The 72,089-nt window shown below is 41.5% G+C and overlaps 1 protein-coding gene across 1 annotated transcript; it reads right to left on the minus strand.

The window, feature by feature from the left end:
* Window positions 1-27,607: 27,607 nt before the first annotated feature.
* On the minus strand, window positions 27,608-29,334 carry LOC147905242 (uncharacterized). Its single transcript, XM_087379155.1, has 5 exons — window positions 29,203-29,334; window positions 28,900-28,979; window positions 28,671-28,792; window positions 28,330-28,534; window positions 27,608-28,197 (listed from the first exon to the last, which is right to left on the minus strand). The coding sequence occupies exons 2-5, from the start codon at window positions 28,964-28,966 to the stop codon at window positions 28,004-28,006; spliced, it is 588 nt and encodes a 195-aa protein (XP_087235281.1). The 5' UTR covers window positions 28,967-28,979; window positions 29,203-29,334; the 3' UTR covers window positions 27,608-28,003.
* Between the last annotated feature and the right edge of the window lie 42,755 nt (window positions 29,335-72,089).

Below are 72,089 nucleotides of genomic sequence, written 5' to 3' on the forward strand. Positions count from 1 at the left end.
TGATGCTTTCATTCGGTCCCAGGGTTTTAGAAGGAGTGAAATTGATCACTGCCTCTACACTATAAAAGGGCTAAGGATGATAGACTGATAATCTTGGCACTATATGTGGATGATATGCTATTGGCTAGCAAGAATACTTATGAGCTAGATGCATTAAAGGCCAAGTTGCATGAGGCCTTTGATATGAAGGATTTGGGACTTGCAGGTCATATTCTTGGTATGCGCATCACGCGTGATCGGAGTAGGAAACTCCTTTGGCTTTCACAAAAAGAGTATGTTACAAAAGTATTACAGCGTTTCAATATGGAGGGGGGGAAGGCAGTGAGTACTCCATTGCCTCCATATGTGAAACTGAGTCATACAGATAGTCCCAAATCAGATGAGGAAAGGGCCATGATGGCCAAGGTTCCTTATGCATCAGCAGTTGGGAGTCTTATGTATGCTATGATAGCTACTAGACCAGACATTGCATTTGCAGTGGGAGTTGTTAGCCGATATATGGCTAATCCAGGAAAGACGCATTGGGAGGCAGTTAAGTGCATCATGAGGTACATGAAGGGTACTAAGGAGATGTGCATTTGCTTTGGTAAAGGAGACATGCGTGTACTTGGGTACACAGATTCAGACTATGCAGGGCATGTGGATAGTAGGAGATCCACTTCTGGTTATGTGTTCACCTTTGCAGGTGGTGCAGTGTCGTGGATGTCTCGCGCACAGAAGTGCGTTGCTTTGTCTACCACAGAGGCTGAGTATGTTGCAGCCACAGAGGGTTGCAAGGAGGCTATATGGCTTGATCGGCTAGTGGGAGATTTGGGGATTCATACAGGTGTACCGACATTGCATAGTGATTCCATGAGTGCTATTCAGCTAGCACGGAATCCGGTCTTTCATGCAAAGACCAAACACATTGAGGTCAGGTACCATTTCATCAGGGAGGTACTTGAGGACAAGCGCATAGAGCTTGTCAAGGTTCATACAGATGATAACCCTGCAGATATGCTGACGAAGAGTCTACCTAGTCAGCGGTTTGAGTATTGTCGTGTATTGATGGGCATTGGATAGTATGCTCACTGGTTGTTCTCCCTTAAAGGCACATTGTCCTTTAAGTGGGAGGTTGTGGGGTTAAAGGTCACTGTGCCTTAACCCCAGTTATGTACAATACTCAAACACATATATAAATGAATGAAAAAGAAGATTAGGGTGGTTCTGCACCCACCAAACTTGTGTGGCTCTCTATCTCTCTCTCTCCTTCTTCCGTTCTTGCTTCCGTTGAGAGCACTCTCAGAGGTGACCTATGTAGTGTTCCAAAATCACTCTTTTTAGAGGGTACTTAGTGGACATGAAGTGAAGGTAGCCATTTAGTCCAAAAAATTTGAATAGTATCTTGAAAGAATAATTACCTTGGATTCCTATGAGTGTGATACAATGTTGAGGGGAGCTAGAATGGAGATGAGAGTGAAGATTAAAAGAGAGGATAAAGGCTTGCAAGTAGCTCCAATAGAGATTAGGTATAGAGCTCCTTCTCATGTTTTTGGGGATAGTAGCATGTAGCTACAATGGGGTGTCCATCTTTGAGTTTTTCCTCCTCACTCTCATAGTACACACACACACTTACATGCTACACTCCATCTATACTACCTACTTCCAATTACCCTTATGGTCCCTTTTGTGTGTGTGTGTGTGTGTGTGTGTGTGTGTGTGTATGCCTATCTATCTATCTATATCTATATCTATATGTGTGTGTGTGTACATATACATATACATGTACATGTACATACATACATACATACATACATACATACATACATACATAGATCCATACATACATGCATGCACCCACCCACCCACCCACCCCCCCCCACACACACGCGAAACAATTGCATTTTTTAATAGTTTAATTTATGTTCTTAGCGTGCTTGATGGCAGGTTTAAAACCAGTATACTGTTTAGACTAGCCCGGTCTTATTGTGCCACCAGCTCATGGTTGAACCAGCCCAGTAGTTGGAACTTGTTAAAAGAGCTAAAAAGTGCTCTATAAAGTGCCCCAAAACTGATCAAACAGTGCTAAAAGTGCATCCCAACCATCACCGTGGTTAGGGTCCTACTTGGGTTGCTAGATTGGCATATTTACCAGCCATCTTTGTGCTTAGTGACCTCCATTCCCATGTTTATTTGCTACACTGGTGGTTAGTAGGTTGACGGCCCTCAAGGCATCATTCGGCTTTAGAATTTTGTGTTTTATACAATGCGGCACACAAATTCTTGCTAGATAAAATGGTTGATTTACTTCTTTGCACCAAAATAGTCAGCTTTGAGACCACTGCACTGATTTTAAATAGCCTTAATACTAAAGTAGCTCTCTTGTTGAACAAGCATAATGGTAATTTTGTAAGCCAGCGTGGTGGTGGTGCACAAGAACCAATGTGATGATCCCACTATTTTGTAGACTGCCATGTGTCATACAGTGTATTGTTGTCTAGTAAAGGCATGTATTCTTGTGTTTCTCTCCAGTAAACAAAGTGGCGTGTGTTGTGCTCTACATCATGTTCAGAATGGTTGTATGCCCATGGAGTAAAGGCCCCCGTAGAGTAAAGGTGTGGAGTGGTAGTTGTCAAGTGCTGCACCATGTTTAGAATGGTTGTATGTCCATAGAGTAAAGGCCTAGAGTGTCGCATGTCAAGCTCTACATGATGTTTAGAATGATTATGGCAGCAAGTTTTGACAGGTTATGTCTTATCATTATGCTAGTGTGGCAATCAATACACCAGGGAAAAGCCCAACGATTGCACCAATCATTTGAAATGTCTCCCACTAGAGTGTCGCAATGAGATCATAGTGCAGTCCAAAAAATTCCTCAAAAATAGTTTTGCGATTGGCTACATCAGATTGTGCAATGGCCCTTTACAAATGTAGATTGGACTAGTATGGATGACAAGAGTTTAGTAGTGGGATCAAGTTTAACAACTTTTTCATGTCACAGTAAGAAGCAATCCTCAAGGGGCTCACTTAAACAATATGTAAGAAAGATGTGCATTCATTACAAGGTGTTTTTAAATTAGAAAATTTACATACTTTATAAGCATATACTTGTAGAAAGGCTTTTTATAGAAGTATACTTATACAAAGGATTTGAAAACTAGATTCTAGAAACAAAATAAAGTTGCAAAGGACTATAAATACTTATGTAAGGTAAGGGTATTTATATTGGCCCTTTAAATACATGTGCTATCTAGGGGTTTTACATAATGAACCCCCTCAAAAGTAGTAACTATCATGCATAGAAGAATAGTACAAAGGATCTACTAGTGTTGCCTATGAAGTTGCTTCAGAATGTTACTCTCAAAGCTTGAGAGTTCATCAAGTATACAACCACATTTTGCTCTAACAACATGAGCATTTGCAAAGAACCTAGTGTTCCATGCCAAAACAAAGCATATTGAAGTTTAGTATCATATCATCAAGGAGAGTTCTCATCAGTGAGATAAATCTTGTTTATGCTTTGACGTAAGACATCTTTGCCAAGCCACTCTCCCTCGACAAATTCGGCTACTTTGATATCATCTTGGTATGTCCAAGAACTTTCTACCATTAAAGAGGGAAATGTGAGGTAAAGTCATACACTTTGTTCATGCTTTCTACATTGAAGTTGCACTATATTCACTGATTTAAATTTTCTCTCTTCATCATCTTTGTTGCATAATGCAAATAATTTATTCAAAAAAGTCATTTTTAAACCAAAAGAAAGCACCCTTTTCTTATCCAATTGCAAATTAAAGAGGTGGTTTTAGTGCACATTATAAATTACACTAGTTTAGGTCCAATCTTATAATGGACATGTCAATGGAAGTGAGTCAGTGAGCAAACCTCAAGGCATTTAGTTTGTAAAAGTTCCCTTAGACATCATGTACATTTAACAAAAGGAACTTTAAGTATCCCTTATACCCCTTGTGTGTGGATATTTTCCATAACTCCACAAGAAGATTAAATCCCTTGTATGGAATGCACGTGATATCTTACTTATTGCTTATTCAAATCATCAAAAGCAAACCTTATCCATTGACATGTATATTTATCTTATGATCTATCTTCATTTGGATGGTATTGTAAATTATTCATCTTGTGGTTCTCACACACACACACACACACACACACACACACACACACACACACACACACACGCACGCACACACACACACACACACACACACACACACACACACACACACACACACACACACACACACACACACACACACACATGTGCGCTAGAGTTGGAAAAGACTATGGGGGCTCAAAGTAGCTAGACATAATAAGAGAAAAGGCACATAAGCAAGACGTCTCATCTTCCATTGTAAAATGCCTTCTTTTATAGGCAATGATATATGATCTCCTCTATCACTCTAGATAATTCTAGCCAATCTTTGGCTATCACAATCACCTCCATCCAATCACTAATATTCCCTTAAATACCACTCTCTTGTACATCTAGCATCACTCTCTCTCATGCCTCTAGCATCCAATCACTCTAATATTCCCTTAAATACCACTCTCGTGTACCTCTAGCATCACATGTTCTAAAACCCCCCCTTGATGCTAGGTCGATCATTACCAAATACCTATGTCATCAGAGGTGTCGTGTGAACTTACAATAATAATTCCGCCCCCTATTCACCTATAAGCTCATAAGTTGTGGATGTGGGATAATATATACTAATGTGAGCTCCTCGTCATAAGGGAGTCATAAAGTAGGATGCTCTCAATTTCATCTAGCTTCCTTGGCTATATCATCAGTGCCTAATACAGTTTATTACAAATTAATTCCTAGAAAAGGTGTCCATTGGGCACTGGTAGATCATTGTTACTTGATAATAAATCTATTCATCGTGAACAAAGCCTTTGTTCATTAAATTCCTCTCCTCGTGGTTTGTCATACTGCAATAGATGCATTTCATCCTTTGTACTCCTTTCTGAGAATTTATCTTACCACTTATGAATAGATTATCATGTGTAGATGTGGATACTTTTCCTTCTGACTTAGATTTTCCTTCCCTTTCTAGCAACATGCTTCAACATCATGTAGAGTTTAATTGTCCATATTAGATAGTTTCTCCACCAATGTGCTATATCCTTCAACATCATAGCTGGCAAGTAGAATGGCCTTGGCCTCATCATCATCTAGTGTCCTCTTAAGTATTGCTGACTGTTGCTTTATACTCTTATACTTATTAAAATTACTAGTGAGGTCTTCTCTTGGATCAAATTTGAGCATATACAATTGCATTAATAACTTCACATTTGAGTGCTGTGCATCTATCCCAATCACCTTATTCAATTCTCCTAAGCAAGCTTTGTATCCAAGATTCTGTCAATATGGTGAATACATTCACCTTCAAGTGAAGCAACTATGTACATGTGCCTTTTCATTACTCACCTCCCACTTATCTTTTAAGGAGTACTCTGTATCACATCCCTTATCAATCCCAATAGATTTCTCCTCCTGAGTAGATACATGATTTTAGATTGCCATGTATGGAATCCAACACCTATGAATTTATTAACTACATCATGCAAGGCCATGGAGAGGTCTCACCAAGCTAATTGCATGGTAAAACACACACACACACACACACACACACACACGAATTTTCACACCTCCTGCCCATTAAATCTTGGAATATTAAGTACTTGCAACCTACCCCTGCACTACAAACATCCTGCGACCTTGATGTGACCTTGCGTAGACTTGGTTTGTCTTCTTTCGGGTAAGTCGTCTTCTATTATTTGCTTGCCTCACAAGTTGACTTGGAATTTCTTCTTTTGGGTAAGTTCTCTTCTATTATTTGCTTGTCTCACAAGCTAGCTTCTTTGGGTCTATTCTAGACTTATTGTGGCCATGGCATCAATGGTAACATGTATCTTGCCATGGCTTGCAAGAGAACCAGATAGAGACTATGAGACAAGAAAGCTAAAAAGCCTGATCAAGGCACAAGGAACAGATTGTGGGTTGAGGAAAGCAATGCCACAATATCAAAACGGCAACGAAAGATACTTTTGCAACATTTGCAAAGGGAGAAACAATGAGAAGAAAGAAGAGTCCTTGCAAAGCATTAGCAAGGAGTAGTTGCAGACACACGCATTTGATCATTGCCATCGGAGCAAAGAACATGAGCTGGGGTGTAACAATCGAGGCAGGACTGCCAGGCCATTTAGGTGAATACCAGAGTCTTGAGTCCTCACAAGATCCTAAAGTTTGTAGAGTAATAACCCTACCACAGGTGACTATGGGATCCAAGATGATTCAGAGCAAAGCCTTCACTCCCCCACTAGATCATACAGGCAGAGTTTGCTATGACGCCACTCAAGATCGATGCTATCTTCCAGGAAGCTACCTATCTCCACAGGGTCTGGGCCTTACCCAGGAGATGCATGCCCAAGAGATGATGCTCTCTAACCTAAGAAATGGCCTACAGAAAGTGAAAGAGGTACATAGCTTAGATCAACTAGTTGCAAAGAGGGCGATAGTAGCTATGTTGCTGTCCCCCTAAAACAAAGGAGAAATGGCTTGGGTGCACAATGTCGAAGATGTTGTCAATCAAAAGGACCAATGAGGCTCCAGTGGTGGTTGAATGTAGAGCAAAAGCAATGCACGATCATCATGATCTGAGAAGTTTGTGGGCTTTGATAGAACACAAGAAAAGGAAAGACGGCTTAAGTGTGGAAGTCATTGCCAGAGCGACGATGTTTTGGCACAAAAATATGAGAGTTTTCCCAAATAGAAATGACATCTGTAAAAAGCAAATAGGACACAAGTTGTTTGAGGAGCACATCACTGCACATTCTTGATACAGTGTAGGTTAGTGGTGCCTAAACCAAACCCAGTGATTGTTTGTGATTGAGGTTGGAACATTATGTAATCATAGGATGGTTCAAATCAAATACCAATTATGTAATTGACCTGAACTAGTGTGGTTGAACATACATTAGTTGTTGATTTCAGCCCGATGGCATGGTTGAGTAGAAATTAGTAGCAATATATTTTGCAATAGAAAAGCAATATATTGCTATTTTACTAAACCAGCCCGATGGTTGGAACATCATGCAACCATGGCTTCTTTAGCTCAATCACCAGTTATGTGATTGTCCTTTTGAACCAGCGTGGTTGAACAAACGTTAGTTGTTGACCAGCCAAGTGAGATGGTTGAGCAAAAATTAACAGTTATATATTTCACAATAGAAAATAAATATATTGTTATTTTACTAAACCAGCCTGATGGTTGGAACATCATGCAACTGTGGCAGCTCAATCACCAGTTATGTGATTATCCTAGAGTAGCGCGCTTTAATAGACATTATCTTTGTGGTTGAAATTATTGTGTTTCTTAGTAATTAAATTAGTAAAATTTAATTTCCTACTATTCAGGTCATATACCACTTAAGTTCTAGACCGAGATGGCTTGGACTTAATGTGATTGTCCTAAACCAAGCCAGTGCTGGTTCAAGCCAAACAACAGTTAGTGATTGAAACTATGAAATTAAAAAATGAAAAGCAATATATTGTTATTTTCTAATTGTGAAATGTTATTTTCTAATTATGAAATTTAGAAATGAAAAGCAATATACTTGTTGTTGTCTAATATTTGAAGTTGAGACCGTCAGGCTAAACCAGCCCAGTGGTTGAAATTGTGACTATCCTAAACTAGGCCGTTAGTTGAAATTGTGACTGTCCTAAATGTGTCCTAAACTAGTTTGGTGATTGACTATCCTAAACATGTCCTAAACCAGCTCGATGATTGATTGTCCTAAACATGTCCTAAACCAGCTCGGTGATTGAAATTGTGATTATACTAAACCAGTTCGGTAGTTGAAATTGTGATTGTCCTAAACCAACACGGGGGTTGAAATTGTTTTGCTTTAGTATTATTATAAGATGATTAGTTCAATTGAGATTCATTATATACTCTAATTAGACTATGTTTTTGCATGTATTGTGTTTTATATTTTTAATAGTGCAAAAAGGGGACTCACTGTACTGTTGTTCCATTTAAAAGAGGGCTCAATTGATATGTTGTTCCCGCATGTTGGGTCAACACACAGAGTTGTCTCTCACGTTTTTGGATCAGAATCCTGACATTTCAACTGGGCAAAGGAGCTTTGAGCATTATAAGCCCTGGTATGTCAGCCAACTCAAAGACAGGAACTTTTGTTGTTGTAAAACACACATAAACTTTGAACTGACCCGACAAGCTATGAATGACTTAAGATTTGGTCGTGTTGGAGCATTGCTCCATGGGGATTGATACCCATGTCTCCCCGATGAACGCACAATCTGTAGGCCACCTAGATCCTTATCATGTGTTGCAAGGGAGAGCAGGTTTTGTAGCCTAAGGTCCCTGTAGGAGCCAACAGTTTGTTTAAAGGGAGGCCATGAGTGGCACCACATTGAATGCATTGATGGCACATGCAAGCATTGCAGTTTGAAGCTGTAGAAGAAGGCATTTCATGTCTATCCAAATGAAATGAGGGAAGACAACCATGTTACTCTAAAATAGAGGAGATTTGAAAATGTTAATGTTGAAGGATCCAATAAAAAGAGATGGCTACTATCATATAAGAGCAATCAATCGAGGGAGCTTAGGTCACGTGGTTCAATCCATCCCAAAATATGTGCTTCACAATTTCATGGCCAGCTGGTAGTAGTTCAACATGTGCCTTGCCAATTTTCCCCACGACACTATTGTCTCTGTCATAGATTTTGCTGAAAATTATTCATTTTAAGAACAAGATGAGATACAAAGTTCTCACTAGTACAACAACCAGATAACAATCAGCTTGTGGATTCTACTTTGTCTCAAGGTTCAAATCCCTAACCAGTCTAGACATGACGTGGAATTTCTTTGGGTCTAGCCATGGCAAGGGTGAAGATTAACATGCCCTCAAGAAAAACTCAATGATGCCCATGATGTTGTAACATGGCTAATAGCCAACCTCTCCACAGGCGCACATTCAACATACAATAAACAAAGCCTTAAGAATAGTTTAGTATGTAAAGTGTCCCATGAAGTGAATGCAGACGAAGTGCAAAGGAGAAATCGGTATGATTGTGAGAAAATTAAAGGAGCTCATGGTTTGTATAGCATATGGGGATTTTCAAACAAAAACCTGATTAAAACAAGAAAACTTTCTTGTTTCTACAGTGCATGCATCCAAAGGGGATCATGACAATTGTGAGAGCATTGCAATTGTGAAGACATGGGAGCGAGTTTAAGTTTTCCCTCTAGGTTCAGATGGAGTGACAAACAATGGAGAGACAAACAACAACTTGGCACAGTTTGGGGAGAGTTTTGATGACCGCATTGACTATCTGGAAGAGGGGGACAACTTTATAGTTGTCACTACCATACTTTTTGTTGCAATGCATAAAACCTTAGCACAAGGTTGAGGAAGCATTTAAGGATGATTGGGGAACAACCTATGAGAAGTGGGATGTAGTAGTCGGAGCTTTTTGGTGCAAAAAAACATCCAAGAGGGGCCACAATTATGAACTACTACATAAGAGTCCACAAACATTTGTGTACTCTAATCTAGTAAGAGAAATTAAGTTCCAGATGTAGCTTGTTCCACAACAAAAGAAGGGCAACAATGTCTTCTAATTGGATTTAGACACACATGAGCATATCTTGGGGTGTCTTGAAGTGGTGGATGAGGACAACTAAGATAGTACTAAGAAAATGTAGTCTCATTGCAAGGAAACAATATTCAACATGGAAAATGTATTTGATGCTACGCTTCTTTTAGTAAATCCCAAACGAATCACCACGCTTGTTTTTGTAAATCCCAAATGATAAATCCCACGCTTGTTCGCTGGTTTTATTAAATCCCATAATGAATCCAAAATCCACAAACCCTAAATTGTATGCCATTCATCTTGTAATAATAGAAGCAAACCACCACGATGGTGGCAGTTGATATCCTAGTGTGCAACCAACCACCATAATGGCAACCACTTATCTTGCACTGCCACCGTGCTATCCTAAAATTTGCAAAGTGCTATACTAAAACAGTCCCCTTTAGGTTGGTTATTTTTAACTGTCAGATTTCAGCCCCACCAGGCTACTTAAGACATTAGAGTAGTAACATTTCATTGCTTCATCCACCTCATGTATTAAGCAATCATGTATAAACTTGAGATCCATCCGAGTTTACTTTGATAGACTAAAATAAAACCAGTTAACAGTTTACTCGAGCAGACCTGAGATAATTCATATATGTTCACAAAATGTTGTGCTCTAAGAATAAACCAACGGTCTTTCCAGAGACATTTAAGTATTAACATGAAAGTAGGTTGACACAAAATCAGGTATTATGAGCACCATAGATCATGGATGATGGCAGCTAGAGAAAGTCCATGAGTCCATGAAGTGCCTGCAAGATTTTTACTTTTTTAAAAATACAATGACATTTTGTGGCCCAGGGAAATTCCAAACTTCAGACTATCTTATCAACCTCTCTATAGAAAGCATCTCCTAGCTCTTTAGGCCAGTCTGATGAGCTATCGTAGACCTCATTACACACTCGGACCACCAACTTCTTGCTTGCCTCTACTGACTTGTATGCCCATAGTAACTCCTCCTTTTACTCGGGGGGTCGTCTTCATCCTAGTATTAGCGCTCTATACAACTTCGTGCCACCATCATGTCTTGCTAAAAGAAACCTACATCTTGAGCTTGACAAGTACCTTAAAGGAGTAGGAAAAATGATAGCTAGGGAAATTGATATTCACCGTCTTTGCCGACTCCAAGTCATATAGCCAATTGTGAAGCATGTCCTCCTTGTATTATTATCCTCCTTCTCTGGGTATGGTTTTGTGCAAGGAGGTCATCCACCATTGTTCTTAGATAGAACATGAGCATTCCAAAGTCTTTTGGGTATGCCATAGTTTTACTGTAGGTGGATCGGTGTATATAGTTTTGGGGATAGATTTCATGATGGGTTGTGTTTGCACTACACTTAAATAGGAGAGAGTTCATTGAGCCCAGCCTTCTCATTCTTCTTTCATACAACCTAACATGTCCACCTCTCATCATTCGGCTGAGGTGGGTATTATTTTCCGTCAATGTATTGAAAGTCTACCAAAGATATGCAAGGATAATGTGATAACAATAACTTCCATACATGGAAGTTACAACAAGAATCACAAATACAGTATTAGGGGAGATTTGGGGTCTCAAAAGAGCCTCCAATTAGTGTTTCCTAATTTCAAGGGATTAGAGAGCAATTTGAGGTGTACCAATGAGAGTGCTTTGAGGTGTGGGGCAATGCCACATTGAAGTTGACAAAAGCATTTAATTGTATGGAGACCTCTAACCCAGAGTTTGGACCCATGATCTTCACTCCTAGCCCTTGATCTAATCTTCAATCCAAGGGATACATTCAAATTTGAGATAAAGCACTCCCAACCATTAGATCAAGGGGTAGATCTAAGGGATACCATCAAAGGATAGAAGGATCAAATCTCCGCCCTTGACCAACGCAAAGATCTAATGGACAAGATGAGAGGAAAATGCGCTTCAATATGGGCCATAGATTTGCTAGTAGATCCAAGGGAGGAGATGAGTGCAAATGGTGCTTCAATTCGACGGGCCCTAGATTTGGAAGTAGATCAAGGGATGAGGGGGAAAGGCGCTTGATGAATCTGGGCCCTTGATTTGCAAGTGGACAATCCAAGCCATCCAAAATGTGCTTCAATCTCACCCTCCATGAGGCGCCTCCATCTCATCCATTGATCTTGGACTTGAATCAAGGGCCCATATTAAAACCCACCTTTCCCATCTTAATGAGGCCTCCCATCACCTCCAACCAAAGACCAAGGTTTCCCAATTTTAAAATAAAGGTACCCATGTCAGTTGAGTCAATGCTATGGGTCCCTTAGCCCATGGGTTACCATAGTAGGTTCATTTCTAATTAACTTAATCCATTCCTTATGAGGCCTTTTGAGACCCAAATCTCCCCTAATATGATGGGATGATGTCACAAGAATCTATGTGAGGACCTGCAATCATGCACCTACCAATTACCATGACCGACGGGCTTGCATGATCACAGTAGAGTGCAGTTAATAACCAACATTGAGCTTGCATGTTTAGTAGAGTGCAATTAATTACTAGTCATCGAGCTTGCATGCTCAGTAGAGTGTAGGTAATTACCACAATTAATTACCAGTTAATTACCCTGACAGTGTCACAAGAATCTATGTGAACTCCTAAACGAATGAATTGTAAATGAATCCTAAATGGTAAATGAATGTATTGTATGACATTCATGAGGTGTCCAGGAGAGTTCATTGAGCTCGACCTTCTCATTCTTCTTTCATATGATCTGCAATGTCCACCTCTCATCATTTGGCTAAGGTGGATAGTCTTCTCTGTCAGCATGTTGGAACTCTAGCAAAGATATGCAAAGATAATGTGCGAGTAGAATAATACTAGTAATATTAGAAGCAAACCACCACACTGGTAGTAGTTAATATCCTAGTGTGCAACCAACCACCATGTTGGTGAACTCTTATCCTATATTAGAGGGGTGGTCGGCCCCTAAAAAAGACCTGAGTAATATATATCCAAGATTTACCCTTATACATTTTAAATTGGTTTCACTCAATGAAAAAGTGGTTTTGAAATGAAGTAAGAAAAAAAAGAAAAATGGGTGAAAACAAAAAAATAGAGTAGCCAAAGCTCCAAGAGATCAAGTGTGCCATCTTTGAAGAGCTTTGTATTCACACAAGGCTTTCAGGATAGTGGTGCTACATAGAGCATAGTGGGAGCCTTCAGGAATGTACTTCGTAAATTGTGGGTCCTTATAATATTGAAGGCCTTCCCATAGTTCCTCCTACAATCAATCCATCTTGCAAATGACAATCTCGAGTCGATGTTGTGGAACACTAAGCACCTCCTCCAATTAATCAATTTCTTATATGACAATCCTGGGTTGCCGAGGGACCCATTGCGAAATGGCTTCATTTTTTACAGGACAAATTACAATATTCGGAGAACATTAATAATTCAATGGATTACATACAGATTACATAGATTACATATCAAAGACAAAATCATGAAGTGCATCAACCCTTTACAAGGTGATATAGTAGCCAACCTCAAAATTAAAATAAAAGATACATGGACATGGCCAACCTCCATGACCAAGAAAACATAGAAAATGAAAATTTTAGATTCCTCTTCAAAATATATATTTTCTCATGTAATGCATCAAATTATTTCAAGGTGATTTAGTGATATGAAATCATTGACATAGCCAACTTAAAAGGTGGCTCCAAAGGCAAGATAAACAAAGAAAATGAAAATTTACCAGGTGATGTAGTGGAAGATCAAAGTCTTTTTGATTCAATAAAAAATTGCACTGACAAAGCCAACCTACAAGGTTTCTCCAAAGCACAAGAAATTATATAGAAAATATATTGCCTAGAGCTCTGCTACAAGGAACATAAGTTGTCATATTGACCAACCATCATTCGCTAAGTTAATTTGTAAATATTTTCTTTTCCATGTTTATCTATGTTGAAGTTGATACATCTATAAAGACACATGGATTTCAATCAGGTAGATGAAGGAATTTGACAATTTGGGCCATTCCAATGTCCATTTTTGGCAAATGTTGAAGGAATTTGACCACGGCATTGAAGCAAAGGGTCAGGACGTCATGGGGTGTCCAAAAATGCAAAAACCCACCACGGTGCGAATTCACCTCCAAATGGCCGAATTCGCACTGTGGTGGGTTTTTGAATTTTTGAACACCCAATGACATCCTGACCAACTTTGCCTTCTCCGCTGTGGTCAAATTCCTCCTACATTTGCCAAAAATTGGCATTGAACTGGCCAAAGTTGTCAAATTTCTTCATCTACCCCTTCAAAATCTATATTCTTCATAGAAAATCATGAAATGCATCAATCTTTTACAAGGTGATGTAGGAAAATCTCAAATTTTGGTTTTTAACACTCCATCTAATCAATGTGGTGCCACAATCAAATCCCTTCTACATATGTATTGGAATGGCCAAACTTGGCAAACAACATTTTATTGACTTGTAAGTTACATCAAAATGTGATATAACTTTTGTGTGCAAGCTGATATAAAAAAAGATGCAATATTAAAAACAACAGATAATTAAAATAGACATAACAAAAGATTCACCATTTGGTCATAGAGACATGAATTTTTTTTGTATTAGATAGAAGAATATTATTAGAAATAGGTATTTGTATTACAAAGAGGCTTCATAGCATGTTTCTCTTCTTCTTCAACTCTAATACACGAATAATAGGGTCTTTGAATCCTTGACTAAGTCCTTAGAAAGACCGCTATGCTATTTGGAATCTCACATTCAACTCATAAGTTCTTATAATCTCATGTACAACACATTGGAATGGATCACGTAGGTTGCCTTGGGTCAATACTGTGAATTCTCCATGCCTTCTTATTCCAAATGAATAGATTCTCCATTCTTGCTTGCTACTGCACACATGAAGAAACATCATTTTAGAAATTTAAATTTAATTAGATGTAATGCATCATGTGAATTCTTCTTCTTCAATCAACTTTTGAGCTTCAAGACATACATTAGCAGCATCACAAGCTCCAAGCATCTCCTTTGCATCACCATTCCCTTCAAGTCTTGCATAACCTCCAAAACAACTTACTCATGCATGACTTTGTGTCTTTCGATATGAAGAGTCCATATCATCCATGCCCACCATTCTCACATCATCCTCCATGAAGTTCCTAAAAGAACAACAACTAAGGGAACCTTAGCAAAAGCAATGCACCACTGTGGATAATACAAAGTAATAAATTACATTGAAACACTACGAAATTAACATTTTATCTCATATTCTCCTCTTTAGAGCACCTCTTGAGGTTCAAGATGCATCTTTTCTTGAAAAAAAAAATCTGGATCACATATTGATCCTGCAATGGTACGGTCACATGTAACATGGGAGATCTGCCCAAATGGTGCCATCAATAGTCGCAGAGTTTATAGAGACTCTGATAGGCCATGATAGAAGGTAGGTGATGTTTGAGGAGGGATGAGAAGGACCATGAATGGTTACAAGGGAGGAGAAGCAAGTAGAGGACTAGGTGTGAGGATGAGGGTAAACGAATACGCATGAGTAGGAGGAGTAGAGGCAATAGGAGCAGGCGTGAGCATGAGGCAAGAGGAGCCTACATGAGTAGGAGGAAGGAAGAGTAGGCATGAGCATGAGCGAAGATGAGAATGGATGAGCATGAGGGAGGAGGAGGAGCAGGAAAAAGCAGCAGGGGGAGAGGAGGAGGACACATGTGGAAGGAGGCAGAGGAGGAAAAAGCAACAGGGGGGGGAGGAGGAGGACGCATGTGGGAGGGGGGAGGAGGAGGAAAAAGCATCAGGGGGGGAGGAGGAGGAGGATGCATGTGGGAGGAGGGAGGAGGCGGCATGTGGACAAAGGGAGGAGGAGGGGGGGAAAGAGGAGGAAGGAGTGAGGCAAGGGGAGGGAGGGGTAGGGGGAGGAGGAGGAGGAGGAATGGGACGTGTGGAAGAGGAGGAGGGAGGAGGGAGACAAGGAGGAGGATGAGGGAATTCCAATTCAAAATTCAAAATTTAAAAGTTTGACCTTGGAGGATGGGCGGAGGAGGGAGAGAGAGGGAATTCAATTTCGAAATTCGAATTTTTGACTTTGGAAAAAGCCCCCTCCTAGGTGTAAGAGGTGGGATCAACTGGGCGTAACCCACCTAGGTAGTGGGGGTTAGGACTCCCTTGGACCCCAAAAGAGGGCTTGCATTAGGCCTAATCCATTTCTTAACCCATTCCTTGTCAGGCACTTTTGAGACCCCAGTTCTCCCCTAATGCTCCATCGTGGTTGCTCTCTGCATCCTTCCTAGCCTAGAGAGCTGCCTCATTGTCTTCTCCACCGTGGTTGCTCTCTGCCCCATCCTTCCTGGCCTTGAAGCTCTCTCACACCTCCTGCATCACCACTTTGGATTCTAGATTCTACCTTTTCATTTCCTCCATCGTCTGGTATTTTTCAAATTTTAATGCATTCTGCATGTTGCAGAGCCGTTTGTAAAGAGCCTCCTTTTCAGCTGTCTGATCTTCAAGATCCTTTCTCATCATTGCTAGCTCCTTGTTCGCGATGTCCCCATTAGGTCTAACTTCTTCAATCCTATCTCAGAGCTCCTTGAGGTGCTTCTCTTCTTCTTCTCTTCTATGCCTTTCCATGTCGACCCATTTTTGCAATGGCCTTAGCTTGCTCCTGTGCCTACAAGGCCCTTGCTTCTGCCTCCTCTACCTTGGCTTCTGCACCCTCCCTAAGAATTTTCTCAAGTGGCACTACCTTTGCTACATCGGTGGCTTTCTCTTGTAGAAAAGTCACCTTCTCAGACATCTTCTTACTGTATTGCTAAAAAATCCCTTTGAGGATAGATGTCATCAGGTGCATTGCAACTCTAGTGGATTGAGATGACAATTTGGTTTGCCATCCACACAATTCTTTAGGTTGGTTATCACGCTCTTGGAGAGCGCCCTTGAGAAAGAGACATCACGTCCTTCTCACATCCTTTCAATTGCTCTACTGCTACTTGGACCTACCAAAACTTCATGGTTCCTCTTGTATCAACAAGAAAGAAGTGCAGTGTCTTCTTTAGCACACCTTGGAGGTCTGTTGGCAAGCTAGAAAGCTTTACTCCACCATCTTCACTAATCTGAGCATTGGCGTATACATCTAGAATACCCTCTCTCTTCCATTGATTCTCGAAGAAGTGCGCTTGCAAATTGCCTCCAGAAATGCCTAGCACATTTTCAATCATGCTTTCAGTGATGGTAATCTTTTGAGCTTGACCGACTATTTGTCCCTCCTTCATGTTGACCTTCTGTACCAACCTGGTGAAGTTGCTGGGAGCATCCAAATTGGGCTTTTGAAGAGCCAGTGAGGAGCTCCTAGATGTCATGATTTTAAGAAAGGGAGGAGAGGCTCTCGAACTGTGCTGCAAGGGAGGAAAGATTGTGTGAGGAGCTCTTGGACTATGCAGGGGGGGAGGAAAGATGATTTGAGGAGCTTTCAAACTGTGCGGACATTTTTTGGAGCTCGCTCTGTCCAGCTGGATTAATTATGAGAGGGGATAGAAGTTGCAGGAAGAGTGCAAGAGAGAAAGAAAGGGTCGAGAGGGATAGAAGATGAAACAGTGAAGGGAATGGAATAGTGAGGTTGAAGTTTGCACTCCGAGTGCAAGGCAAAAAGAACTGGTCAAAAGGGATAGAAGATGAAATAGTGAAGGGAATGGAATAGCGGAGGCTTAAGTTTGTAGCCTAACTATAAGGAATTGTCAAGGTGAGAGCCACTGGCCCGAATTTTGATTAATACAAGGCGGCAATACTACCTTGTATGGTAATGAGTGATTAGAGGTGATTAGGCTTCATGATTTATGTCTGTCTCCCATCTTTCATTGGTGGTGGCCAATGGTGGTGGCGTGTAAGATTACCAACCATGTCTATGGTGGCAGCTAAGATTCCATCGGGTTGGCAGTTAATTATTAGCCATCGAAGTGGCCCGCGATTATTCACCTGCCAATTACAAGCACCGGGCTTGCATGCACAATTACTATGAGTACAATAAATTACCAGTCACCTCGAGCTTGCATGCTCAGTAGAGTGCATGGTAATGAGTGATTAGATATGATTAGGCTTCATGATCTACTTTTGCAGTAATTAATGTCGGGTGGTGGTAGTGGCAGCAGCAGAGTACTGTTGTCTTTGTTGGGGAGGTCGTAATTTGAGTCCTGGCAATCTGCATGGCCTCTCCATTGTCTCCTCCATTTGCTCCCTAAAAAACTTGAATGCAACAAGTTGGGCTATCGGTAATACTGAGTTGTACAAATTTTCTCTCGCTCAATGAGGCTCATAGCCACTCTTAACAATGGTTGGATGTAATCTTTTCTAGCCTCTAAGTCTCAACGATCTTTTGGTCTCTAAGACTCTCAAAAATTGCTAAGTTTTTACATTTATGTAATCTCTTTTGTTCAATTTGAGGCTCTCAATATGCACTGTTGTTAATTTTATATTTGAGTGGTTATGGTTGCTAGATGTCTTTTGGCCTCTAAGGCTCTTAGTAATTGCTGAGTTTTTATAAATGTAAGATCTTCTATTCAATTTTTGCTTAGTATAAGTTGTTATTAATTTTTATATAACCTGCTATTGGATATAGATGTAATCTCTTTTGCTCAATTTGTACTCGACTAATTGTAGTTGATTATCTGGATGGCACCACCGGGCCTCTAGTCAGTGTGGTGACTCAAAATAAAATTTCCCTCATTTAGGATTTATTGCAATAAGGACTGAAATACCACTAAAGTGGGACTACAATTTCCTTGGTTTAGGACCAAAATAGTCCTAAAATGGCTCCAACAACCCATCTTTGTGGTTGCATGGAGATACATCTAGAAAAATACAATTAAGTCTTTACACCTTCAGAAACCATGAAACCCTAAATGCATGTGCTACTATGGACCTGAGAAGTGAATCGACTAAGCTTTAGTTTACTAGCTCGATTGTGATCTTTAAGATAATACACGTGTGTTATAGCTCTATATCTTGTTTAGAATATAAAGTTAATTTCTCCATATTTCATTACCTTGTGATCACACATGCATTTTGCGGCCGTGCTTTTTATAATGCCTAGTGGCATAAACATAACATTTGTATGAGGTCCTAAGGATGTGACTTTTAGAGTAGGTTTCTTATTGATTTTATGACACATACTTGGACATGAAAATCCTTTGATTTCCTTTAATCCCTTTTTTTATAAGGCAAGCAATCAAGTCTTTGGGAGCACTTTGCAAAAATAAATCTATATGCAAACAACTTTAGCCATGTAGGATTTCTACATACTCTCTTCATGCATGGATTTCCACCATTTATATCCAGTGGATGTGGCTTGATGTGGTATGTTCACTCATAGAAAGTTTGCATGCATCATTAGGATCACACACATGCTACTTCTCTATCCTTCCAAAAATCACAAACTTTGTTAACATATTTTGACCCTAAACTAAGTCATAACATATTTCCCTTATGACAGGTTGATAACAACTATTATATTCATTTTATTTGCATGACATTTCCCCAGCCCCTCCAAAGATGCTCAATTTGTGACATAATGGATCCCTCCCCCCCTCCTCCTTACATGTTCATATAGTGAGTGGGGAGATAGGGTGCTCTCTATTAACTTACACTCTATATTTTACTTCTTAAAAGTAAGATATGGAGCATAAGCTAATAGAAGGGGTTTTTAAAGCTACTATGTGTATGTGGTTGTTTGAATCCTGTATACATTCCTAAACGAGCATGTAAACACTTAGGAGAATGAGAATGATTTGCAAAGGTCATAGATCTTAGATCCTCATTGAAAGGTCTAGAGTTAAAACTCATTAAGATTTATAACAAACATAGGAACAAGAATATCAAAATTATATATTGCTTTAACATGTACTAGTAACTAATCACAAATGCTAGTTAAACTTTCAATTCTAACATGTTACACTTTTGAAGTGAAGTTATTGCACAAAGTAACCCTTTATATGCTAAATTATTCTCACAACAACAATACATGGCATGGCTCACTCGTGCTACTCAAGATTGTAAGTGACCATGGAGGACATGAGCTTTTAAATGGAAATGTAAACTTTCAATTGAAATAGTAATCTTCATGTACAATTAAGGAATTATTCAAATAATGCCTTACAACTTAGGTAAATTGTAGATTTCGCTTCATAGAACAAGTGAGTATAAGTACTTGTGATGAGCACTGTCTTCAAATTGGTTCTGTCAAAGGAAAACAATTGTCAAGATGAATGAATGATCAATTTGTAAGGCTTATGAAGGAAGCCCATGTATAGAAAAGTTTGAATGATTTGCAAACTCTATGTGTGTGTGTGTGTAAGAGAAAGAGAGAGAGAGAGAGAGAGAGAGAGAGAGAGAGAGAGAGAGAGAGAGAGAGAGAGAGAGAGAGAGAGAGAGAGAGAGAGATTGTCCAAATGGCCAAACTCGCACCGTGGCGGGTTTGTTTTTGGACACCCCATGATGTCCTGACCAACTTTGCCATTTGCGCCGTGGTCAAATTCCTCCTACATTTGCCAAAAATGGACATCGAAATGGCCGAAGTTGCCAAACTCCTTCATCTACCCCTTCAAAATCTATATTTCTTCATAGAAAATCATGAAGTGCATCAACCCTTTACAAGGTGATATAGTAGCCAACCTCAAAATTAAAATAAAAGATACATGGACATGGCCAACCTCCATGACCAAGAAAACATAGAAAATGAAAATTTTAGATTCCTCTTCAAAATATATATTTTCTCATGTAATGCATCAAATTATTTCAAGGTGTTTTGGTGATATGAAATCAAATATTTCATTGACATAGCCAACTTAAATGGTGGCTCCAAAGGCAAGATAAACAAAGAAAATGAAAATTTACAAGGTGATGTAGTGGAAGATCAAAGTCTTTTGGATTAAATAAAAAATTGCATTGACATAGCCAACCTACAAGGTTCCTCCAAAGTGCAAGAAATTATATAGAAAATATATTGCCTAAGGGTCTTACCAGAGATGTGCTATAAGGCACATAAGTTATCATATTGACCAACCATCATTTGCTGAGTTACTTTGTAAATATTTTCTTTTCCATGTTTATCTATGTTGAAGTAGATGCATGTATAAAGACACATGGATTTCAATCAGGTAGATGAAGGAATTTGACAATTTGGGCCATTCCAATGTCCATTTTTGGCAAATGTTGAAGGAATTTGACCGTGACACTGAATACAAAGTTGGTCAGGACATCATGGGGTGTCCAAGAATGCAAAAACCCACCACGGTGCGAATTCTTGGACACCCCATGACGTCCCGACCAACTTTGCCTTCTCTGCAGCGGTCAAATTCCTCCAACATTTGCCAAAAATTGACATTGAAATGGCAAATGTTGTCAAATTTCTTCATCTACCCCTTCAAAATCTATATTTCTTCATAGAAAATCATGAAATGCATCAATCCTTTACAAGGTGATGTAGGAAAATCTCAAATTTTGGTTTTCAAACACTCCATCTAATCAATGTGGTGCAACGGTCAAATCCCTTCTACATATGTATTGGAATGGCCAAACTTGGCAAACAACATTTTATTGACTTGTAAGTTACATCAAAATGTGATATAACTTTTGTGTGCAAGCTGATATAAAAAAAGATGCAATATTGAAAACAATAGATAATTAAAATAGACATAACAAAAGATTCACCATTTGGCCATAGATACATGAATTGTTTTTGGTTTAGATAGAAGAATATTATTAGAAATAGGTATTTGTATTTCAAATTGTATTATAAAGAGGCTTCATAGCCTATTTCTCTTCTTCTTCAACTCTAATACATAAATAATAGGGTCTTTGAATCCTCAACTAAGTCCTTAGAAAGACCGCTATGCTATTTGGAATCTCACATTCAACTCGTAAGTTCTTATAATCTCATGTACAACACATTGGAATGGATCACGTAGGTTGCCTTGGGTCAATACTGTGAATTCTCCATGCCTTCTTGTTCCAAATGAATAGATTCTCCATTCTTGCTTGCTACTAGACACGTGAAAAAACATCATTTTAGAAATTCAAATTTAAATAGATGTAATGCATCATGTGAATTCTTCTTCTTCAATCAACTTTTGAGCTTGAAGACTTACATTAGCAGCATCACAAGCTCTAGGCATCTCCTTTGCATCACCATTCTCTTCAAGTCCTGCATCACCTCCAAAACAACTTGCTCATGCATGACTTTGTGTCTTTCGATATGAAGAGTCCATATCATCCATGCCCACCATTCTTATATCATCCTCCATGAAGCTCTTGAAAGAACAACTAAGGGAACCTTAGCAAAAGCAATGCACCACTCCGGGATAATCCAAAGTAAGAAATTACATTGAAACACTACGAAACTAACATTTTATCTCATATTCTCCTCTTTAGAGCACCTCCGGAGGTTCAAGATGCTTCTTTTCTTGAAAAGAAAAATCATGGATCACCTATTGAGCTTGCAACTGTACGGTCACATGGTAACATGGGAGATCTCCCCAAATGGTGCCATCAATAGTCGCAGAGTTTATAGAGACTCTGATAGGCCATGATAGAGGGTAGGTGATTTTTGAGGAGGGATGAGAAGGACCATGAATGATTACGAGGGAGGAGAAGCAAGTAGAGGATTAGGTGTGAGGATGAGGGTAGACGAATACGCATGAGTAGGAGGAGTAGAGGCAACATGAGCAGGCATGAGCATGAGAGGAGCCTGCATGAGTAGGAGGAAGGAGGAGTAGGCATGAGCATGAGGAAAGATGAGAATGGATGAGCATGAGGGAGGAGGAGGAGCAGGAAAAAGCATCGGGGGGGGGGGGGAGGGAGGAGGAGGATGCATGTGGGAGGAGGGGGGAGGAGGAAAAAGCATCAGGGGGGGAGGAGGAGGATGCACGTGGGAGGAGGGAGGAGGTGTGTGGACAAAGGGAGGAGGAGGGGGGGAGAGAGGAGGGAGGAGGGAGGCAGGGGGAGGGAGGAGGAGGAGGAGGAGGAGGAGGAGGAGGAGGGGGAGGAATGGGATGTGTGGAAGAGGAGGAGGGAGGAGGGAGACAAGGAGGAGGAGGGAATTCAAATTCAGAAGTTTGACCTTGGAGGAGGAGCGAGAGAGAGGGAATTCAAATTCAAAATTCAAATTTTTGACTTTGGGAAAAGTGCCCCCTCCTTGGTGTAAGAGGTGGCCCCCTCCTAGGTGTAAGAGGTGGGATCAACTGGGCTTAACCCACCTAGGTAGGGGGGTTAGGACTCCCTTGGACCCCACAAGAGGGCTTGCATTAGGCCTAATCCATTTCTTAACCCATTCCTTATGAGGCCCTTTTAAGACCCCAATTCTCCCCTAATGCTCCACCATGGTTGCTCTCTACATCCTTCCTAGCCTGGAGAGCTGCCTCATTGTCTTCTCCACCGTGGCTGCTCTCTGCCCCATCCTTTCTGGCCTTGAAGCTCCCTCACACCTCCTGCATCACCACTTTGGATTCTGCATTCTCCGTTTTCATATCCTCCATCATCTGGTCTTTTTCAAATTTCAATGCGTTCTGCATGTTGCAGAGCCGTTTTTAAAGAGCCTCCTTTTCAGCTGTCTGATCTTCAAGATCTTTTCTTATCATTGCTACCTCCTTGTCCACGATGTCCCCATTAGTTCTAGCTTCTTCAAGCCTATCTCGGAGCTCCTTGAGGTGCTTCTCTTCTTCTTCTCTTCTATGCCATTCCATGTCGACCATTTTTGTAATGGCCTCAGCTTGCTCTTGTGCCTGCAAGGCCCTCGCTTATGCCTCCTCTACCTTGGCTTATGCACCCTCCCTGAGAATTTTCTCAAGTTGCGCTACCTTTCCTGCATCGATGGCTTTCTCTTGTAGAAAAGTCACCTTCTCAGACATCTTCTTATCGTATTGCTCAAAAATCCCTTTGAGGGTAGATGTCATCAAGTGCATTGCAACTCCAGTGGACTAAGATGACAATTTGGATCTGCCATCTAGACAATTCTTTACATTGGTTATCACGCTCTTGGAGATTGCCCTTGAGAAAGAGACATCACATCCTTCTCACATCCTTTTAGTTGCTCTACTACTACTTGGACCTGCCAGAACTTCATGGTTCCTCTCGTATCAAGAAAGAAGTGCATTGTCTTCTTCAGCACAACTTGGAGGTCTGTTGGCAAGCTAGAAAGCTTGACTCCACCATCTTCACTAATCTGAGCGTTGGCGTATGCATCTACAATATCCTGTCTCTTCCATTGGTTCTTGAAGAAGTGTGCTTGCAAATTGCCTCCAGAAATGCCTAGCGCATTTTCAATCATGCTTTCAGTGATGGTAATCGTTGAGCTTGACCGACTATTTGTCCCTCCTTCATGTTCACCTCTTGTACCAACTTGGTGAAGTTGCTGGGAGCATCCAAATTGGGCTTTTGAAGAGCGAGTGACAAGCTCCCAGATGTCATGATTTTAAGAAAGGGAGGAGAGGCTCTCGAACTGTGTTGTAGGGGAGGAAAGATTGTGTGAGGAGCTCTCGGACTGTGCAGGGGGGGAGGAAAGATGATTTGAGGAGCTTTCAAACTGTGCAGACATTTTTTAGAGCTCAGTCTGTCCAGGGGGGATCCTTTATGAAAGGGGATAGAAGTTGCAGGAAGAGTGCAACGGGAAAAGAAATGGTTGAGAGGGATAGAAGATGAAACAATGAAGGAAATGGAATAGTGAGGCTTAAGGTTGCACTTCGAGTGCAAGGCAAAAAGAACCGATTGAGAGGGATAGAATATGAAATAGTAAAGGGAATGGAATAGCAAAGGCTTAAGTTTGTAGCCTGACTATAAGGAATTGTCAAGGCGAGAGCCACTGGCCCGAATTTTGATTAATTTAAGGCGGCAATACTACCTTGCATGGTAATGAGTAATCGAGGTAACTAGGCTTCATGATTTATGTCTGTAATAGTTACTCCCATCTTTCATCAGTGGTGGCCAACGATGGTGGCGTCTAAGATTACTAGCCACGTCTATGGTGGCAGCTAAGATTCCATTGGGCTAGCAATTAATTACCAGCCACCGTAGTGGCCCACAATTATTCACATGCCCGTTACAAGCACTGGGCTTCATGCATGATTACTATGAGTGTAATAAATTACCAGTCACCCCAAGTTTGCATGCTCAGTAGAGTGCATGGTAATGAGTGATTAGAGATGATTAGGTTTCATGATTTACTTTTGTGGCGGTAATTACTGCCCAGTGGTGGTGGTAATAGCAGAGTACTCTTGTCTTGTTGGGGGGGTCGTAATTTGAGTCCCAACAATGTGCATGGTCTTCGGCCTCTCCATTGTCTCCTCCATTCACTCCCTAAAAAACTTTAATGCAACAAGTTGGGCTAGCAGTAATACTGAGTTGTATAAATTTCCTCTTGCTCAACGAGGCTCATAGCCACTCAACGATGGTTGGATGTAATCTTTTCTAGCCTCTAAGTCTCAACGATCTTTTGGCTCGCTGGATGTAAACTTTTGGTCTCTAAGGCTCTCAACAATTGCTGAGTTTTTACATTTATGTAATCTCTTTTGTTCAAATTGAGGCTCTCAGTATGCACTATTTGTTAATTTTATATTTGAGTGGTTATGGTTGCTAGATGTCTTTTGGCCTCTAAGGCTCTTAGCAATTGCTGAGTTTTTTATAAATGTAAGATCTTCTGTTCGATTTTTGCTTAGTATAAGTTGTTATTAATTTTTATATAACCTGCTATTGGATATAGATGTAATCTCTTTTGCTCAATTTTTACTCGACTAATTGTAGTTGATTATCTGGATGGCACCACCAGGCCTCCAGTCACCACAGTGGCTCAAAATAGATTTTCCCTCATTTAGGATTTACTGCAACAAGGACTAAAATACTAGTAAAGTAGGACTAAAATTTCCTTGGTTTAGGACCAAAATAGTGCTAAAATAGCTCCAATAACCCACCGTTGTGGTTGCATGGAGATACATCTAGAAAAAGACAATTAAGTCTTTACACCTTTAGAAACCATGAAACCCTAAATGCATGTGCTACTATGGACCTGAGAAGTGAATCGACCAAGCTTTAGTTTACTAGCTTGATTGTGATCTTTAAGATATGATTGTGTGTTATAGCTCTATATCTTGTTTAGAATATAAAGTTGTCTAACTTAATAATTTCTCCCTAGTTCATTACCTTGTGATCACGCATGCATTTTGTGGCCGTGCTTTTTATAATGCCTAGTGGCATAGACATAACATTTGTATGAGGTCCTAAGGATGTGACTTCTAGAGTAGGTTTCTTATTAATTTTATGACACATACTTGGACATGAAAATCCTTTGATTTCCTTTAATCCCTTTTCTTATAAGGCAAGCAATCAAGTCTTTGGGAGCACTTTGCAAAAATAAATATATATGCAAACAACTTTAGCCATGTAGGATTTCTACATACTCTCCTCATGCATGGATTTCCACCATTTATATCTAGTGGATGTGGATTGATGTGATATGTTCACTCATAGAATCTTTTCATGCATCATTAGGATCACACATAAGCTACTTATCTATCCTTCTAAAAATCACAAACTTTGTTAACATATTTTGACCCTAAACTAAGTCATAACATATTTCCCTTGTGACGGGTTGATAACCACTATTATATTCATTTTTTTTGCATGACATTTGCCCAGCGCCTCCAAAAATGCTCAATTCGTGACATAATGGATCTCCCCCCCCTCCTCCGTACATGTTCATATAGTGAGTGGGGAGATAGGGTGCTCTCTATTAACTGACACTCTATATCTTACTTCTTAAAAGCAAGATATGGAGCATAAGCTAATAGAAGGGGTTTTTAAAACTACTATATGTATGTGGTCATTTGAATCCTATATGCATTCCTAAATGAGCATATTAACACTTAGGAGAAGTTGAATGATTTGCAAAGGTCATAGATCTTAGATCCTCGTTCAAAGGTCTAGAGTTGAAACTCATTAAGATTCATAACAAACATAGGAACAAGAATATCAAAATTATATATTGCTTTAACAAGTACTAGTAACTAACCACAAATGCTAGTTAAACTTTCAATCCTAACATGAACTACACTTTTGAAGTGAAGTTATTATACAGAGTAACTCTTTATATGCTAAATTATTCTCACAACGATACATGGCATGGCTCACTCATGCTACTCAAGATTGTAAGTGACCATGGAGGACATGAGCTTTAAATGGAAATATAAACTTTCAATTTAAATATTATTCTTCATGTACAATGAAGGACTTATTCAAATAATGCCTTACTACTTAGGTAAATTGTAGATTTTGCTTCATAGAACAAGTGACTATAAGTACTCGTGATGCGCATTGTCTTCAAATTGGTTCTGTGAAAGGAAAACAATTGTCAAGATGAATGAATGATTATTTTGCAACGCTTCTGATGGAAGCCCATGTATAGAAAAGTTTGAATGATTTGCAAACTCTATGTGTGTGTGTGTGTGTGTGTGTGTGTGTGTGTGTGTGTGTAAGAGAGAGAGAGAGAGAGAGAGAGAGAGAGAGAGAGTTCTTAAAAAAAGAAAGTGTGTGTGTGTGTGTGAGAGAGAACCAAAATAGAAGGGGGCCACTTGGTAACAAAGTGTGTGGGACACTTTTTAACAAAAATGTAACTAGAGCGCTGCTTGAAAGGTAGTGCTAACAATCACCAAATTAATGTATGTGTGGATCTCGCTTCAAAACAATTGCTAGGATGTAGTTATGTATTTGGTATCCATGGACGTTTGCAATGGGTATTGGATTTTTATGAGTCTCTCTTACCAACTCCCTTGAGAGTTTTCCATTGGCTTGCCCTACAAGAAGTTTGTATCAAACTAATATAAGGAAATAAATAGTGTGTGTCAAAGTAATACATTCATGTTTTATTTTGGGGATAGGGTAGTTCAATAGGTAAATAATTGATATTACAACAAATGCTTGTGAGAAAATAATTTTAAAGCCATTGAGGTAAACAAGGAAAAGAGGGTGGATCGCCCTCTCATAAATAATAAATGTACGTGTACTGCAGGTGAGAAATACAATAAGAGCTTCTATAGAACATCTCCTTGAAAACTAGGAGTTTGAACGTTTATTGTCATGAAGCGAGATAATAAACAATATCGGACGGTGCCAGCAAGGTCACCAAAGAATTATGAGGCTATGAATAATACACACACGACCTCGGTGGAGCCATTGGACCGGCTATATTCTAACGCTTTTGCAAGGAGTCGAATGGAAGGATCTCGGTAGAGCCTCTAAAAGAAATCTGCCGCTTCTGGAAAAAATTGCTCATCCATCAAGTCTTTCCGAAACCGCGTCTTTGAATTTGTCCAATTTGACCGCGCGAAACCTTCATCCCTGCATTGGAGCTGCAGCAGGCGGGACGGCCCCGAAGTTCTGAGATCCCAACGTCGACGACGGTCCAGGTGCCGCTAATTCCCATCCATTCAGCGTATTGGCAGACTTCGAAGCAAAAATGCTGAACTCCCCCATCATCCTTCGTGACTCGCTTCTCTCGGCCTCGCAGACCTGGGTCAACGAGACGCCTGCAACATTCCGAACACTCCCTGTTAATATCACATCATGCCACCGCTGTTCCGTTTGATTAATTATATGTAAGCTTCACAATAACGGACGTCAACAGGACGCAAGAACGATGAGGACACTTGCGATCTCACCTTCTCCTGCTGCCAGCTTGGTATAGAGGTCAACAACATTGGGACAGTTAGCTTGACAATCGGCCGAGCAAAGAGTTTTAATAAACCCATTCTCGACAAGGTTATCTGAAGACAAGCCCACGGACATCCTGTCGAGGCCGCAAGAGTTCACGCAATCGTCCGTCTCAATCCATTCAGAAAATTTGTCTGCTGTGACGATGGATGTCTGCAACGAAAACCATCCCCCACGGTTTAGATTTCTTTACATCAAATCGGCGAATCTCTAGCTTGATGGATCAAAGGGGCATAATATTTTGCGTAACACAGAGCCCAAATGTACTCATAGATTACGCGTGCATTACCTGGCACTCATATGCCAGATCCCCGCTATGCATGATCTCTTTCTCAAGTAGGCAGCGCGCTCCTGTCGAGGATACGGCGAAGGCACAGAGCTCGACTGGAAGATCTTCGCATTCTAGTTTTCCTGTCGTGAAATATAAGAGCCCGAATTAGATTTATTCACAATAACAACATTTGAAGATAACATAAGAAGGACCGTAAAACAACCGCCTCTTAAGCAAATCAAGTTACCTGAAACCGAAAGAAGACTTGCCGAGACGACGGCCAGCAACATCAGGAGACTCTTGCAGTGAGCCATTTTCTTACGAGTCCTGCAAACCGGAGTGACATGCAACGTGAGAGAAGGGTCAAAAGAAAAGACCATGCAGAACCAGAGCTACGAACACGTCTCGTTCCTCTATGCAGTACGCTTTAGAATCGAGAAGACGCGTGAATATGCAGAATGAGAGCCCCGAACACGTCTCGTTCCTCTATGCACACAATCGAAGGACGCAAACAGGAAAGCCCACAAGGAGAAGGTGATGAGCAAGCGACCTTAAGGAGACGTAGGTAGCTGGGGAGACGAGGAGGGAAGCGCCAAAGGATGAAGATCAGAGGGATAAGAGGCAGGTACGATGGAAGGAGGAGGAGGGATGGAAGGAGCGGAACGGGATGAAGCGAGGGAGCTGCAGATGAATGAGGAAGGGAGGGCAAGGCAATTGATATAAGGTGCTTAGCTCTAGCCAGTGGGAAGTTTCCGGGTCGCAAGACCCGGCTTTGATTGCACAGTTTTCTCTTAGCCGCCCTTGACTTGTTCACGCACACGCCTTTTGATTCCCAACGGTTTTACAACCAAAACACCACTATATCATTCTCTTCCACCACGCAATCCTCCTTGGTCAAATTCATATCATACCTCTCAACCTCCTCTTCAAGTAATTTAACGAAGAATCTAGAACATTTGGATACCTACCTCCTCCGCTTTCAATCTTTCTTTCTTTCTTTCTGGGGGCTCGAACATTGGTAAGTTATTGTGGGCTCCATGGTAGTTCTTTTGCTCATTCTTAGTTTTTCAAGATTTACTACTAGTAGTAGGATTTTCTTTTCCTATTTGTTCGTCGTCTTGGAGATCGTTAAGCTGTTGGGCATGGGCACGAAACTATGAGCATATTTAAGCTAGCTTAAAGGTTTTGGGTTTCTACTTAATATGGGTTAGCTTCATGTTCTTATGTTATTTTGAAGCTTAGTGGTCAATATTTTTGTTTTGCGTATGTGCTTATTCTTTGGTTTGATTCATTAGTGCATGTTAAGGAAACACTTCCAGAAGGTCTTCTACTAATCCCTAGTGGCTTTCACCTAATTCGTTTGCTCATCTAATCTATAATAACTTAAGCTACGGAGAAAAGACCTAGTTTAAAACTTCATGCAAGGGGGGACTTGAACTAAAAACCACTGATAGTCACTAATTCGGTCTTAACACAAGGCTACATGAAATTATTATGAAATAAGTAGAGTATAGGGGTTATAAATTCTCACCCTCTTAAATAAGAGGGGAGGGGGCCCTCTTCTCAAAAAATAGAGGGACCTCCTCATTAACCTCCACTTGCTTTGTCATCCCTCCCTTCCTACCTTTTTGGCTTTAATTAATACATTTTTGAATTATTTTCAATTGGGGGTACCTCTTACGATAACATGCACAAAATGGCAAATCTTGAGAGGTTGGGCCATCCACAAGCTTCTCCCTGAATCAGTTTAAAAACAACAAACTTTGCAAGCCCATAACTTTTGGCCATCAAATCCAAACGTGATTATACAAATTATCAAACTAAATGATACACATGGACATATCATTAGCTTTTCCATTATTATGAAAATACTACATTATTCTTGAATCCAAATTTTATAAAGTTGCAATATACTTGAAAGTAAAACATTTAAAGGTGCTAACATATAATAATTTATAAAATAGGAGGTCATATGTATGTACCTCTTCACATGCATATACACAACAAGACAAAGCACCCATAGACGCGCGCACAGACGCGTTTCATGAACTAAATAAAAAACTTACGGGCGCGTCTATTTGCGCGTCAGGAGACCCGCGTCTATTAGCGCGTCTATATATCAGACTTACGCGCATATAGACGCGCTCATACACGCGTAAATAGACGCACAAATAAACGCTTTGATAGACGCACGTATAGACGCATATCGAACAGACAGACGCGAATATTAACGCATTTGTAAACGCACTGATAGACGCGCCTTTTTTTTTTTTTTAAATTTTACAGAATACTGTGTATGTTGTGTATGCTATATAGTTACAAGAATCCCATATCCACATTCTGTAATTCAATTCTTACAGCCAACCTCATTTTAATTACAATTCCAAATAAAATATTACAACTCCAAAATGCAATAAAATTGAAAGCTCAAAAAGTGCTTGTATATACATATAGCACGAAGCTAAGCCATGTCATGTGGCTCCAAGTACAAAAAATAAGGAAGCTAAGCCATGTCATGTGGCTTTAAGTACAAAAAATAAGAGGAGTCTATATACAAGAGGCACGAAGCCAAGCCAATGGCTTTAAGTACAAAAAAGAATAGTAGCACTACTTCTACGACTAATCCTCGCTGCCTTCCACGCTCCCTGATGCGTTGCCTTCTGTGCTCCCTTCTGCACCTCCTTCCTCGTCTTCCTCGTCGTCTTGTGCAGGGGCACCCTGTAAACAAGGGACAACATATATCATTGTATGAAAAATCAAATCTTTACTTATAATTTTGGCATTATTTAATTACTTTCAAATACCTGGGGGGCATGTCCAGTCGCTCAGATATACTGCTCCTCAGTAATCAACCCGTCATCATAGAAGTGCCTCCATGTATCTGCTCTGCGATGGTGGCGGTGGTAGGCTGTCTCCACTGGAGTAGGGTATCTGCCCACGATCTCAAGCTGCATGACCGCGATACACTTTGTGGAGGGATTAGTACAAAGAAACAACCAACCTCCTAATAAACTACATAAGCAATATAATTTGAGATCGATACTTACAAATTGGGCCTCCCATGATTCAACACCCCCTGCTCCAAAATGCGCGCTCCCATACTCCTCCATCTGGATCCTCCGTGCCTCCACGTGCTGCAGACTGGGCTCCTCCCTCGCTGACTTCATTGCCTTCTTCCACTCACGCTTCTGAGCGGTGTGGGGCGGGCCCCTTGGAGGTTGACCTGCCTCAAGTCTGGCAAGCTCCGCTAGTGCCTGCCTCTTAAGGGAAGATCTTTTATTGCTAAGTATCGTAACAATCTTTGACTTCCCCCATTTATCTGTGAACTGGCGATTGGGGGGGTTAGGATACCTAGAGCGAACAGTAGCGAGGGTCTCATCAGCCAACCTCTTTGGGTGGTCTTTATAGTGGATAAAGCAATCTCTGTAATTGTTAGCAATTACAGAGCGCATGAAGGCCATTACATCCTTCCCCCGTGCATGCATCAAGATGCCTCCTGTCTGGGTGATGTCATAATAAATCGTACCATCACCCAGAGGCACGTCTAAATCATCGAAATCATCATCCTCGGCCTCACCGCCACATGGCCCAAAGCACTGTGCCATGCATCCGCCACCGCTCTCCCTGCTACTATGCCTACCACCCTGTCGTGTCGAGCTCGTACGCTGACCACTCGTAGCTGGGGACTGCGCGGGACTATGCTGACCACACTCGTAGCTGGAGAACCGAGTCTCGACGGTTGGGGAGTACGTCGATGGCTCGCTGAGGCAGAAGGACCTCCTGAAGGCATGGGGGAAGGGGCATAAGACGGGATGGCAGAAGGGACATAAGACGTCATGGGGGAAGGGGCATAAGACGGTATGGGGGAAGGGGCATAAGACGGCTGTGCGGACTCCGCTGGGGTGATCTCAGGCGGTGTGGGGTGGCTCGGAGTCTGTACTGCCGACTCCTGGGGAGTGTTAAGGGTACCCGTCATGTACCCTATAACTCCGCAGGACTAGGAGGGTGCCCTAAAATATTATATAAATCCTTCCATATCGATTCACGCGGATCAGGTGAGCTAGAAGCACTTCCTCCCCACATGTTAAATTGGAAAAAAATAAACAAATCTATTACTTTGGGAACTGAGAAGAAAGGGGAAAAAAAAAGAGAGGCTCTGTCAGAGCGCGTCTATAGACCCGTCTAATCTTCGCATCTATAAACGCGTCTAACAGAGCGTTTAACAGTTCAAGTAAAAGCGAGTCTATCACCGTGTCTAACAGACCGTCAAAACAGCCGTCTAACAGTGCGTTAAAAAGCGTCTTTAACAACCCATCCAAACATCCGTCTAACAGCGCGTCTAAAAGCGCGTCTAACAATTCGTTTAAAATTCCGTTTAACAGATCGTTTGTTTGAGCGTCTATATCCGTGTCTGTAGCAAGCCAGACGCGCAAATAGACGCGCCTGTAGATGCGCGTTTAGATGCGCCCTCAGACGCCTTGTATACACGCGCTCCGACAGTCGAGAATACTCAAAAGTGGAAAAGGACGTTTCGCCCGACAAAAGAACGTGTCGCTCATACCTAGATGCTGCGTTTCGTGGATGCGAAAAAGTACAAAACTGGAAAGAGCAAGCAAGGACAACTTCAAAAGGACTTACTTGGAAAAAGGTATGGAAGGATCTTTCTTTTCCAAACTTGTTTCTTCTCCTTGTTCGTACTCCTCCTCTTCTTTAGGCTTGGAAGCAAGCTGTGTAGGTACGGTCCCTTTGTCTTGAGTGAAAGCTTGGAACTGTGTGTGTATGGGAGGCTCTCTCTTAAGCTTCGAATCTATAGAACTGCTAATAAAGAAGGAAGAAAGCCGCTCACGAAGTTTAAGTAGTTAAAAGAAAAGCAAAGCGAGCGGCGCGCCGAAAAGCAGGTTTAAAAGTCGCAGGTATAGTCGCGTCTATTAGCATGTCTATAGTCGCATCTGAATACACAGAGTAAGCGCGTCTATAGTCGCGTCTATTAGCGCGTCTACAGGCGCGTTTAAATACATAGAGTAGACGGGCATTTAGACGTGCAGGTAGACGCGACATTAGACGCGACGATAGACGGGCATTTAGATGCGACACAGAGTTTTTAAGTTAAGCATTTACAGAGTAAGCGCGTCTATAGTCGCGTCTATTAGCGCGTCTACAGGTGCGTTTAAATACATAGAGTAGACGGGCATTTAGACGCGCAGGTAGACGCGACATTAGACGCGACGATAGACGAGCATTTAGATGCGACACAGAGTTTTTAAGTTAAGCATTTGAAGAAGAGCAAATTTGGTGGGTTGTTTGTTTGTAGGATGTCTCCATCTTCAACAAGCAGCTCCAGTGAGGATGAATCCCTCCGTATCCACCATCGCAAAATGTGGTTGGAGCAAAAAATCAAATGTCTGTGTGATCGATGTCGAGGAAACATGTATCGTGCATGCAGGATTACGCTCAATCATATCTCAAAGTATGGAGAATGGGATGTGACCGTAAACAGGGTAAGGATTTGTAAGTTAAGGTTGATTGAGATACCTATGGGTATTCATATGTTTGAGTTATAATGATCCCGTTTTAATTTGATACAGGATGCAGTGCCACACCCGCACATGTTACCCTATGCCCGTTGTGAGGAGGCGAAGCGTCGGCGATATGAGGTGGGATCTTCAGGAGGGACCATTATGGATGCATGGAGTGATGGTGATAGTAGCCCTCCACCATTACCTCATGAAGCCGTGGAGGAGGAGGTGTTTGATGATATGGTGCGGGATTTATATGTCCATCAAGGGAGGGATAATAGCATGGAGTAGGATGATCTTTTTACCGCAGCATCGACTCCACTGTTTGAGGGGTGCACATTCTCTGTTCTACGTGCCTCCCTTGAGTTACTAAACTTGCAAACCATCTATGGATGGAGCAATGCAAGTTTGAATGCATTACTCAAGTAAGCTTTAATTTAAAGTCAATTTTGCAAACATGATGAATTATGCGCATGGGTCAATTACTCGAATGCTTTTCCTCATTTATGGTCTTCACGTGCAGGCTATTGTGTAAAATGCTTCCAAGGGAGAATAAATTACCGACCTCAAGAGATATGGCAAGGCAACATGTGACCTCTCTTGGAGGATTAGATTACAAGCGCATCCATGCATGTGTCAACGATTGCGTTTTGTTTTGCGGACTACATAAGGATGCAAGAGAGTGTCCTACTTGTGGAGAGGCAAGATATAGAGCAGATCTCAAAACCTTGGACGTGCCTCGTAAGGTATTGCGACATTTTCCCATAATCCCTCGCATCCAACATATGTTCAAGTGCAAATCTATTGCAGAGCTCATGTCATGGCATTCCTCCCATCGATCAACCGATGGCAAGTGGAGAACTCCCGCGGACTCTCCTGCGTGGAAGCATATTGAAGACACATGGCCAAGCTTCAAGGAAGAACCTAGGAGCTTGAGACTTGGATTGGGTATGGATGGTGTGAACCCATTTGGTCTCAAAAGCACGTCTTACAGTGTATGGCCAGTGGTATTGGTGAATTACAATCTTCCACCCTCTATGGCTATTAAGAAAGGACATGTCATGCAGTCCCTTCTAATTCCAGGGAAACATAAAGTCAAAAACCCTGATGTTTATTTGGAGCCTTTGATTGATGAGCTAGAGATACTTTGGAGAGGTATCGAGGTGCATGATGTGAGCAGGCCTCCCTCGTCACGAGACTTCAACTGCAAAGCAGTCTTGATGTGGACGATGCATGACTTCCCAGGCTATGGCGAGTGTTCAGGTAAGAATTGCATTTTTTAATTATGAATAGGCAAGGACGTGGCACCCTAAACCCACCTTCCACTCTTAATTGCATCTATTGTTTCAGGTCTCACTACATCGGGTTTACATGCATGTCCTGTTTGTGGTCCTTCGCTAGTTGCCTCACGGGCAGACGCATTGAATAAGGTCATCTATGAGAATCACCATCGATTTCTCCCACTTGATCATCCTAGATATGTTGCCCCTTGGAATGAAGTCCTCCCACAATCACTCACCGCGGGAGATTGGATGAGAATTTGGGACGGATCCACGACTCCTCCACCACTTGGCATGAGCCGGTAAGGATTTGTAACTATTGGCTGGAAGTAAAGATTGGCTATATTGGTTGAAAGTGAAGATTGCACGCTAACACTTTATTTTGTTTAGATACTCCATCTTTTATCGTTTACCATATTGGTCCCACCTCAAGATCAATCACCTGCTCGATCCCATGCATATCTTCAAGAATGTGGCATCTACCATTTGGGAGCATTTGAATGGGACATGAGATTCGGCAGGCATAAGGGAGGATCTACGTACCACAGGGAGGATGCGTGAAGCTTGGCCTCAAGAGAGACCAAATGGGCTTGTTTTTTAACCTCGTGCACCGTGGATGTTATCAAAGCTAGAGATGGCGACGGTGAAGCATGCTATTACTACAATTCGTACTCCCACTGGATGCATGAGGTGTTTGAAGGGAGCCTTTACAAAGAGCAAGAAAAGAGGTGTAGAGCAATTATATGGCTTGAAATCTCATGATTGGCACAAGATGCTCCAAGTAAGTATTTTATATGCATAATATCTTTTTCCTTTCAAATTTGTGAGTGAATAGCTATAAGCAACTAATCAACCACCTCCTCGCGGGTTCAGTTCATACTACCTACTAGCATTTCACGTAGTGCATCAAAGGACGTGAAAGATTGTATTTACAAGATGGGCGAGCTTGTGAGGTATGTGAGCTCAAAGGAAATAGATCCCACCATGCTTGAGAATGCTCGAGTTATGTCAGTGGAGGCGGTTTGTTTAGTGGAGGAGACATTTCCACGTTCTATTCTCACAAGCCAACTACATCTCATAGTGCATTTGGTGGATGAGATTGCTATATGCGGTACTATACATGCACGATGGTTGTTCTTCCTCGAGCGCTTCATGAAGACCTTGAAGGGCTTCGTGAGACAAAATGCAAGACCCGAAGGTAGCATGGCCGAGGGTTGGTTGGTACAAGAGTCACTTGTATATATTTCTGAGTTTCTTGTTGATGTGGATAGCTCTCTCCCACGACTATGGAGAGATGATGAAGACCTAAGGATGACCTCTATTGTGCCTCAAGGAAGAGGACGCAACAAAGTAATAGACACGGAGTTGCGTAATAGTATCAACCTCTTTTGCGTGCTTGATAGTGATGTGATGAAAAGATGGGTGACAAGATACGAGGATGCAAAGGCAAGAAGACAAGAAGAAAGGGCCCTCTTTCGTACACACCACGGATCTCGTGTGCCATACCCTCAGCGTCTAAGAGCACTTCCAAAGGATATTCATGTGGATTGGCTACTTGATGAAATGGAGAAAGCAGAGAAAGACGAGGGGATGCATATCACAATGGAAGAATGGGAGTATGCTAGGGGATGCATGAGCAAGGTCGGTATATAGAATGTTATGCATAAGTTAGGAGGTTTTTATAATTTAGATTGCTTATTTAATTGATTTTTTCTTGGTGTAGTGCACTATGTTCAATGCTATATGGTGTGAGGGCAAGCATTTTCGAACACAACGGATTGATGATAAGAGAAACACACAAGATTGCGGCGTCATTGCTAGCTTTGAGGGAGCCAATGGAGTCATGGATGATTATTGTGGCATAATCCAAGATATCATTATGCTTGACTTTCGATGCTTCTTTGTGTATGTTTTGGATGTAAAGTGGTTTAAGGACGTGGTGGAAAGAGGCCCTAATGCAACAATCAAACGCCATGCAAGTGGCTTTGTAACTATTGACTCCACAAAGTTTTGGCAAAGTAGGAAGGACACACTAATACTACCGCAACAATGTGAACAGGTACTGTGCACACACATAAAAATACTCGCTTTTAAATATTTGATGCAAGAAAAGTAACATGATTGTATTTGTGTTTGAATTAGGTTGTCTATCAACCAATGGTGGATAATAATAGGTGGTGGCATGTCATACCTATTATGCCACGTTCCAAAGTGATGTATAGTACATTTACTAATATGGAGCATATGGAGGATGATCATGCCCATGGACGTGATGATGACCGTGATACAAGAGAGGAGGATGATCATGAGATAGGAGATATAGATATTGAGGCCGGCATTACCCATGAGGACGAGCCTACCATTGGAGATCTTGATTTCGATGAGCACATAAGTGGCACAAGTAGTAGTGGGTTGAATGTATTTGTAGATCTAAACACTTGTTTGGATTTTGAAGTAGATAGTTTGGCAAGGGTTGATCTCATTGAGGATGAGATTGAACCGTAGCCCCACAATTGATATTGGCAAAACTATTTTACATATTGTCTCATTCTCCTCAGTTCCCTTAATTCTTGTATATGTGGGCTTGCAAAAAATTATGTGCTTTGGTAATCATGGGCAATGTTTGGAAAGCAATGATGTACACCAAAATCTCACTTTCTGTATTCTCTGGAGCGCGTCTAACCCCGTGTCTAAATGCGCGTCTGAGTCTCAGTGTAAACGCGCAAATAAACGCGCAAATACACGCGCAAATAGACGAGCTAATAGACGGGATGTTAGACGGGCCCGTATTTTCTCAGGTCTAATGCGCAAATAAACGCGGTGATTGACGCGCAAATAGGTGAGCATTTAGCCGCGCTAATAGACGCGCCCGTAATTTCTCTACTAGAGCAACGCCTATAGACGTGCCCGCTATTTTGCGCATCTACCAAGCGCGTCTATAGTTGCTTTGTGTTGTTGTGATACCTCTACATATATGCATATCTCTACATATACCTACAAGCTATATTTTGAGCATTGAAGCAATTTTAATGTGCCTAGAATGAAAATCTAAAAAAACTCATAGAGAGAGGCATCCAAATTTTAAATGCATGTATTGATGGAGTTTATGTAAGCCAACTTACATAAGTATCCAATTTTCTATGTAGACCACATCAATCTAATACAGTATCTAACGTTAACTTAACTTTTGGTAGATCAGGACATGTGGTGCATAGAATCAACTCCTTTTGTGCCAATGTGCACCATTTAATGCATGCTCTCTTGGTTGGGACCTGCATACTTTCATTAGGCCCAATGGTTCCATATAGATATCATTCTTGCATTAGACCCAATGGTTCCATATATACTTGCACCCTGGCAACATCTTGCTTGATTTTACCAAATGGTGCATGTCAAGTTGGAAAGGCATATGGCACAAGATATTTCACCATAGAAAGGCCTTGAAAAAAATGAAGAGGCCAAGGGACGACCATGATGAGGACAAATTTGAGATTAATTCTCCATCATGATCAAGACAATGTCGGAAAACATTGGCTTACAACAAAAGCATAGGTTCTTGCACAATCCAACATGTTTTCCCTTGGCTAGATTATCATTGAAATGGTAAGCTTTTTCTTTGGTGTTGTAATTATTTCATTTTGGCTATTTGCATGCCTAATAGTGCTCTTTTGGGTTCCATTTCAAGACACATTGGTTATAAGAAGATGGCAAAAAACACATAAGAGAGGCTTACACTAGAAGATGCATCATGCAATGCAAGAATTCCAAGTATTTGGTTGTGATTGAGAGTTTACTATGCAGACATTAAACCCCCTAGTTATTACCATTAATATATTTATCTACTTCACTGGTGATTTTTCTAGGTTACCAATAGGATGACATTATTATCATGCTATTTTTGACCAAAAAAGAAAATTGTGAATAACGCATTGATGCAAACGTGGAAACATAACAAAAAATCCCTAGGAACGCACCCCTATGAAGAATAGACCTAGTAGACTAGTACCATGACGACACAACTCAAATCAATGGCGGGGTGAGTGTTGAATCTTGAAATGAATGAAGCAAGGGTCAAGAAAGGGCAAAGAACCAAAGGGAGAATAGGGAGCTCAAATCCTCCAAGCAAATCAAGCGCTTTAGCAAAGTGCAGAGGGTGCTGCAGCCACAAAACATGGTGTCAAAGGAAGGAGCATCCCAAGTCCTGATCAGTATTAAGCTATTAGGGGAGATATGAAGTAAAAAAGGGACGCATAAGAAGGTGATTAAAAAATGGGAAATCTCCCTAATTTAAGGGGAAATTTTGTGTGGTAAGTTGCATCATAATGACTAGTTTCACTATGCATTATGAGTTGAGGACATGGCTAGATGTGCCCCTAAATAAGAGTGTATATGGGACCCCTTGAGTTTTGGATGGTGGATAAGGGCTCAAATTATAAGCCATATGATTTGGGTCATCATCTAAGGGCTCACATACATTATCAATTATGAGCTATATGATCGCGATTAGAATTTAAGGGCTCGAATTTGGCACCCATTTTGAGCTATTAATGTATTGATCCATCCAACGATGGAGATGAGCCTCATGAAGAGGCTTTATGAGGCACATGAGGTGGTTGCAAGCTGTAGTATGTATGCAATCGGCGGGCAATGCCGTGTGGATCTCGGATGTTGGATCTAAGATCTAATGACTATGAATGTACAACTGGCATGTGGATCTGTGGCCATTCAGAGCATGTTATTGTTGCAAAAAGGCATCCACACCCAGTCACCATTGGATTGTATGAGACTCAATGGCTATGAAGGAGATAAATCAAGACCCTTGATGATCACCCCTAATCCGATGGCCAAGATCTCTTGCTAAGTTTTGAAATTTCACTCTACCGTGGTGGTAAAGAGGCAAAATGTCTAATAAGCCTCCTTTTCACCAATGAGGAAGAGGAAAATTTCCTACATTCTTCAAATGCTTGAGCCTCCTCAGTGGCTAGATTGGTAGTTTTTTAAATTAGAGCATGAATTAGCTGCTTAAGTAAAGGACCTTTTTTTACTCCAAATCTCCCCTAATACTATCACTAAGGCTTGCCACATGCTGCAAGCATGCAAAATGTAGACAAGGACCACAACACAAGGTGACGAGAAGTAGCACTAGATGAAACTAATGAGAGGCACACAACTAGATCCAATTCCAAGAAGGCACAATAACACCATCTGACATCAAACTTGACCCTTGTTCGATGAAGGATGCCATCACAACCTAGCACGAATGATTCGGCTAAGCAAAGTCTAGCAACCTAGATTGATATAAAGTTAAGGCACCTACTCACGTGACATGAGCAGGATGAGCCTTTGTAAATATGACAAGTAGCACCCATCGTAAATATCAGATAAGTAGACTAGTATAAAGGATAGAGAGTCCTTGGTGCTAGGTCCATGAACCTTGCAGTAAATCTACTTGAGTGTGTGGAGTGTGACTCAGGTGTTGTCATAATCTAGCCACTATGGATCCAAGTAATGGGAAATCATTGTAGCGATCATTAAGCAAAACTCTTTCTCTCTCTCTCTCTCTCTCTCTCTCTCTCTCTCTCTCTCTCTCTCTCTCTCTCTCTCTCTCCCTCTGTTAACATCCACAGAGTACAGCCACCGAATGCAGGGTACTCAGTAAGTAAAGGTGTCTAACTCGAATGATCTACCTGAACAGACAAACTCAAGGATGTTTGATACCCAAATACACCAAGATCAGTGATTACAAGCAATGTGCACACAGAAGGAGTATAGTTCAAACTTAGGGAGTTTGATCCCCAAATACCCAAAGTCCACTCCAAAGTCCAAGGATTCAAGGATTCTAGGCATAGGCTATATGTTCCAGCTACCACACCAGGAATAAGGAGATGCACACTTCAAGTCCACGTCCACGGAAGTACAAGGAGCGCAAGCGACGTGCACTTTTCAGCTCTACATCCACAAAAATAGCCACGCCAACGAAAATAGCCATGAATGGAGTACAGCTCAAACTTAGGGATTTGATCCCCAAATATTCCAAAGTAAAGGCTTCCAAGCATTGTGCAGGGTTGTCGTGGGGTCTTTTGCAGAAGTTAAGCCTCGCCACTCTAGGTTTTGAGCCTAGTTCATGGGGTTCGAACCACAAATAGGTGAAGTTGTGAGGGTGCTTAGGGAGTTTGAGCCCCAAACCACCTAAGTATAGGACGCGCGAGGCTAACACAAGCGCTATTTGGGAGCCGGTTAGGAACACCTCCTAACACCAGGCTTGTCTCAAGCACTTTAATATGGTTAACACAAGTGCTATTTTTGTTGTAGGGAGAGATGGTAAGAATAGCAATATGCCTTGGCACCCTACGGTCTCAAGAACCCTTGGTTGTAAAGAGAGGGAGAGTGCTAAAAAGGAAAAGGGTTGGACCTCCCTTCAAAAGGTGACTTGTATAAAAGACCAAATGGTTGACTTTGGTCTTCATTGTTGTTTGCACCAAGTTGAATACAAGCTCCCTCTTCTCTTCCAAGTGAGGGTTTTGGGTGTTCTCTTGTTTTCTTCATAGTGTCTTTGTGGTTGTCACTCTATCCCCCTTCACTCCCTTCCCTTCTTCCCCTCCTCCCTCCTTCTCCCTTCCTTCTTCCTCTCCCCTTCCCCCTTCCTCTTCCCTCTTCCTTGTTGGAAACCACATTGTAACAATCTGGAGGCCCCTTGCATAACACTTGCGAATGAGTCGTGCTATGCATTGCTCCCACAAGGAGTAGCTAAGAGTGGAGACTCCATCGACATATCTTCAACATCCCCACGACATGTGCATCACCGTTGAGACCCACCACATTTTTGGCACCGCTGTCGAGGATAAAAGGCATACTTTTGCATTTGCGCTTGTCTTCCTTCAATATATTCCCATTGTTAGTGGAGTTGTACGAGAGAAGAGAGGTGGAAAGTGAGAGAGAGGACATAAATCTTTTTTTTCTTGTAGGAAAGCCATTTGTGAGCATGGGAAGCTTGTCTTTGATGCTTTTTGGTATTTCAAGTTGATAGGAACTTAGTAGGCTTGATTGCTAAGGTGTGTGTGAGGTCAAAACACCTCAAAAAACAACAAAAATAAGGAATTTTGCCAAGTTTTGAAGTAGTTTTGTATCTTAGAACTCACGCTTTCTAAGTTTTTGCATTTTGGCTTTTAAAAAGTGTTTTGTTTTCATTGAGTAGGTAGATTAGGTAGTGTAGCATCCACCCATTACAAAAATCATAGACAGAAACTACAAAATCTTCAAAAATCATCAAATCTCAGTCAGCAACACTATGAGTGACTATCCCGCCGAGTCGACGCTGTAACCCTATTGCACCGATCAGGTATCCCATCAACTGGCATGCTAGATGTATCCCGCTAGTCAACCTATGTTGACCTGGTTGATGGAGAGGAGGTCTTATCGGAGAGCAACAAAGAAAAGGAGAACACCGAAAATTGTGGGTGCTAACTCACCCAGATCAAGGTAAGCTCTTATTATGTATGTATGATACAAAGGGGTATATACTAGGCCATTGGCCTTTACCCCAACAACCTCCCACTTAAAGGCCAATGCGCTTTTAAGGGAGAAGATGGGCATCCTAATGTCATCCAACACCCATCAATACTCTGCAATGTGCAAACCGTTCTGAGGAAAGACTCTTTATAAGAAGATCTGCAGGGTTCTCATGTGTGTGAACCTTGACAAGCTAGATGCGCTTGTCCTCAATCACCTCTCTGATGAAGTGATACTTCACATCAATATGCTTTGTCTTCACATGGAAGATAGGATTGCGTGCCAAGTAGGTGGCACTCTGATTGTCACAGTGCAAAATTGGAACCTCTCCTGCAATGCTCAAGTCTCCCACTAGATAACTAAGCCATATAGCTTCCTTGCATGCCTCAGTGGCTGCAACATACTTTGCCTCAGTGGTAGACAAAGCCGTACATGGCTGTAAATGAGAGACCCATGAAACTGCACCTCCAGTCAATGAGAAAACATGTCCTGTAGTAGACCTCCTCGTGTCTACATTCCCTACAAAATCAGCATCTGCATATCCAGCAATAGATGTGTCATTCCTCCCAAAGAAAGTGCACGTGTTCTTTGTACCATTCAAGTATCTCATGATACCTTTCACTGCCTCCCAATGCTTCTTGCTAGGATTTTCCATATACCTGCTAACAGCTCCCACTGCAAAAGCAATATCTGGATGTGTAGCAACCATGGCATACATCAAGCTTCCTACTGCGGATGCGTAAGGTATCTTTGCGATTTCAACCCACTCCTCATCTGACTTAGGGCTGTCTGCTTGGCTGAGTTTCACATATGGAGGCAACGGAGTACTTATGGGCTTCCCCCTCTCCATATTGAAATGCTCAAGTACCTTGCTAATGTACTCTTTCTGTGACAAATGAAGGAGTTTCTTGTTCCTATCCCGAACAATCCTCATGCCAAGTATGTGACTGACATCACCCAAATCCTTCATGTTAAAGGTCTCATGCAACCTTTTCTTCAAAGCATCCACATCCAAAGTAGATTTCCCAGCAATAAGCATGTCATCAACATATAAAATCAAAATAAGAAGGCTGCCATCTAATGCCTTCTTTGTGTAGAGGCAATGATCTGTCTCATTCCGTGTGTACCCTTGGGATCGCATAAATGCATCAAACTTATGGTACCACTCCCTAGGAGCCTGCTTCAACCCATAAAAACTTTTCTAAATCTTGCATACCATCCATTCTTTGCCCTGCACAACAAACCCCTCTGGCTATTGCATATAGATTTCTCATGAAGATCTCCATGTAGAAAAGCTATTTTTACATCCATTTGGACAAGCTCCATGTCCTCTCTGGCAACCAAACCCTTGGCTACCAACCTTGCCTTATACTTAGGCAACGATGCCATCAAGATGGTTTGTCACTACGATCACCACAAGTGCAAGGGCCGCATCCAGTTCACCACCATCTATAAGCCCGAAGAAGAGTGACTAGCAAGAGCCTTGCAATGGCTCACTCAAGTTAAGCACACGGACCATCATCAATCCATTGTGCCCAATATCTTGCTATGAATGGTGAATTTCCAAGAGACAAACTAGGCAGACTACTTCTACAGCCAGATGCAAGATGATCTCGGCACCCATGGGGACGTTATGTCAGCAATCCCATGTTGTACATGTCAGTCCTCTATTACTTGAGAAGTCAACATCTGCTAGTTTTGGCTTTGGCCTTGCAGAGAAATCTACCACCGGCCCAGTACAGGTTGAGCAAGAAGAAACGGAGGTAAAGACCAAGAGAGCAAGGACAACGCCCAGCGTCATTGTGGTAATTCATGTGCAACCGGAAAGAAGTTAGCTTCTCAACCAATATGAGGACCGCCAGTTGCACAAATTCATGCAACAACAACTATGCCTCCAGTAGGAAGATCCTCAAGATAAGGGCAAACAGGTTCAAGGAGGGCCTATTCTCATCGAAGACCTCTAGGGCGATGAGATAATCAAAATCGGCCTCCATACAGGAGCCGAAACTATGCCAACAACCCCCACTATGCCATATGTCTCAGTCTCCACCACCCCTCATAAGACAACATCCTTCGCCATCGGCACCTCTTCCACTCCATGGGCAGGTCTAGCGGAGGCTATACAATTTTGTAGCGCACCCCAGTGTAGGGAAACGAGTGGCTATAGCCACATGATAGTAGAGCAATTGTCACGCATAGATGTGATGGAGCTGAACCTCTTTGAAGCCATGGCACAACTACCCGAGGTCGCTTGCACGATCTTACTGAGGAAGCAGGAGCAAGCCTCACAACTCTCCATTAGTCTCATCCAAGCCCAACTCTTTGTGCATGAAAGCCAATCGACAATGGTCGTAGCCCAGGCAACATGCTATGTTGAATACATTGAGCCGAAGAATACCGAGCCAAGGTGGAAGAGCTGAGATAGCTCTTACGAGGGTCAAGGACGACCTTGCCACCAGTGAATCCCTAGTCCAAATGCTCATGGACCAGGTGGACAAGGTAGAGTCAACCCTGCGCACAACGTTGGAGTAGCAGGCACAGGCAGAGCAATGGTACGCCCACTCATAGGAGTCCCACAACCAACAGATCCGCTCCTTACAGGATCTCCTAGCACAAGAGAGGAACCTAACGATCTCCCTCCAAGAAGAAATCAAAAGCTAGCATGCCACCAGCCAATTTGAGGAGTTAGGATTGGAAGACTGTGAGCAATAAAAGTTTCGGATGTATAGGGAGGTGTCTACACAATTAGCCACATACACACTTGCACCACGCACCATCGCCCAAACCCTTCAAATGCACTTTGACACTCCGTGCACAAAATCTCATCTTCCACCTAGACTTCACCACTCCACTTCCTCCTAATGCCCTCCAGACTATTCTTGACCACGTAATCCTGACCACTGTCTCCCCATCATAGCCATGTCATATTTCTCTCTTGATCTTTAGCCCACATCTCTATCTCTTCTCCACCCCTCCAATCTTCAAACACTATCTTCCCATCCCATCCTTATCAATTTTCAAGCTTGGTGCCGTGTCATCACTGAGTCCCTTAATTATCTTACGAATGATGAAGTGATGCAACTCGCAAAGCCCGAGGAACTCATGCCATGGGCCTGCACTCCCAAAAGTCTGCATGTAGACATCAATTGGATGTAGACCTATGGCCAAGCCTCAGCCGTCCAATCTCAAGGGCAACTTGCGGCCTACCAGTCCACAACCTACCAACCCCTTAGAATAATAATCCTCTTTAATAGGGTACTATAGGCTCTCCAAGACTCACTTGAGTCCTTGATGAGCAATTTTGAAACAATTCACAGAGCCTATCTAGAGGAAGTCACTGAGGAAGAGGGAATTAATGCAATCACCCTCTTTAATACTACTGCCCCCTTGTAGAAATTCTGCTACCGCCTCCTCTAGATCCCATCCAACCCACCCAACAAGCTGCCCACCCTCCCCTCCCTTGGACAACACTACTCGAGTACTCGTCTAATGCCTCTAACACAACCATCGCATAGCATGGACCCTCCTAGTCCATCTCCTCAAACACTTCGGTCGACCTTCCTGAGTGACGATGCCTTCAACATGCTGCTCAAAGTAGCAAATTTTGTACAAAGAGTGGATGCAACAAATCCTGCAAGCACCACGGAACCAGAGCCCCCCATGCCACTTGTCGATGATGACACTCCATCCCCACTAGTTTCTCCCCCTGAAGATTCCCTATTGGTGCCCGAACTTACAATCCTTTCAAGAGCGACCAGATAGCATGATATTACACAATTGGAAGTGCCAGCTTGAGGGCTCACACCACCTCTATGAAATTCTTGAGATCCGCACTTCATCGTGCAGTCATTCGATGATTGGTGTTGCGTGCATCCAAAGTGCTCCCAAGGAGGATACATCCTTGCCCCCGACTCCCCAGTCCCCATGATTGATGCAGATGCCAGTCTGCTAGAGAAATTTTGGTGCTACTACTGCAGTGCACCCATCGATCGTCGAGTCCACCCACTCTACATGCCCATGGAATGACAATGGACTTGGGCCCCATTTTGAGCCCTCCAACAGCAGGATCCCAATGTGTTGTACAATTTTCCCAAGTACAACTTTCTCAAAGAAATGACGTAGGAGGGATTTTGCTTTTGCCTCCAATCCTTCAACGACACATATGGCTCAGTGCCAGATCCTACCGTCATTGCTGCCGTCCATTTCAACCACCTCCTCTTACTCCTCTGCGATCTTCCTGCCCATAGCTGCCCCATCGATGACCGCATCCACAATATGAACAACCAGATTGTCCTCAACCCTGATGTCGGTCCGACTCAAATCTAGGACCTTCGCCTCTACCTCTGCATCTGCAATCTCCATGAGCATCACCTCCACACTTATGAGGATATGCATGCCACACATTTTTGGAGGTACCACACGTACCTCATTGCCTCACGTCATGACAACTGGACCGCTACACCATCTTTCGGTCAGTCCTCACCACCACCACTCTAGCGCGGTTGACTTGAGGACAGATCAGCAATAGGAAAGGGGGCATGTTAACATCCACAGAGTACAACCGCTGAATGATTGGGTACTCAATAAGTAAAGGTGTCCAAGCCGAATGATCTACTCAATGGACAAACTCAAGGGAGTTTGATACCGAAATACACCAAGGTCAATGATTACAAGTAATGTGCACATGGAAGGAGTATAGTTCAAACTCAGGGAGTTTGATCCCCAAATACCCAAAGTCCGCTCCAAAGTCCAAGGATTCAAGGATTCCAGGCACAGACTATATGTTCCAGCTACCACACCAGGAACAAGGAGATGCACACTTCAGGTCCACATCCACGGAAGTACAAGGAGTGCAAGCGACGTGCACTTTTCAGCTCCACATCCATGAAAATAGCCATGCCAATGAAAATAGCCATGAAAGGAGTATAGCTCAAAATCAGGGAGTTTGATCCCCAAATATTCCGAAGCAAAGGTTTCCAGGCAACATGCAGGGTTGTCATGGGGTGTCTTGCGGATGTTAAGCCTCGCCACTCCAGGTTTTGAGCCTAGTTCATGGGGTTCAAACCACAAATAGGTGAAGGTGTGAGGGTGCCCAGGGAGTTTGAGCCCCAAATCACCTAAGCATAGGAGTCATGAGGCTAACACAAGCGCTATTTAGGAGCCGGTTAGGAACACCTTCTAATGCCAGGCTCGTCCCAAGTGCTTTAATATGGTTAACATAAGTGCTATTTTCGCTTGTAGGGAGAGATGGTAAAAATAGCAATATGTCTAGGCACCATACAGGCCCAAGAGCCCTGTGTTGTTAAAGAGAGGGAGAGTGCTAAAAAGGAAAAGGGTTGGCCCTCCCTTCAACAAAAGGTGACTTGTATAAAAGACCAAATGGTTGACTTTGGTCTTCATTGTTGTTTGCACCAAGTCAAATACAAGCTCCCTCTTCTCTTCCAAGAGAGTGTTTTTGTGAAGAGAGTGGGAGAGAAGTAAGGAGTCTCACTTGCAGCTTTCTCATATACACAATGGGGGAATATACACAAAGGTGGAGGGCTGAAAATAATTTTCCTCTTCTTAGTTGTGAAAGCCAAAAGAATTCTCTCTAAGTACAAAAGGAATAGGTGAACCCTATATGTGGGTCTCAAACCAAACTCAGCTAACTAAGGTGGCGTACTAACTGAGCTACTAACTAGAGTACATAAAGGTAGCTGTCATCCAGCTATTATTCATGGGTGGTGTACTAGACGCATCTGTAGCTAACAAGTCGGTGACATAAATGCACAACAGTCACCCTGGCATATCACGAGTGGAGCTCGATATCTCAACACTCCCCCTCGAGCTCAATCCCAATTCCTGCACACCAAGCAGGTCTCTGAACTTGTGCAGCTTCTCTACACCCAATGCCTTCATGAATATGTCAGCTACCTGATCCTTTGTGCTGACATAAACTAGATTACTAAAACCTACTAGAACCTTCTCCTACATGTAGTGATAATGCACCTCAATGTGCTTTGTTCTAGCATGATAGACTGGGTTATTTGCCAAGTGTATATTGCTCATGTTGTCACAATAAATGACAACTGGCCCATCTGTAGACTGATGCATATCATAAAGTAGCTTATACACCAAGCTGCCTCACATGCAGCCATTGTTGCACCCCTGTACTCAGCCTTTGTGCTCGACAAGGCAACGGTAGGCTGTTTCTTGCTGCTCCAAGTGATTGCAGCACTCCCAAAAGAGCACATATCCACTAGTAGATTGTCTATCACAAATACTACCAGCCCAATCAGCATCAGTGTATCCATGCAACTGTATCTGAACCTCAGTCTCATAAAATACTATATACTGCAATGTGGACTTCACATACCTCAGTATGCATCTAGCTGCATCCAAATGCGGTTTCCTTGGAGCCTGCATAAACTAACTTACCAACCCAACAACATAGCTCAAATCTGGCCTGGTAATAGTCATATAAATCAAACTTCCTACTATGCATCTGTACATAGTAGGGTCTTCCAGAAGCTCACCTGCATTTGCGCTCAACTTCACATTCTACTCCAAAGGAGCTGAAATAGGCTTATAGCCTGTCATCCCATATTTGGACAACATGTCCAATCCATATTGCCTGTGCAAGAGCCATATCCCAATTGTGGATCTAATCACCTCAATGCCCAAGAAGTAACATAGCTCTCCCAAATCCTTCATCTCAAACTTCTGCTTCAATAGCATTTTCACATGAAGGATATCTTCATCACTATGACCTGTGATGATCAAATCATCAACATAAATGATAAGTAGCATATTGCCTTTCTCTATTTTTTTGACATAAAGAGAAATCTGCCTTGGAAATCTGAAAGCCAATAGTGACAAGATACTGTCCTATCTTGTTAGACCATGCTCTAGATGCTTGCTTCAAGCCATACAAGGCTTTCTTCAACCTCCTGCAAACAAACTCGGGATGGACAGCATGAACATAACCTGGTGGCTACTCCATATAGACCTCTTTTTGCAAATCACCATGCAAGAAAGCATTCTTTACATCCATCTGATGTAAAGACCATCCCTTTGATGCAGCCATAGAATGACTGCTCTTACGGTTGCCATCCTTGCAACCGGACTGAATGTTTCTTCATAATCAATGCCATATGTCTGTGCATACCCCTTGACAACTAATCTTACCTTGTATCTGTTCATAGAACCATCTGCATTGTGCTTCACCTTATAGACCCACTTGCAGCCAATTGCATTCTTGTCTTTAGGAAAAGGCATCAATTCACATGTAGCATCTGCTTCCAAGGCATCCATTTCTTCATCCATGGCTTTCTCCCATTTTTCTTTTTCCATGGCTTGCTCAAAAGAAGTGGGTTCTGGTTCATGTATCACTTTGACCATATAGGCATAGTGAATGGCTGTAAATCCATCATATTTCACCTATCCACAATATACCTAGCTCTGGTAGACTTGCGCAAAATAGGCTCACTACCAGGTGCTCTCAAAATGTCCCTTGTCTTCCTTACTCTAGGTGTAACAATAGAAGGAATACCCAACTCATCATCAAGGCTCTGTTCTGAGCCATTGGATTCACCATCCACATAAGGGTGACCTGCATTCACATCAAACATGGGCTGATCTACTTTCTCTTTTCCTTTTTGTGATACTTGCATACCACTATCTGCATTGCTTTGAGGAGATCCTCCTAATCTCAATCTCCCTGTCCATGGTGAAGTATGTGAACCACTGCTAGAGAGCATACCATTATCTGCATTGCTTTGAGGAGATCCTCCTAATCTCAATCTCCCTATCCATGGTGAAGTATGTGAACCACTACTAGAGAACACTATAGGTCCACTAATATTTTGTGATTGCTGCTGTGAATTCTGTGCAGCATTACCATTTTGTGCATCTACATATACCAGCTTCTCATCTCATAAAAAACAACATCTCTGCTCACTGTAAACTTAGGAGTAGAAGGGTTATAGCATCTATCCCCTTTTTGCTGCAGCAAATAACCAATAAAGATGCACTTCTCAGGCTTTGGATCCACTTGGATCTCAACTCATCTGGCACATGAACATAGGCAATGCAACCAAAAAACTTTCAAATGAGAAATATCTGGTTTCCTACTAGTATATCTCTCCTATGGCATCATGCCATGTATTGTTGCAGTGGGAGTCCTGTTCATTATGTAGACTATTGTAGCAACTACTTCAGCACAATAACAATCTGGCAGGTATTTTTCGTTATGGCAAGAGATACCTCTCCAATATGCCCGTTTTTCCTTTCTACAAGTCCATTTTGCTTTGGGGTATGACTGCATGAATATTGCTACTTTATGCCATGCTCCTGCAGGAACCTTGCAAACTCATTTGAGAGGTACTCCCCCCCTCCATCTGACCTTAGGCATTTTTTTTGCAAGCCTGTTCCTTTTTAAACCATAGCTTTCAAAGCTTTGAAATGCCCAAACACTTCACTTTTCTTTTTCATAAAATACACCCAAACTTTTTTGCTATAGTCATCAATAAAAGTGACAAAGTAATGACAACCTCCAATAGATGTAGCTTTAGTAGTCCACACATCAAAGTGGATTAATCCCAATGACCTCTTACTCTCTCGAACATGTCTAGAAAATGGTTTCCTTGCCTATTTTCCAAATTGACAGGCTTCACATACCTTTTGCATTTCTGTAACCTTGAACTTAGGCAATCCTGCAAGATTTTTCTGGGCCTGCATTGATTCAAGTTACTGTACATTAACATGACCAATGCGTTTATGCCATATATCAATATCTGCAACTACACTGGTCCCATGTGCAAATGCTGCTACACTCAATTCAGGCATGTCCGCATCCAACGTAAACATCCTGCCCTTCTTCTTCCCTTTTGCTATCAAGTGACCTTTATTTTTCATATCCTCAACAAAGCATCCATGAGGATAAAATCTGACCTACAAGCCGTGCTCAACCATTTGACCAACAGAAACTAGGTTCTTGGTGATATTCAGAACATGAAATACATTAGACAGGTATTTCTTTTTCCCATCTTGCATAGACAAAGGAATTTTACCAATCTGCACAATAGGATGTGTACTATCATAACCAGTCTCCACAAATTCTGGTATTTCCATTTTCCTTGCATCCTACATCCATTCTACATGACCTGTCATGTGGTTTGATGCACCTGAGTCAACATACCACACATCATTGCTTTCTTCTGCACTCATCACAGAATTGGTCATGTGTTGCACCATAAACAAATGCTCATTTCTGTCATCACCCTGTCTACTAGAGGATGCATAATTGCCTTGCTCCAATTTTTCAGTCATGATGTCATTCTACTTTCTATAGTAGTCTTTAACCATATGACCCATTTTACCATAGTAGTAGCATTCAACATTGTTGTTTCCATTTTTGCCTCTCTGCCATCCACCACAACCTCTTTGGCTCCCCCTACCTCTAAAGTTACCATGTCCTCCTCCATGGCACTAGTTTTCTTCAATTTGCTACATATTCTGATTTTTGCCACGGCTTCTAGATCGGCCTGCTCTACCTTGTGAAGATAGTGGGAGAGAGGGAGAGGTCTCACTTGTGGCTTTCTCACATACATAATGGGGGAATACACACAAAGGTGGAGGCTGAAAACAGTTTTCCTCTTCTTAGTTGTGAAAGCCAAAAGAACTCTAGTACAAAGAAATAGAAGAACCCTATATGTGGGTCTCAAACAAAACTCAGCTAACTAAGGTCACATACTAATTGAGCCACGAACTAGAGTACATAAGGATAGCTGTCATCTAACTATTAGTCATGGGCGGTGTACCAACCGCATCTGCAGCTAACAAGTCGGTGACATAAATGCACAACGGTTACCCTAGCATATCACGAGTGGAGCTCGATATCTCAACACTCCCCCTCGAGCTCAATCCCAATTCCTGCACACCAAGCAGGTCTCTGAACTTGCGCAGCTTCTCTACACCCAATGCCTTCCTGAATATGTCAGCTACCTGATCCTTTGTGCTGACATAAACTAGATCAATAAAATCTATTAGAACCTTCTCCTACACATAGTGATAATGCACCTCAATGTGCTTTGTTCTAGCATGATAGACTGGGTTATTTGCCAAGTGTATACTGCTCATGTTGTCACAATAAATGACAACTGGCCCACTGATGCATATCATAAAGTAGCTTATGCAACCAAGCTGCCTCACATGCAGCCATTGCTGCACCCCTATACTCAGCCTCTGTGCTCAACAAGGCAATTGTAGGCTATTTCTTGCTACTCCAAGTGACTGCAGCACTCCCAAAAGAGAATACATATCCACTGGTAGATCGTCTATCACAAATACTACCAGCCCAATCAGCATCAGTGTATCCATGCAACTGTATCTGAACCTCGGTCTCATAAAATACTCCATACTGCAATGTGGACTTCACATACCTGAGTGTGTGTCTAGCTGCATCCAAATTTCCTTGGAGCGTGCATAAACTAACTTACCAATCCAACAGCATAGCTCAAATCTGGCCTGGTAATAGTCATATAAATCAAACTTCCTACTATGTGTCTGTTCATAGTAGGGTCTTCCAGAAGCTCACCTGCATCTGCGCTCAGCTTCACATTCTACTCCAAAGGAACTAAAATAGTCTTACAGCCTGTCATCCCATATTTGGACAGCATGTCCAATCCATATTACCTCTGCAAGAGCCGTATCCCACTTGGTGATCTAATCACCTCAATGCCCAAGAAATAATGTAGCTCTCCCAAATCCTTCATCTCAAACTTCTGCTTCAATAGCATTTTCATATGAAGGATATCTTCATCACTATCACCTACCTTTCTACAAGTCCATTTTGCTGTGGGGTATGACTGCATGAATATTGCTGCTTTATGCCATGCTCCTGCAGGACTTTGCAAGCTCATTTGAGAGGTACTCTCCCCCTCCATCTGACCTTAGGCATTTTATTTGCAGGCCTGTTTCTTTTTCAACCATAGCTTTAAAAGCTTTGAAATGCCCAAACACTTCACTTTTCTTTTTCATAAAATACACCCAAACTTTTCTGCTATAGTCATCAATAAAAGTGATAAAATAATGACACCCTCCAATAGATGCAGCTTTAGCGCATTCTTTGAATTAGAGTGACAGAAGTATGTATATGCTTGCTCAATGTCAAGCTGTTGAAGCTTCACATGGGTGGGAAAGAGAGAAAGAAAGAGAGGAAAAGAGAGGAAAAAAGAGAGGGAAAGAGAGGGGAAAAGAGAGGAAAAGGAGGAGAAAAAAGAGAGAAAAAGAGAGGAGAGAAGAGAGAAAAAGAGAGGAAAAAAGAGAAGGAAAGAGAGGATGAAAAAAGAGAGAAAAGAGGATGAAAGAGAGGGGAAAAGAGAGGGAAAAAGAAGAGAAGGAAGAGGGGAAAAGAGATGGAAAAAAGACAGGGGGAAAGAAGAAAAAATAGAAAAAAAGAGAGGGGAAAAAGAGAAAAAGAGAGAAAGCATATGCTCATGCATAAGCATAAGCATATGAGCATAAGCATATGCAAATCAATATGCTTATGAAAAGAGAGAAACGAGGATGAAAAAGAGGGGAAAAGACAAGGAAAAAGAAGAGGAGGAGGGGAGAAGAGAAGGAAAAAAGAGAGGGGAAAAGAAGAAAAGAGAGGGGGAAAAGAGAAAAAGAGAGAAAGCATACGCTTATGCCTATGCATGAGCATATGAGCATATGTGCATGCATAAGCCTAAGCATATGAGCATATGCGCATGCATAAGCATAAGCATATGAGCATATGTGTATGCATAAGCATAAGCATAAGCATAAGCATACGCAAATGCATATGCTTATGAAAAGGGAGAAAAGAGGATGAAAGAGAGGGAAAAAGAAAAGAAGGAAGCAGGGAAAAGAGAAAGAAAAAAGAGAGGGGAAAGGACGAAAAGAGAGAAAACATATGCTTATGCTTATCCATGAGCATATGAGCATATGCTCATGCATAAGCATAAGCATATAAAACATAAGCATACGCAAATGCATATGCTTATGAAAAGAGAGAAAAGAGGATGAAAGAGAGGGGAAAAGAGAGGGAAAAAGAAGAGAAGGAAGAGGGGAAAAGAGAAGGAAAAAAGAGAGGGGAGAAGAAGAAAAGAGAAAGAAAAAAGAGGGGAAAAAGAGAAAAAGAGAGAAAGCATATGCTTATGCTTATATGAGCATATGCTCATGCATAAGCATAAGCATACGCAAATGCATATGCTTATGAAAAGAGAGAAAAGAGGATGAAGAGAGAGGGGAAAAGAAGAAAAGAGAGGAGAGGATGAAAAGAGAGGGGAAAAGAAGAAAAGAGAGGGGAAAAGAGAGAAGAGATGATGAAAGAGTGGAAGGAAAAGAGAGGATAAAAGAGAGAAAAAAGAGAGGGAAACGACAGGGGAGGAAAGCATAAGCATACATGAAAGAGAGGAAAAGAGAGGGGAGGAAGAAGAAGAAATAAGAGAGGGATGGAAAGAGGGGGGAAAGAGATTGGATTGAGGGGACAAGCATAAGCCTACAAACAAGGAGAAAGCATGAAAGGAAGGGAAAGATGAAGAAGACAAATACCAAAAAAAGAAGAGGTGAGTCTTATTTCTTTCACCAAATCTCGTTTTTTGTCTTTAACTCTGAAAATCAAGCATGAAAATTAGCACATGGGCTTAGCAATGCCAGGAGAAACATGTTTCAACACTCACAAAATGAAATCTCACAAAAAATGAACCTACATTGCTTAAAGAGACACACCTTATTGAAAAATGTCCTCACACAAGCAGAGAGGGACAGGGATTACAAGAATTTGAGCGACTGCATTCGAGCGAGGAACTTCATAAATTTTGACATTCTAGTGTGATGTTTTATGTTCAAAAAGTAGTATTCATTGCTTACTTTTACAGTTTTTGTCCTACCCATGATATTGTGAGTAATCAATTGTCTTATAGACAAACAACAATTTTTGAAAATGTTTGGCAATGTTTTTCAAGGGTCAATGGAGGGGTGGAAGAAAGGGGTCAAAGTATCTATTTTTCTTGTGCAATTTCCATTTTCAAGGTAAAAGAATAATGGGAGGAGGAGCCTCCCTAGAGGCCGCGATATCGTGGCCTCTTGGGAGGCTCCTCTTGCCAATTTTATTTGGCCCATAATTTGGTCAATTGGACTCCAAATATGGTCATGTTTGTAGTAAAAAACGATTGGAATGATGTGAATGAATACATTTATCATGTTAAAGTGTCAAAATCCTAGATCTTTATAAAGTTTATACTTATCTTTGTTTTATGAGAGTCAGACCTTATCAAACTCTATATTTAATTATGACCATGGATTTTTCTCATATAGAGTCTGGGTCCTTGGTTTCCTCCCTCCATCCTAGAGGTGTATACATGGTCAAGGACATATGAAGGTGATCCATATTTAGTTAGCATCATCATGGTCATAAGGTGATCAATAATTTATTAGTTCCATATTTAAACATTTTATTCATGTGATCATTTTGTGTACAAAATTGATCAAATCAAGTCGATAGCAAAAAAATTGATGAGCTATAAATAGTTGTTTGTGAGAGATTTTCCTGGGAGGAGCTTCTATATCATCTATGGGACTATTGTTGCCATGTATGTAACTCCATAAAATAAAGAAACTTGTTCAACTCACGTGCTACCTTACATGATTTTGAGTGATCGCCTTGAGGTGTAGACATTGTAACATTTTTCCTTTTGTATCTATTGAATGATTGCTAACTTGCATGTATTTATTATTTATTGAAGAATAGGTTTTCTCTTTGTATGTTGCCAAGAATTTTCCATTTGGTATTCATTGAATGATTGCTGACTTACATGGATTTATGAGTTATCCAATAGTAAGTTTAATCTTTGTAAGTTGCCAACAATCATACAAAAAATAATTTAAAACAATCTGTAATAGTGTCATGTAGATTCAACCATTTTTACTAAAAATTTATTGCTTCTACAGGTTTAGACAAAGTTCCTCATAAGTGTCGCTCAAACTTTGGGCTCACTCGAACGCAGTCGCTCAATGTTTTGACTTACCCGGGATGACAAGGATGGAGAGGTAGCACAAGTGTTGGGAGAGGGGCTAGGTAGGGGTGAGGAGTGTGGGGAAGAGGTTGGAGGAAAGTAAGATCGCCAAATATAACGAAGGAGCACAGATTTTTTCTTTTCTCGCAATAGAGTTATGAAGGGCGGCATCACATGGGGTTTCAGGTTTTAACCCCTAGCATCGCTATATAGCGACGCTAGTCAGTTGCGATATAGTGATGTTGTATATCTTGCATCATATAACGAAGGAGGAGAGATTTTTTTTTCTCGCAATAGAGTTGTGAAGGGTGGCATCATGTGGGGTTTCGAGTTTTAGCCTCCAACATCGCTATATAGCCATGCTGGTGAGTCACTATATAGCAATGTTGTATATCCTAGAAGCATCACTATATAGTGATGGAATAGGGTATAACATCACTATGTAGTGATGGTTCAGGACACTAAATCTAACAAGAGAAGGAAGGAGCTCATGGGTGGCTATTTTTTGGATCTTAATGGATTTCCTTGCATTTTGTGTTGTGATTTTGGAGATGTGCAAATGGAAGGGACGAATCAGATGATCTGTCAATGTCCGGGAGCATAGAGTGACTTACGGAGAGGTTGTATTATTATTGCACTCATTGCAAGCGAGAAGTATAATATCAACACTGTATTGTCATGCGCCACTTACGGATGTATGGGGAGGAGCCTGCACCAGTACCCACCATTGGTGGTGCACGTGGTGATGGATCATTAGTAAGTCAATGCTATTTGAGTTCGTGAATATTGCATGCGTACACGAAACGAAACCTTGAGACAAGATCTTATATTTACAAAGGATGGTACTATGCGTTTATGCATAGATTACTGAGTACTAAATAAAATCACCATAAAAAATAAGTATCCTATGCCTTGCATTGATGAGCTCTTTGATCAATTGCAAGGGGCAAAATACTTTACTAAAATTGATTTAAATTCAAGATATCACCAAGTACGAATTAGGGAAGAGGATGTCCCTAAGACATCATTTCGTACTAGGTATGGGCATTATCAATTTAAAGCAATGCCATTTGGATTAACAAATGCTCTAGCAACTTTCATGACACTTATGATGAATAGTGTCTTAAGGCCATATCTAGGGAAATTTACTATAGCATTTTTAGATGATATCCTTATTTATAGTAAAACTAGGAAAAAGCATTTGGAAAATTTGCAAAAAGTGTTCCAGCTACTTAGAGATAATTCACTCTTTGCTAAAGAATCCAAATGTGAATTCTTTGCAAAAGAATTAAAATACTTGGGACATATAATATCCCAAGAATGGGTTCATTTGGACCCTGACAAAGTAAGAGCCATATTGGAATCCTACAAATCTAGAAGAATTACAGATATTCTTAGGTTTGTTAGGATTCTCTAGGAGATTCATCTAGGATTATGCTAAGATTGTTGTTCCAATGATGGACTAGCTTAAGGTGAAGGGAAGCACAATCATAACCTCAAAAGAGAAGTTTCGAAAAATTAAAAGTAGCTATAGTACCAGCTCCTGTCTTAAAAGTAGTGGATCCCAATGAACCATTCATGGTTGAGACAGATGCTAGTGATTTTGCTGTTGGATGGTACTTTTACAAAAAGCTTGACCAGTGGCTTTTGAAAGCAAAAAGTTAGATCATGCCAAATGGAATTACTAGCCATATGAGAAGGAACTATATGCTATAGTCTATGCTTTAGAAAAGTGGAGGAACTACTTATATGCCTGGGGGATTCACTCTTCATTAAAGGGGGACGTCACCTGCGTGCATGAACTTCAAGAAAACCCCCTATTTAAGATCCACGTAGGATGATAAAACACCCCTATTTAAGCTTATAAGATACCACCAAAATTCCATTATGTCCCCCCCTTTCCTTAAATCTACATTCTTTCTCAAGCATTTACATTACACAATAAGCAAATTTAGGTTACTTTCCCTATCACTATTTAAAACCATACACAAAATCAAACTTGTTTGGACTAGTTACCCAAGGTAACCTATATTATGTCCCCCCTTCTGAAACATGACATGGTCCCCCTAGCTTAAATTCAATATTGGGGAAAAAAAAAGGGCCCCCACCCCTAATGTATAAGCTTATGCCTCATTTCAAAAAAACCCCCTATTGTACACTCACGTGATATCATAAGTTTCCCCTTGTGAATCCCCCGGGCTTATATGGTGCAAAATTTTAGATCATCTTTGATCAAGAGAGCATTAAGTGGATTTGTAATCATCCAGAGCTAAAAGGTAAATGTGAGTTAGATCCTCACTTCTATGAAATATGGAAAGCAATTAGAAATAGGGATCTAACTAATCGAGAGGCTTTCACTAAGGAGTCACATGGAAATGGCAACACACCATAGGTTGGTGATAAAGGACTCAAGTGGAAAAAATATACTATTGAAGATGGCTACCTACTCTACAAGGGCAGAGTATGTGCCTCGGATAATGGATCATTGTTTGCTTAGGTGCAGCCATTTTTTATGAGGTTCAGGGACTTTTTTGTATATAGGTATCTTGCATGACCCATAACTTATGCATTGCTCAACGAAATTCGGCAAAATTTGTTGTAGTACACATTCCAAACTTGAATATGAGAGCAAAAAATTATGAAATAAGTATTTGTAACGAGAGCCTTAAAGCATTACAAGTGCTATGTTACATGTAAAGCATGCATCCTAAAGACTATAGGATATATCAATTTATTCAAAAACATCAAAATTTTGTTCTATACATGCATGCAAACAAGTAATCATTCTAAAGTACACTACATGAGCTTCTCCTCAACCCAATGACAAACCTAAATGAGTTCATTATGCATGGGTTAACGGGCCTCCAATGTGATGCATATCCATTTGAGGGCATGCTCCATAACTTATTTTTGATTTGTTGAAAACCAAAACGGATTGAAAATTTGAAATCCAAACTATTGGGTTTAGTATATGGTGGTCTTAAAACATTGATAGTTGTTGGTATTGCTATCTAGATTCATCCTAAAATGGAAGAAGTTGGAAAAGTGCAATTTGTGCATGTGCAAAAATATTTTAATAAATCCAACACTATTTATAAGTTTGAATTGCTTCTTTTTCCATGCATTTGATTGCTATATAGCTCATAAGCATGCCAAAGGTCATTGCATGTAATAATACATAGCATCAAACCTGATGGCATGCTCTTTAGCCTATTTGTGTTTTGAAGCATTTTAGGCCACATTGCACTTGTTTGGGATATCCAAGTCTGCTGACGTGTATCGTCGGAGGGGGGGAAAACCGGCAGTTAAAATTTTGCTACTCCCATAAATTTTGAATTTTCACACCTCCCACCCATCAAATCTTGGAAGATTAAGTACTTGCAACCTGCCCCCGCCCCTGCCCCTGCCCTGCAGCAACCCGCATGCACCTCGACGTGACCTTACACAGACTTGGCTTGCCCATTGTCTTCTTTCGGGTCATTTGTCTTCTGTTCTTTGCTTGCCTCACTAGCTACCTTCTCTGTTTCTATTCTGGATTGATCGTGGCCATGGTGTTAATGGCCACATGTAGCTCACCATGGCTTGCAAGAGAAGCAAAGAGAGGCTGCGATACAGCAAAGTTGAAAAGCTAGGTCAAGGCACAAGGAACAGAGTGCGAGTCGAGGAAAGAACTGGCACAATAGGGAATCGGCACACTTTTGCAACATCTGCAAAGGGAGAAACAACAAGAACAAAGAAGACTCCTTGCAGAGCAATAGCAAGAAGCGGTTACAGATGCACACATTCGATCATTGCCATCGAAGCAAAGAACCTCCAAAGAACACGAGTTGTGGTATCACGATTGCTGGGAGCATTCAAGGCAGCAACATCAAGCCATTCAAGTGATTACCAGTCTCAAGTCTTCACAAGCTTTAGCATGCACCCTAAAATTCGTAGAGTAATAACCCTACCAAAACCTCGGGAGATGCACGCCAAAGAGGTGATGCTCTCTAACCTAAGAAATGGCCTATAGAAAGTGGAAGGAGTGCACAATTTAGACCAACTAGTTGCAAAGAGGGTGATATTAGCTATGTTAGCGTCCCCTAAAACAAAGGAGAAATAGCTTGGGTGCACAATGTCGAAGATGTTGTCAATTAGAAGGACCAATGTGGCTCTAGCCATTGAATGCAGAGTAGAAGCAATACTCGTTCATCCCGATCCGAGAAGTCTATGGGCTTCAATAGAATGTAAGAAAAGGAGGGATAGCCTAAGTGTGGAAGTCATTGCTGTAGTGAGATGACATTTTGCAACAAAATACGAGAGTTTCTCCAAATCGAAAGAACATGTGTAAGAAGCAGATGGGACACAAGGGATAATTTTTATATAACCTGTTATTGGATATAGATGTACATTGTAATCTCTTTTGCTCAATTTTCACTCGATAAATTGTACTTTTGCACTCATTTATATTTACTACAAGAAGGACTAAAATACCAAGAAAAAAGAACTACAATTTCCTTGGTTTATGACCAAAATAGTGCTAAAATGACTCTAACGACCCCACCATTGTGGTTGCATGGAGATACATCTAGAAAAATACAATTAAACTTTTAGAAAATATTATTGATGATATGGCCCTTGAGGGGTCCCCTCTAGGGGCAAGGGCCATGTCAACGTGCATTATACAATATCCAGGATGCCACTGGACAAAAATGGCATGTCGATATGGCCCTTGCCCCTAGAGGGGACCCCTCAACGGCTATATCATCAATTGCATTTTGCATGGTTGCACAACGGAATACATTTTTCTTGGTACACAAATATATAACTCAAAGAACAAGTGCAGTGGCTTTCATAGATCTCCTTCTGTTTGCCAGCATGTTGGTCATCATAGGCCTCCTCTTGTAATACGTAAAAATGAGAGTGCTCTCAACGGAAGCAAGAACGGAAGAGGGAGAGAGAGCGAGACAGAGAGACAGAGAGCCACACAAGATTTGGTGGGTGCAGAACCACCCTAATCTTCTTTTTCATTCATTTATATATGTGTTTGAGTATTGTACATAACCGGGGTAAAGGCACAGTGACCTTTAACCCCCACAACCTCCCACTTAAAGGACAATGTGCCTTTAAGGGAGAACAACCAGTGAGCATACTATCCAATGCCCATCAATACATGACAATACTCAAACCGTTGACTAGGTAGACTCTTCGTCAGCATATCTGCAGGGTTATCATCTGTATGAACCTTGACAAGCTCTATGCACTTGTCCTCAAGTACCTCCCTGATGAAATGATACCTGACCTCAATGTGTTTGGTCTTTGCATGAAAGACCGGATTCCGTGCTAGCTGAATAGTACTCATGGAATCACTATGCAATGTCGGTACACCTGTATGAATCCCCAAATCTCCCACTAGCCGATCAAGCCATATAGCCTCCTTGCAACCCTCTGTGGCTGCAACATACTCTGCCTCTGTGGTAGACAAAGCCACGCACTTCTGTGCGCGAGACATCCACGACACTGCACCACCTGCAAAGGTGAACACATAACCAGAAGTGGATCTCCTACTATCCACATGCCCTGCATAGTCTGAATCTGTGTACCCAAGTACACGCATGTCTCCTCTACCAAAGCAAATGCACATCTCCTTGGTACCCTTCATGTACCTCATGATGCACTTAACTGCCTCCCAATGCCTCTTTCCTGGATTAGCCATATAGCGGCTAACAACTCCCACTGCAAATGCAATGTCTGGTCTAGTAGCTATCATAGCATACATAAGACTCCCAACTGCTGATGCATAAGGAACCTTGGCCATCATGGCCTTTTCCTCATCTGATTTGGGACTCTCTGTATGACTCAGTTTCACATATGGAGGCAATGGAGTACTCACTGCCTTCCCCCCCTCCATATTGAAACGCTGCAATACTTTTGTAACATACTCTTTTTGTGAAAGCCAAAGGAGTTTCCTACTCCGATCACGCGTGATGCGCATACCAAGAATATGACCTACAAATCCCAAATCCTTCATATCAAAGGCCTCATGCAACTTGGCCTTTAATGCATCTAGCTCATAAGTATTCTTGCTAGCCAATAGCATATCATCCACATATAGTGCCAAGATTATCAGGCTATTATCCTTAGCCCTTTTAGTGTAGAGGCAGTGATCAATTTCACTCCTTCTGAAACCCTGGGACCGAATGAAAGCATCAAAATTTTGATACCATTCTCTAGGTGCTTGCTTAAGACCATAGAGACTCTTTTTCAGCTTGCAAACTAAATGCTCTTTGCCCTTTTCTTCAAAGCCTTCCGGCTGCACCATGTAAATTTCCTCATGCAAGAAAGCTGTCTTGACATCCATTTGCATAAGCTCCATATCCTCTACTGCCACTAGTCCAAGCATGCATCTAAGTGTGGTCATCTTCACAATCGGAGAGAATATCTCATCAAAGTCCACACCCTTCTCTTGCTTGAACCCTTTAGCAACCAAACGGGCCTTGTATCTAGGCACATCATCACCTGTGACCTTCATTTTGTAGACCCATTTACATGGCAATGCTTTCTTTCCATGTGGCAAAGAAACCAAGTCCCAAGTCTTATTCTTCATAAGTGAACTCATCTCTGATTGCATAGCATACTCCCACTTGCGTTGATCCTCACGCATCATAGCCTCTCTGTAGCAAGAAGGCTCCCTGCAATCAGTAAGCATCACATAGTCTACCCCGCAATCAGTAAGCATCATAGCCTCTCTGTAGCAAGAAGGCTCCCCGCAATCAGTAAGCATCACATAGTCTACCCCGCAATCAGTAAGCATCACATAGTCTATCAGGCGGTCTAGACACTCTAGATGATCTTCTCAAGGGCATTTCAGCTTGCTGTCCCACTTGCATATCAGCCACATTTGGCTCATCATTTCCACCAATAGATGATCCATCATCTACCCTTGATTGTATACCTATGGGAGTACTTGGTTGTACCATTTCTTGCACATTTGGTGCATGGACAGCTTGCTGTCTATCAATATATGTAGGTGGATTCACATCCTGGAAAGTTATTTTTCTCATTTCCACATCCCTCATGGGTGCCTTATGCATCTTTTTCTCATTGAAGACCACATCATGGCTGCGTATGATCTTCTTTGCTTCTGGATCCCAGAGACGATAGCCCATCTCTCCACTTTCACCATAACCTAGAAAGATGCATTTCCTAGACTTAGGATCTAGCTTCTTTCGAAGCTCTTTTGGCACATGTGCATATGCCTCACACCCAAATATACGCAAATGAGAGTAAGAGGGCTTCTTGCCACTCCATGCCTCTTCAGGAATACCACCATCCAAACTCTTACTAGGTGATCTATTGATCACATGCACTGCAGTCTTCATTGCCTCAGCCCAAAAACCACCAGAAAGACTTGCATTGGAAAGCATGCATTGCAACCTTTCTTGAATGGTACGGTTCATCTTTTCTGCAACTAGATTTTGCTCTGGAGTACGAGGGGATGTAAGCTCCCTCTTAATCCCACGAGTATCACAGAAATGTTGAAAGTCATGAGAGAGATACTCTCCACCATTGTCAGTCCGTAGGCATTTAAGCGTTCTACCTGACTGATTCTCAACCAAGGCCAGCCATTTCTGAAATACCTGGAACACATCACTCTTCCGAGCTATAGCATAAGCCCACACTTTCCTAGTTGCATCATCAATGAATGTCACATAGTATTCAGCCCCGCCTAATGACCGTGTAGGCATGGGACCACATACGTCTGAATGCACCAAATCAAGCATTTCAAACTCTTTCTTTCCCCTTCTTTTATGGGCTGATTTAGTCTGCTTCCCATAGAGACAATGCTCACAAAATTCAAAATCAGAGAAACTCAAATGCGGTACATAACCCAAACGGCATAAGAGTTTCATTCCATTCTGGCTCATGTGCCCCAACCTGCAATGCCACAAAGAAGTGCTTGGCTGCTCGGTTATTGCAACAACATGATCAAATACCCCTGATACATGTAAGGGATACAAAGTCCCACACTTGGCACCCCTGGCCAAAAGCATAGAGCCCTTTTGAATTTTCCAACTCTGAAAGCCAAAAGTGGTGTGAAAACCAGCATCATCTAGCTGACCCACTGAAATAAGACTCTTAGTCAACTTAGGCACATGTCTCACATGTTTCAAAACAAATGCAGACCCGTTTGCAAAAGAAAACTTTATGTCACCTGCTCCCACTATGTCACATGCATAGTCATTTCCAAGATGCACACAACCTGTCTTTCCACCATCATAAGTGGAGAACCATTCCCTATGGGGAGTAACATGGAATGAAGCACCAGAATCCAAAATCCAATCCTGGGAATATGCATCATCTGAAGTGGTAAGCGACTCTGCAGATAAACTAGACATGAAGAGAACATCATTGTCACTATCACGTGTGACTGCATTGATCTCCTCGATCTTCACTTTTCCTTTGTCCTCCCTTGGACTCTCTTCCTTTTGATTTGCACCCCAATTTGCATTCTTTTTCTTATCCTTTTGCTCTCTTTTTAGCTTGTAGCAATCCTTTTTCATATGGCCCTTCTTGCCACAATGGTAACACTCAATGTTCCGTGCCCTGGATTTGCTACGAGACTTCCCTCTTTCTTGGGACTTCCCCTTGAACTGTGATCTTCCCCTTTGCACATTTAAGGCTGCATCCTGCTTGTTGCCATCCATAGACTTCCGTCTAATCTCCTCAGCCAACAAGCTACCCACAACATCATCAAATTTCAGTACTCCACCAGGTGTAGAGTTACTGACAGCTGTACGGAAGGTATCCCATGAGGATGGCAATGAACATAAGAGAAATATTGCCTTAGTCTCCGCATCAAAATTCATTTTTTGAGCCTGAAGCTGGCTGAAAATAATATTGAATTCATTCAAATGAGAAGCAATGGAGACCCCTTCCTTCATCTGCAGCTCAAACAACCTCTTCATGAGGTAAACTTTATTAGAGGCAGTTTCCTTTTCATAAGTGGCACACAATTTCTTCCACAAATCTTCCGTAGTCTGCTCATTTACTACTGTGAAATAAACTGACTCTGCAAGATGAAGTCTAATAGTAGACTTTGCTAATGCATCCAACTCATTCCAATCATCCTCAGACATATTTGCAGGCTTAGCTTCAATCCCTGCCAAGGGTTTAATCTGCTTCTTTTGAATAAGCACATCCCTTATCTGTTCTTTCCACAAAGAAAAGTTTGTCCCATCAAACTTTTTAATGCTGAAAAACTCCTTTTCAGGCATGGAAGAGGATGCCATGATGCAAATAAAGCAAAATCCCAAATGCTAGTGCCTACAAGAGAGAATCACACCAAATACCAAGTGCACCCAAATGTGTATGCCACAATAGAGTGAAATATCACCAAAACTCAAAACTCAAAGCATCTGACTCATGTGCATATACTATGCATCCATATGAGCAAATCTAGCCCAAAAGAAAATGCCAATAAGTGCCAAATGACTCAAGCATAAACACTGTCCACTGGCATATGCATCAATAATGTCTCATCCAAGAGAGCATAGCACTATCGATGCGTCACTTGCAATGTGTCAAAGCTATCCCTCAGCATAAAATAGCATCCATGTGCAAAGCGTCCATAAAAATAGCATCCCACAAGGCAATTTGGGCCTATCAGCGCATCCAACAAGGACCGCAATGCATCCAAATGGCCTATAAATCATCCACTGCAACCCAATGCATACCACGAATGAGCGCACACTACTCAAACTGCAACCAGAGTGATCTGCATAAGGTATGCTCAAGAAATCATAGTCCCACGGTAATGAGCGCTACTGAAAATAGAACCTGAGATGCTTCAAAACATGGGCGCCATTGCATAATCGGACTCAGCAAGAAAATCTGCAAATATCTCTCTTCTGCCAGAACTCCAAAATCCCAACCGATGAGTGAGAAATGGAAGTCAACACTTATCCACTGCCATGTGGCATAAATCTAAGGTTTCAAAACCTTAGTATGAAAAATGCATAACAGAGAGACGAAATCGAATACACAGAGATTTATAACTCTGAAAATCCTCCACCGAATCACGCAAGAACTGATAGGTAGGGGTTTTTGGGCATCCGGAACGCAATGGGACAGACGGTTTTGGAAACCGTGGCCTCAATCACTGGGTCCAACACACGGACTGAAAAACGTTTTTGGAAACAAAGCTATCTGTAAACTCCACCGGAGTGCGAATGATGAGCAACATAGAAGTTTTAGGACCTCCTGAGTCCACCGGAACTGACAGATCTGTAAATGGTTGCTCCAAACTTGAGTTCCAACACCCGGGCAAAAAACGCAGGAATTGACACAGTGAGTCGGAAATCCACTGAAATGATCTCAGATTCAAGAATGAAGGTGTTTCCAAGCTCCTAAAGTAATGTGGACACCAAAAGCAAGCAATAGTTGCCTCCACAAGTCAATACGGAGTCTCTGTCATCGAACGAAACAGGGAAAAGCTCAAAAAACGACTTTTTCTTTGAAAGCTCTTAACAGGCTCTCAAAACCACTTCGTAAAGCCAAAGTGACTTTTCCAAAGGTTCCTCCAAGGTCTCTGCACACTCGGATGCAAGTAAAGTCACCCACAAAGCTTCCCACAGAGCTTCTCCTTCCTCCCACAGAGCTACTGAGCTTCAAGCATTCACGCACGCTCAGCTAGATCACTCGGGCTCTGATACTAGTTGAGAGTGCTCTCAACGGAAGCAAGAACGGAAGAGGGAGAGAGAGCGAGACAGAGAGACAGAGAGCCACACAAGATTTGGTGGGTGCAGAACCACCCTAATCTTCTTTTCATTCATTTATATATGTGTTTGAGTATTGTACATAACCGGGGTAAAGGCACAGTGACCTTTAACCCCCACAAAAAATAGCTAACGGAGATATAACTCCTAGAACCAATGCGGTGGTCTCTCTAAGACAACTTTGAATGACTGCGCTAAGGTGATGACAGGTTTTCAGGTTAGAGATTGCGCTGAGGCAATGCTCAAAAGGATAGATTGCATCTCATTATTACACCAAAAGCCAGTCTCCAAGCCAACCTATGATTTGCATTGGCTACGGGAAAAGATGCGGCAAAAGGCTGCATGATGACAGGTGGTCAACAAGCCAGAGACTATGCTGTGACTATTTTCAGAATGATAGATTGCATCTAATTATTACACCAAGAACCAACACAGTGGTCTCTCCAAGCCAACCTTCAATTTTAATGATCTGCATGGGTGCATGCCCAGTGACAGGTGGCAAAGCTACATCAAAATGCTCCATGATGATAAGTGATTAGGTGGCATAGGCCAAAGACTGTGCTACACAAAGCAATGTAGAGATGCCATGTGTCGAGCTATGTGGTGTTCTAAACAAATAGATTACATCTCATTATTACACTAGTGCGCCTTCATGACATCAGGAAAATTTTCATGGAGAGCACAAGTCTGCACAAAATTCAAATATTCACCTAGGAGTGCATCGCATCGCGGCCCCAAAACAGCCTCGAAAATAGTTCGATGATTGGCTACACCCAAGAAAACGTTGACCCTAATAATGACATTAGGCGCCAAATTCTTTTTGAATGTCATGATAGTCTGACACAGGAATTCAAAATACATATGTGCTTTTGAAAAGACAATTCTTTTGGCCTAGAATAGGTGAGGATGCCCAAGATTATGTATTGAAGTGCCAAAAATGCTAGGTCAATAAGGCTAAACTCCTTAAGGTAGGAGGTCTCCTACACCCATTGGAGATTCCATCTGACAAATGGGAAAGCATCTCCATGGATTTCATTGTGGGATTACCTAGGACACAAAGGGGGCACAACTCAGTGTGGGTAATTGTGGATCAGTTGACCAAGATGACTCATTTTATTCATGTCAATGAAGATGTTAAAACTCCAGAATTAGCTAGGCTATTTGTGGAGCATATCTATAGATTATATGGGCTACCAGTCGGTATTGTTAATGACCGAGATGGCAAATTTAACAACCATTTTTGGAGGGCTGTGTTTATGAGGTTAGAAACTTCATTGAATATGAGCACCACAGATCATCCACAGAGTGATGGTCAAACTGAAAGAATCAATCAAATCATTGAGGATATGCTTCAAGCATATGTAAGTAAACGGCAAACTAATTGGGAATAGTATTTGCCCATATTAGAATTTGCATATAACAGTGCCAAACATTCAGCTACAGGTTTTAGTCCATTCATGATGATGTATGGATTTCAACCAAGAGCCCCAATGACAGTGGGACTCAAAAAAGAGAAGGTTCAAGCAGCCAAATACTTTCTTGAAGATATGAATCAAACACTTAAGTTAGTTAAAGATAGCATAAGAAGAGCTTAGGATAGAGCATGAAGTTATGCAAACCCCCACCATAGAAAGTTGGAGTTGGAAATAAATGAGAAATTCTACCTTAAGGTACCTGAATCTTCAGAATCTCTATAGACAAGTAAATGTTTGAAGTTGTCTCCTAGGTATTGTGGACCATTCACGATACTTAAGAGGATTGGAGAACTTGCTTACAAATTAGCCTTACCTGAGGGATGTAGAGTACATCTAGTTTTTCATGTTAGTACGCTAAAAAGAAATTAGGAGATGATGATAATCTCCTTGGAAATGAAGTCCTAGTTGAACTCATTGAACCACACGAACCAAAAAGAATTTTAGATAAATAAGAAAAAAGAACACGACATACTATATGGCAAGAGTGTCTAGTTAAGTGGAAAGATAGACCTGAAGAGAGTTCAACATGGGAAAGGGTAGGAAATCTCCAGAGGAGGTTTCCCAATTTTGTTTTCGAGGACATAAACCATTCTTAAGGGGAAGGGAATGTTACGTCAACCATATTTACATAAAGCTGAGACGGGAGACCAAGAGGGCTTGATAGTGCAACGGTGGACAATTAATGCCCAGGAAAAATAGATCTTGCATTTAGAGGGATGCTAAGAGAGGTTAAAAGGGTAAGGACCTTGGAAATGACACTTGGCATCCCAAGGAGTCCACATGGCATGCACTGGGCATTGGGGAGACTTCTAGAGAGAAGCTCCACAAAGGAAAGGCATGAATGATCTAAAACAAAGAATATTTGCACATCTACATAGTAGGTCCTCTACTGAGAGACTCATACTTCATGGGAACGTGGGATCTAGATTATTGGACCCCGACTTTGTGGGTAGAGAGACTTGAAGTTGATGAGCGAAGGTGGGATGGTGTTGCTAGTGATGTTATCATTGTGAGGGAAGCTAGGTTTGCAAGATCTAGAAAAATAGTACCAGAGAGGAGATATTTGGGTGGTTGACAGAGATAAAGTTTTGGTCTGGAGTTAATACCCTCCCAAGATGAGCAAGCATCATTTCCAATCAAGGCTAACACTAAAGTCATGGGATGATTCACCACTTACAGGAATGACAACAATGTGGTGTCTTGTGGGTCATAGGCCCCTATCATTTGTCTCAAGAAAAAGTTGTATATATAATCAAAAGCATTGGTGATGGAAGGGATGGAAATTACATTGAGTGTATTACCATGGACATCTAAGATCTGCAAAGAGGAAGAAGAGAACCTCGAAGGTATTTGGCCTGATATGAGCTTATTGTTGTTGAGATTGAGTTATGTGAGCAAGACTACAGAGCCTAGGAAAGGAGGGATGAGACCAGAGAAGCTGTTAACATGAAGGCAGAGGGTGGTGATGGAGATAAATGAAATCGATACAATACGAGAGGAGTGGCATTTTGATTTTTAAGCCTAATGTCGAGGAGGAAGGAGTCAGAGAAGGGAGGAGGAGGTCTGTAGATGTGGTAGCTTAGTGTTGTGACAAAGGGAGATATCTAGCCTATCGTAGGCAACAAGGCATTAAAATTGAAGCACTCAAGTAGTCATGAGACAAATGAAATAATTCGATCATATTGCAATCCACGCTGCCATAGTCAAAGAAGAAGCAAAATCGGTAAGGGAAAGGTTGGAGGCAATTGAAGCTATCATGCATTTGAAGCTCAATAAAGACCAATTGCTAGCCTAAGGGCCCACTCAAAAATCCATAGGGTGGTTTGAAGCTATCCTAAATTGAGGGTTGAATCAAGTAAAAGGCACACAAGCATAAGGTGAACTCAAGTGAAGCCAAGAATGTGGACCCAAAAGGAGCACTATTGACGTGGTGCAATGACAACATTCATTCCTCCTTGAAGCTCAACAAAGTGTCAGGCATGCAAACATACAAACTTAGAAGTTTCCTTTCTTCCATGTGGGGCTGGCCATCTATTAAAGCACGTACCAAAATAAGAGGTGCTTTCCATGCTTAAGAGAATATTGCATGAGTGGAGAAGAGGCGCATGGAGTTGGGAGGAATTGGAAAGCTACGTATTGATGAAGACGCACATAGAGCAGGAAGGATTTGGAAGCTATGGGTTGGGCATCCATGAACTTGCTTGAATGCAAAAAGAGAGGATGAAATGTCATTGCTAAAGTACACAGCAACACCATAGAGTTTAATAAAGATGAAGGCAATGCTCTCCTCTCTGTAACTTGCAACTCCAATCTGCGCTTAATCAAACATTCTCCAAATTGACTGCCAAATACTGCAACTTGTGATTGCAAGCTGGGCTTAGGCAAATTGGAAATTGAACAAAATAAGAGGACCAATTTAGAAGCTTCATATGGCCCAAAAAGGATGAATGAAGCAGTGGATCTGTACATGGGCAACACCATTCCATTCATACTAGCCAAGCCATTTTGTCATAGAACTAAAACCAAAAATAGCTATGAAATATCCCGGTGCCTACTTCTTAGTCATAGAATTTCAACTGTGCTTCATGGGGAGAATCTCTAGGTTCTAGAAATTGGCTTACTCTTACATCACATGATTAGATTTGGTAGTTTAGTGTGCTCAATAGCTAGAAGATGCAGCTCAATGGCACCAAGTATAGACTCGAAATCCAACAATGCACAAGACCTTTGGCAATACACAAGACCTTTGCCATAGTCGCATGCGTTCCTCCTCACATTCCTCTAAGTACCAGTTCTTGCAAATATATGTTACTCCATTTAATACAAAATGTATCTCTCCAAAAGAACAAGTGGTGCTTTGAGGTCATTTAAAAAAAAGG

This window comes from Dipteris shenzhenensis, chromosome 1, assembly GCF_047967505.1.
Source record: "Dipteris shenzhenensis isolate YYH24624 ecotype China chromosome 1, Dip_SZ_1.0, whole genome shotgun sequence".
Lineage (NCBI taxonomy): Eukaryota > Viridiplantae > Streptophyta > Polypodiopsida > Gleicheniales > Dipteridaceae > Dipteris > Dipteris shenzhenensis.

Bases quoted from the DNA above. Each gene is read 5' to 3' on its own strand.
- LOC147905242 (XM_087379155.1), bottom strand. From the start codon at position 28,966: ATGGCTCACTGCAAGAGTCTCCTGATGTTGCTGGCCGTCGTCTCGGCA. The intron at 28,793-28,899 runs GTAACTTGATTT...ATTTCACGACAG, and splicing joins AAGTCTTCTTTCGGTTTCAG to GAAAACTAGAATGCGAAGAT. The intron at 28,198-28,329 runs GTGAGATCGCAA...GGAATGTTGCAG, and splicing joins CAAGCTGGCAGCAGGAGAAG to GCGTCTCGTTGACCCAGGTC.